At 42.5% G+C, this 72,089-nt stretch overlaps 1 protein-coding gene and 1 long non-coding RNA gene across 2 annotated transcripts; one reads left to right on the forward strand and one right to left on the reverse strand.

Annotated features, from left to right (window-relative positions):
- Positions 1-13,132: 13,132 nt before the first annotated feature.
- On the reverse strand, positions 13,133-16,798 carry LOC128474872 (protein N-lysine methyltransferase METTL21D-like). Its single transcript, XM_053457280.1, has 4 exons — positions 16,575-16,798; positions 14,037-14,147; positions 13,856-13,928; positions 13,133-13,296 (listed from the first exon to the last, which is right to left on the reverse strand). The coding sequence occupies exons 1-4, from the start codon at positions 16,796-16,798 to the stop codon at positions 13,165-13,167; spliced, it is 540 nt and encodes a 179-aa protein (XP_053313255.1). The 3' UTR covers positions 13,133-13,164.
- A 7,372-nt stretch (positions 16,799-24,170) lies between these two features.
- On the forward strand, positions 24,171-25,809 carry LOC128475161 (uncharacterized). Its single transcript, XR_008346457.1, has 3 exons — positions 24,171-24,280; positions 25,086-25,164; positions 25,671-25,809. It is a non-coding gene; the product is annotated as an uncharacterized LOC128475161 (long non-coding RNA).
- Positions 25,810-72,089: the final 46,280 nt, after the last annotated feature.

The following is a 72,089-nucleotide window of genomic DNA, read 5'->3' on the forward strand; positions in this document are numbered from 1 at the left end:
TCCCAACCTGCCCCCCCAGTTATGCACATTTGAGCCCACCCTTGCCACACTGCCTGCCAGATATGCCACATACCCCCAGATATGCCACCCTATATGCCTTATACCCTCTGATATGCCACTGTGAACCGTGATATGCCGTTCCGTCCTCCCCAGATATGCCTTATACCCCAGTATGCCTTATACCCCCAGATATGCCATTCCGTCCTCCCCAGATATGCCCTCATAGATTCAGACTCGTTCACAGCACACTGACACAATACTTTTATAAATAAGTACTGGGTTAATCTTCACTGTCCCCAGGATTTAGATTCCCTTTAGTCTGTCCCCCTTTACCTCTAACTGCGCCTTAAGTTAACTTTATTAAATAAAATTAACCCCCAGTCCTCAGCATTAAATTAACCCTAAAGACCCCATTAACCATAACTGCCCCTAAATTAACTTGTAATACCCCATCAGCCACAACTGCCCCTAAATTAGCAATAAACAAAAGGGGGGGGCAAACTGAGGGGAATCAAAATCCTTGGGGCAGTGAAGATTAACCCTGTATTTATTTATAAAAGTATTGTGTTTTTTTATTCTGCTGTTTGTTTTTAACATCCCACGTTAATTAAATTATTTTAAATACATGAATTTTTTTTTTATCCGATTAATCGAAAAAATAATCGTCCAACTAATCGATTATGGAAATAATAGTTAGTTGCAGCCCTATAATCGGTTAGTTGGCAGATTATTTTTTTGATTAATCGAATAAAAAAAGTAAATGTAAATTTTTCATTTATTTAAAATAATTCAATAAACAAGATGTTAAAAACAAATAGCAGAATAAAAAAACTTTGATAAAAATGCATTTCTTGTTTTAATTTCCCAACCTGCCCCCCCCATATTTGAGCCCAGGCTTGCCACACTGCCTCCAAGATATGCCACTCTGCCCTCCCCACATATGCTTAATATACCCTATACGCCTTATACCCCCTGATATGCTTTATACCCCCAGATATCCCATAGTGCCCTCATAGATTCAGACTCGTTCGCAGACTCGTTACAGCACACTGACAATACTTTTATAAATAAATACAGGATTAATCTTCACTGCCCCCAGGATTTAGATGCCCCTTCGTTTACCCCCCTTTACCTCTAACAGCACTGTAAGCAGGGCTGCAACTATCGATTAGTTGGCCGATTATTTTTCGATTTATCGGATAAAAAAATGTAAATTTTTCATTTATTTCAAATAATTTCATAGGATGTTAAAAACAAATGGCAGAATAAAAAAAAAAAAAACCTTGATAAAAATGCATTTCTTGTTTTTATTTCCCAACCTGGCCCCCCAGTTATGCACATTTGAGCCCAGGCTTGCCATACTGCCTCCTAGATATGCCACAATGCCTCCCAGACATGCCTTATATACCCTATATGCCTTATACCCCGATATGTCACTCCGTCCTCCCCAAGTATGCCGTATACCCCTCTGATATCCCATAGTGCACTCATAGATTTGCAGACTCGTTCACAGTCAATACTTTTATAAATAAATAAAGGGTTAATCTTCACTGCCCCCAGGATTTAGATTCCCCTCAGTTTGCCCCCCCTTACCTCTAACTGCACCTTAAGTTAACCTCATTAACTTAATTAAATTAACCCTCAGTGCTCAGCATTAAATTAATCCTGAAGAGAAGACCCCATTAACCATAACTGCCCCTAAATTAGCCCTAAACACCACATTAACTATAACTGCCCCTAAATTAACCCTAAACACCCCATCAACCACAAATGCCCCTAAATTAACCCTAAACACACCATTAAATATAACTGCCCCTAAATTAACCCTGAAGACCCCATCAACCACAACTGACCCTAAATTAACCCATTAACTATAACTGTCCCTAAATTAACCCCAAACACCCCATTAACTATAACTGCCCCTAAATTAACCCTGAAGACCCCATCAACCACAACTGCCCCTAAATTAACCCCTTTCAACAGCCCAAATATTAACGTTACACTCACAGGACGCTATAGGAAATGGGAGGGACTGGTAAGTAGGAACTGCTGTGGGTCACAAACAGATTATAAAACGAGGGGTATTTTTCAGAGCATTTGCTCTGAAAAAACACTTGTTTTATAATCGTTAAAAGCCAATTCAACGAAACGATAATTAGTTGGCAACGATTTTCATTATCGATTAGTTGTTGCAGCCCTAACCGTAAGTTACCCTTATTAAATTGATTAAGTTAACTCTTCAGTCCTCAGCATTAAATTAACCCTAAAGACCCCAATAACCATAACTGCCCCTAAATTAACCCTAAAGACCCCATCAACCATAAACAAATGGCAGAATAAAAAAACCTTGATAAAATGCATTTCTTGTTTTTATTTCCCAACCTGGCCCCCCAGTTATGAACCATTGGTTGATGGCAGACGAGCCCCCTGCTGGCGACCAATAGAGTCGCTCGTACAGACTTTTAAACTCCTGGTGCCGTGACTTGGCCAGGAGAGACCGCTGGTCTCCCTGCTCTATCAGTTAAATGTCCGTACGAACGACCAATAAAGCCGCTTGTGCGGACATTTAACTGATAGAGCAGGAGACCAGCGGTCTCTCCCGGCCAACTTACGGCACCAGGAGTTTAAAAGTCTGTACGAGCGACCAATAGAGTCGCTCGTACAGACTTTTAAAATCCTGGTGCCGTAAGTTGGCTGGGAGAGACCCCTTGGCGCATCAAATGAGGGGCTGCATGTATTAGTAGCACAAGACTGGAGTGCACATGACAAATTAACTTGCTGCTTTTAATTTCTTTTTTGTAAGTGTGATATTCACTTATTTGTTTTGCACGTCAGATTTGTGATACAAATACAAATAAGACCTCATTTGCTGCAGTTAGGGGTGTAGTTTCTAAAAATATATAGTTTTGTTGGCATATTTTACCATCCCAGGCAGCTAGAGCTGTTTAATTGATGGCAGCCATGCATTAAATTTAAAGATGTCTTTTGTGATAGTCTAGTAAATTGACCTTTTAGCAATAAAATATTAGAAAAACAGTCTACGGTTCTAAATTCCTGTTTATTTTAGACTGGTTACCTACTACAAATATTAAGCAACACAGGTTTTGATATTAGAGTTTAGAAAAATAAAATTACAAACTAGTTTTTATTGAGTCAGAAGTGAAAAAAATACACTTTTTTCCCCCATTTTTGGCTTTATTTTTCAAACCTAATGAGACATACACGTATAAAAATGGTATATTTGGAATCTGCTGGGTGCGCTGAAAAACAATATATGGTTTGTATAGTTTATTCCCAATAAATGTACTTCTAAACGTGTTTAACCCCTTCAGGACCGGGATTTTGATACTAACATGTCTCTAAAGGACTGGAGACGTTTTTGTGTTTTTGCTGTTTTTCTTCAACTCTAATTTCTCTCTTATCAATTAGTGCACCCACACAAATCATACAAGTACGGCTTTCTTTAGGGTTAAATTAAACCTAAAGACCCCATCAGCCATAACTGCAACTAAATTATCGCTCAACACCCCATTAGCCATAACTGCCCCTCACATTCAGAGAGCATAACAACATTGAGAATCTGCCAGTTTAAGAGTAACTTGTAACTGCCCATCTGAGTAACTACATTTAACACCAAGATGAAATCCTTTAAAACGTTTGTAAATCAGAGGGTATTTCAATCCATCACTTTGAAAGGGTGGTGGGTAAGTGGAATAGTGTCCCAAGAGAAGAGGCAGAGGTTAATGCAATGAGAGGACAGAGTCTTGAAAAACAGACAGATTAGGTGGGCTGCATGGATCATATCTGCTGTCAAATTCTATTTCTAATTTGAAGAAGACCTTCCAGGTCTCTGTCAATGCAGGTGCTCCATAAGATTACGACGACAACTATGATTTGGTTCTCACGAGCTTGTGGGGACTAAAGGCACAAAACATCAAGAGGTAGACAACACGTAGGTGGGGAGAACATCTGAGCAGAGTAAGAACAGTTAAATAGCCTCCAACCACCACTGCTAGCCTCCAAACACCACTGCTAGCCTCCAAACACAACTATCAATCCTACAACCTGTAGATCTACCAGCTTATTGAACCTCCACACAATGTGACAACGGAAACTCCTCAAAACCTAGCATTTTAATGCATAATGCCAACAACAACATGAAACCCACATGTTGTGCACTAAATGGAAAAGTCCCTAGACAATGACACAACAGTGGGAATACCAGACCCTAAAGCTATTACTGTGGGCAAGAAAAAAATTCCCCACTGGACCATAATATTAACAGTGCAGTAGTGTCATGTATACCCCCCTCTATAACGTCTTACAATAGGGAAAGATGTTACTGTGGAAATTTAAAGATATAGCGCCTCAAATATTAGCCCATTGGTTAAAAACTGACATTTTTCATTCTATATGGGGTAAAAAAGAATTACCCCATTATACTGATATATTTACACTCCATATTCCTCACTTATCCCCCTACAATATCTTACAATATGATATAAATTTACTGTGGAAATTTTAAGATATAGAGCCCCAAATATCAGCCTATTGCTTAGAAACTGGCATGTTTCAAAATTCTATAAGGGGTAAATCTCCATTCAACCAATATATTTACACTACCATATATCTCACACACATCCGCCTCTATAATATCTTACAATATGGTATTACTAAACTGGAAATATTAAGATATTGCGCCCAAATATGAGCCCAGTAGTTACTGATATTTTTCAATATTCTATATGGGTTAAAAAACAAACAAAAAAAGACAAACAATGCAGTGTCACACATACCCTCCCACTGTTAATATCTTACAATGTGGAAAGATTTTACTGTGTAAACTTACAGATACAGCATCCCAAATATCAACTCAGTAGTTAGAAACTGACATTTTTCAACATTCTACATGGGGTAAAAAAAAAAATTCTTCATTGGACCGATATAATTATACCACATATACCTCACACACAAATCCCTACAATATCTTACAAAATGGCATTTTACTGTGGACATGTAAAGATATAGCGCCACAAATATCTGCCCAGTAGTTAGAAACTGACATTTTTCAATTTTCTATATGGGTAAAAAGCATCGCATATACCCTCCTCTGTAATATCTTACAATATAAAAAGATCTAACTGTGGAAATGTAAAGGTATTTGGCTTCCATGCCTACAGGAGTCATCAAAGGGCTTGTGGGGGCTCGTTTTTGCTGTTGCTGGTCTGCCCGGGCATCCAGACAGACCACCAGCAGCAGAGCCCCGCACAAAACGGGAATTAACCCCTAAAATGCCGCCATTGCGGCATTGAAGGGGTTACCGCTGCACTGTCACTCTCATGGAGCTATCAGGCAGCAGGGGGGTGTTGTGTCAGGTCCCCACACTTGTGTGGGGACCCAATCAACACACCACCCCCTTCCCTGAAGCTGCCTGTGGCATCTGAAAACGCGATTGCTGGTTTTCCAGCAACCACGTTTTCAGCCTACAGCAGCAGCAGCGCCCCCTTGTGGTGACGCAGCCTCTTACATCCACAATTTTTTCACAAAATGTTTAAGGCTGACAAACATCTAGGCGCCAGGACAAAATTCTGTCGCCATGGCGAACTGGCGCCTGGGATTTGTGGAGCCCTGACATACACACATACCCACATACATATGCACATAAACGCATACACATACCCACCTGTATACATACATATGCACATAAACACATACCCACCTGTATACATACATATGCACATACACATACCCACCTGTATACATACATATGCACATATACACAAACCCACCTGTATACATACATATGCACATAAACACACACCACCTGTATACATACATATGCACATAAACATATGCACATACCCACCTGTATACATACATATGCACGTAAACATATACACATAACCACATGTATACATACATATGCACATAAACATATACACATAACCACATGTATACATACATATGCACATAAACATAGACATACCCACATGTATACATACATATGCACATACCCACCTGTATACATACATATGCACATATACACAAACCCACCTGTATACATACATATGCACATAAACACACACCACCTGTATACATACATATGCACATAAACATATGCACATACCCACCTGTATACATACATATGCACGTAAACATATACACATAACCACATGTATACATACATATGCACATAAACATATACACATAACCACATGTATACATACATATGCACATAAACATATAGACATACCCACATGTATACATACATATGCACATACCCACCTGTATACATACATATGCACATATACACAAACCCACCTGTATACATACATATGCACACAAACACACACCACCTGTATACATACATATGCACATAAACATATGCACATACCCACCTGTATACATACATATGCACGTAAACATATACACATAACCACATGTATACATACATATGCACATAAACATATAGACACACCCACATGTATACATGCATATGCACGTAAACATACACATACCCACATGTATACATGCATATGCACGTAAACATATACACATACCCACATGTATACATACATATGCACATATACACAAACCCACCTGTATACATACATATGCACGTAAACATACACATACCCACATGTATACATGCATATGCACGTAAACATATACACATACCCACATGTATACATACATATGCACATATACACAAACCCACCTGTATACATACATATGCACATAAACATATGCACATACCCACATGTATACATACATATGCACCTACCCACCTGTATACATACATATGCACATATACACAAACCCACCTGTATACATACATATGCACGTAAACATACACATACCCACATGTATACATGCATATGCACGTAAACATATACACATACCCACATGTATACATACATATGCACATATACACAAACCCACCTGTATACATACATATGCACATAAACATATGCACATACCCACATGTATACATACATATGCACCTACCCACCTGTATACATACATATGCACATATACACAAACCCACCTGAATACATACATATGCACATAAACACACACACACACACACACACATGTATACATACATATGCACATAAACACACACCACCTGTATACATACATATGCACGTAAACATACACATACCCACATGTATACATGCATATGCACGTAAACATATACACATACCCACCTGTATACATACATACATGCACGTAAACATACACACATGTATACATACATATGCACATAAACACACACACACACCACCTGTATACATACATATGCACGTAAGCATACACACCCACATGTATACATGCATATGCACGTAAACATACACATACCCACATGTATACATACATATATGCACGTAAACATACACATACCCACATGTATACATACATATGCAGATACCCACCTGTATACATACATATGCACATATACACAAACCCACCTGTATACATACATATGCACATAAACACACACACATGTATACATACATATGCGCATAAACACACACCACCTGTATACATATGCACGTAAACATACACACCCACATGTATACATGCATATGCACGTAAACATACACATACCCACCTGTATACATACATATGCACATACCCACCTGTATACATACATATGCACATATACACAAACCCACCTGTATAAATACATATGCACATAAACACACACCACCTGTATACATACATATGCACGTAAACATACACATACCCACATGTATGCATACATATGCACATAAACATAGACATACCCACCTGTATACATACATATGCACATAAACATACACACATGTATACATAAACATACCCACCTGTATACATACATATGCACGTAAACATACACATACCCACATGTATACATGCATATGCACGTAAACATATACACATACCCACCTGTATGCATACATATGCACATAAACATAGACATACCCACCTGTATACATACATATGCACATATACACAAACCCACCTGTATACATACATATGCACATAAACATACACACATGTATACATAAACATACCCACATGTATACATACATATGCACAAACATACCCACCAATAAACATACATATGCACATTCACATAGATACATACATATGCACGTAAACATATACACATAACCACATGTATACATACATATGCACATAAACATATAGACATACCCACATGTATACATACATATGCACATACCCACCTGTATACATACATATGCATATACACACACCACCTGTATACATACATATGCACGTAAACATACACATACCCACCTGTGTACATACATATATGCACGTAAACATACACATACCCACATGTATACATACATATGCACATATACACAAACCCACCTGTATACATACATATGCACGTAAACATATAGACATACCCACCTGTATACATACATATGCACCTACCCACCTGTATACATACATATGCACATAAACATACACACATGTATACATACATATGCACAGAAACACACACACATGTATACATACATATGCACATAAACACACACCACCTGTATACATACATATGCACGTAAACATACACATACCCACATGTATACATGCATATGCACGTAAACATATACACATACCCACCTGTATGCATACATATGCACATAAACATAGACATACCCACCTGTATACATACATATGCACATATACACAAACCCACCTGTATACATACATATGCACATAAACATACACACATGTATACATAAACATACCCACATGTATACATACATATGCACAAACATACCCACCAATAAACATACATATGCACATTCACATAGATACATACATATGCACGTAAACATATACACATAACCACATGTATACATACATATGCACATAAACATATAGACATACCCACATGTATACATACATATGCACATACCCACCTGTATACATACATATGCATATACACACACCACCTGTATACATACATATGCACGTAAACATACACATACCCACCTGTGTACATACATATATGCACGTAAACATACACATACCCACATGTATACATACATATGCACATACCCACCTGTATACATACATATGCACATATACACAAACCCACCTGTATACATACATATGCACATACACATACACACATGTATACATACATATGCACATACACACATGTATACAAAGATATGCACATAAACACACACCACCTGTATACATACATATGCACGTAAACATACACACCCAAATGTATACATGCATATGCACGTAAACATATACACATACCCACCTGTATACATACATATATGCACGTAAACATACACATACCCACATGTATACATACATATGCTCATACCCACCTGTATACATACATATGCACATATACACAAACCCACCTGTATACATACATATGCACATACACATACACACATGTATACATACATATGCACATACACACATGTATACAAAGATATGCACATAAACACACACCACCTGTATACATACATATGCACGTAAACATACACACCCAAATGTATACATGCATATGCACGTAAACATATACACATACCCACCTGTATACATACATATATGCACGTAAACATACACATACCCACATGTATACATACATATGCTCATACCCACCTGTATACATACATATGCACATATACACAAACCCACCTGTATACATACATATGCACATAAACACACACCACACTTATGCACGTAAACATACACATACCCACATGTATACATGCATATGCACGCATACATGCATATGCACGTAAACATATACACATACCCACCTGTATGCATACATATGCACATAAACATAGACATACCCACCTGTATACATACATATGCACATATACACAAACCCACCTGTATACATACATATGCACATAAACATACACACATGTATACATAAACATACCCACATGAATACATACATATGCACAAACATACCCACCAATAAACATACATATGCAAAATCACATATATACATACATACACATTACCTAAAACTGGGAAAGACTCCTTACTGCATTAGGCTTTAAACTTTACCCCTTTTTTAGCATCTCTGGACATCTTACAAATACTTACTGCGCCCTCGCTGCCAGGAAGCTCCCATGGAAGCCGGCCTCCCCGGTGTGTTTCTGTTGGTTATAAGAGGATAAGATGGGCTCCTCCTGGACCCGTTTCCACTTGAAAAAGGCTCCACGTGGCATCCTGCGCTTACTGGTTTTTCCTGGCATCACCACTCAGCCCTGGTAGCATCTGCTGTACCGGATTATGAAGCCCATGTAAGTGCGACATGCGTTCTCTTCACTTCTGACAGGAATCTAGAACAGCGTCCATGTCCTGCTGCGCAGCAACTAAATCAGGGGCTGTGTAAGTCCTCAGTAGCCATTCAAATCTTCAGACCTCCTCCCTGCCGGATCCTGGTTGAAGAGGAAGCTACTAGAAACTTCCACCTCTGCTTATATACCTTCTACATGGCTGTAAACATGACCAATGAATGAGAAGGAATCAAAGCATCCCTGCATAGGCCAACCATCCTATCCCCCTTTTCTCATTGGTCCAAGAAGGCCCAATCCTGGGAAGTAGAAATACACAGAAATACATCAGTCACTCAGGCTTTATAACTGAAATAAACTTTAAAACATCATTAAATTCAAAGTGCTATAAAGTTAACCATGCTTAAAAAAATGACATATTACCATATTTGCTCGATTATAAGATGACCCCCCCAAAATCTGAATATTAGTTTAGGAAAAAAGAAAAAGGCTGAATGTAAGATGACCCTGTAGGAAAAAAGTGTTCCTAGTAAATGTTAATTCATGTAAACTATTTTTTTTAATAAAATCTATGATTGAGAAAAAAATTTTGTTTTTATTTCCTTTTATTTTTCAACCCGCCCCGTTATGCACATCTGCACCCAGGCTTCCCACTCCTATATGTCACTGTGCCCCATGATATGCCTTTTAGCCCTCTATATGCAACATAACATACACACATACCCACCTGTATACATACGCACATAAACAGACATACCCACCTGTATACATACATATGCAGATAAACATATGCACATACCCACCTGTATACATACATATGCACATACCCACCTGTATACATACATATGCACATAAACATATACACATAGCCACCTGTATACACATGTACATAAAACATATACCCACTTGTATACATACGTAAGCATATAAACATACCCACCTGTATACATCCATCTGCACATACACATATATACATACATACACATGACCTAAAACTGGGAAAGACCCCTTACTGCATTATTCTTTAAACTTTACCCCTTTTTTAGCATCTCTGGACATCTTACAAATACTTACTGCGCCCTCGCTGCCAGGAAGCTCCCATGGAAGCCGGCCTCCCCGGTGTGTTTCTGTTGGTTATAAGAGGATAAGATGGGCTCCTCCTGGACCCGTTTCCACTTGAAGAAGGCTCCGCGTGGCATCCTGCGCTTACTGGTTTTTCCTGGCATCACCACTCAGCCCTGGTAGCATCTGCTGTACCGGATCATGAAGCCCATGTAAGTGCGACATGCGTTCTCTTCACTTCTGACAGGAATCCAGAACAGCGTCCATGTCCTGCTGCGCAGCAACTAAATCAGGGGCTGTGTAAGTCCTCAGTAGCCATTCAAATCTTCAGACCCGAGAACTACTCTCTGCCGGATCCTGGTTGTAGAGGAAGCTACTAGAAACTTCCACCTCTGCTTATATACCTTCTACATGGCTGTAAACATGACCAATGAATGAGAAGGAATCAAAGCATCCCTGCATAGGCCAACCATCCTATCCCCCTTTTCTCATTGGTCCAAGAAGGCCCAATCCTGGGAAGCAGTCTATTATCTGATGTGTAGAAATACATCAGTCACTCAGGCTTTATAACTGAAATAAACTTTAAAACATCATTAAATTCAAAGTGCTATAAAGTTAACCATGCTTAAAAAAATGACATATTGCCGTATTTGCTCGATTATAAGATGACCCCCCAAAATCTGAATATTAGTTTAGGAAAAAAAGAAAAAGCCTGAATGTAAGACGACCCTGTAGGAAAAAAGTTTTCCTAGTAAATGTTAATTCATGTAAACTATGTAAACCTTTTTTTTTTTCAATAAAATCTATGTTTGAGAACAATATTTTTTTTGTGTTTATTTCCTTTTATTTTCCAACCTGCCCTCCAGTTATGAACATCTGCCCCCAGGCTTGCCACTCCTATATGGCACTGTGGCCCATGATATGCCTTTTAAGCCTCCAAATGCCACTGTGCCCCATGATATGCCTTTTAACCCTCTATATGCTACTGTGCCCCATGATATGCCTTTTGACCCCTTATGTGCCACTCTTCCTCCAGAAATGCCTTATACCCCTATATGCCACTCTGGCATTTAGGGGTTTGAAAGGCATATTATGGGGCAGAGTGGCATATAGGGAGGTATAAGGTATTTCAGGAGGCAGAGTGGTGTATAGAGGGTTAAAAGGCATCTCTGGAGGCAGAGAGGCATTAAGGGGGTTAAAGGCATCATAGAGCACTCTGCCTACAGAAATGCTTTATGCCCCCCATTTAACCCCCACACACACACACACTTAACGGTGCTTCCGATTCCCTGCTGTGTAGTCGCTGCAGCGGGTAGACGTCTACGCAATTCGCAACTTCCGCTGCAGCCGGAAGGAGATGCGGTTAGCAGCGGGGGTTGTCTGCGTCCATAGCGCAGGTTGTCTGCCTGTAGTACCATAACACAAAGACCTGTATACAAAAATATTGGTTTTATCTAATATTGTCCCATTATACCCCCTTTTATCTGCAGACCGACATTGCCAGTCATGTGATATTTAGGGTGCCTTCCCTGCTCAAGCAACACACTGAGCTGACTCCTAGAGCCACGATAATGGAATCCTTTTTTCCCACAGGCTATATTAGTCAGAGCTCCAGAGCTGAGTGATTGAGACAGAGCCATTCTAACGTTTACCACGGGCAGTATTATAGAGGAACAGGCTGTTTGTTTAGTAGACCAGACAAAAACGACAGACCAAGGACGGATAAACTGATACTAGCAACAAAAATGTGTTTAACAATCTGCAGAAGCAGAAATATTTAAACCTATCAAGGGGGGCTCTATGATCTCACCTCAAAAAATCTTCTTTCAATTTCAGGGTTTTTCCCAGTGGTTCTTTGTTCGTAACAGCACAGGATACAAGTCTCCAGGCTACAGAGATCTTTAAGGGTCTTCAGCAGCAGACACAAGGACTGTATTAATAACAAAAATAAACAGGTTTACATGTGTTGATAATGACAGAATTTCAATATACCTGGTGAGATCATGAAATAAAATTGATGTAAGTCTTTGATTGGTCCATTGGTGAGACAGAGTTAAGTCCAAGACTTATGTCTTTATCCCTACTCCCCTAGCATACCGCCCAGTGGCCCTTACAATACATATACAGATTTTATACATTACCCTAATGAGGGAACTACTCACAGGACGGACATAATAAACATATAGCAAATAACATTCAGGGGTGTCACAGCACCAAGGTGGGCACATATGATACACACTATTCTAATACCTGAACCAGCCTGATTGCAGCAGGTTAATGCAGTAAGAACATTTAAACATGAGTCCCATAGGTATAGGCCTACCCAAAACCAAGATCAAGAATTGAGTCTTTAACACCAGGAGGGGACCCCCCCCCCAAAAAAAACCCCCAGCAGATTAGATGGGCTAAATGGAACATATCTGCCATCACATTTCCATTTTAGACAAGATCTCTTTTGAGCCATGTAATAAATACGGAAGCACCCGCACCTCTTCATAGTATATGCAGTCCGCCATCAAAATGTAGTTAGGTGAAGGCAGGAACTCTGTGACATCCTCACCCCTGAAAAAGAAAACATATCCCCAAGTATTAACAACATGATTAATTATTTAAAGGCGAATCATATCCTAGTAAAGAGAACCTATTGCCACCAAGCCGAGATATACAAACCATTTTAGTACCTTCGCTCGGCAGCTACCGGTGATTAGATCCTTGTTGCTTTCAATGTTCACGTTCATCAAGTCCTTCAAGTCTTCAAGGTCCGTCAACGTGACGTCTGCCCTGTACAGAAAATAAATTGTACTTAGAATGAAAGAATAGTCGTGCCAAGTAAAAGATCAAAAGCATAGAATCATCAATGGATATTTTGGAGCTAAAAGGAAAAAAAAAATCTGCTTTTAGAATATTATCATGGCGGGTGGGAAATGGGCAGCAGCGTCCGATATTCTGAGTACATACAAAACAGGGGCATCCGTGAGGAAAGAGGGAAGCAGGAATTTCGGGACACTTGGTAGGTATGCGTTGGAAGTCATGCTGTAGTGTTTTATAAGGGAGCAGGCCATATTTTTTATGTACTGAATGAATCTATAAATGTATATCCACGTACACACAGGCACCTATATAACCTATATGTATTGATTATGCCAAGTTAATGAAAAAACATAACTTGGTTTCTTTTTTTTTTTCAAAATCCAAAGTTTATTGGGTTTTTCAAAATTTTATACAGGATGGGGGAAGGAAGGGTACAGAAGGCAAAAAAGGGGGGAAGGGGGAAAGGGGAAAGGGACAAAGGCAAAGGAAGTAATACAGCCATTGCAATATAACATGCCAACAAGACACAGTGTATAAAATGAGCAAACCTGATCGAATAAAACACAAAGGATACAGGTGAAACAAACATGGCCAGGCGCCCATCCAAGCATCAACGATACAAAGAGGCGAAAAGAAACATACACCCCACACGAAGGAGGCAATCATGGAGTGCGCCTACCCAAGAAGGAGAGCCAGTGGAACCAGGTAGCGGTGTAAGCCTCCCTCTGTTTGAGAGAAGTGGCAGAAAGGTCCTCAATCACCCTGATGTCCTCTACCTTGGACATCCAGGCATGGAGCGTCGGAGGATGGACCGACTTCCAATTTAGAGGGATAAGGCATCTCGCCGCATCAAGCAAATGACGAACGACCGATTTCTTATAACGCGAGACAGGGAGCGACGTGTGATGCAAAAGCATGGACAGCGCCTGGTAAGGCGGGGGTGAGTCAGTAAGCTCTGTAATAACCCGGTATACCTCCTTCCAAAACACCTGTAACACGGGGCAGGCCCACCAGATGTGAAGCATGGTACCAACATCACGGCCGCACCGCCAACAGCAGACGGAGGCAGTCGGGAACATGGCGTGTAACCTCTCAGGTGTGCGGTACCAGAGGGACAGGATTTTATAATTAGTCTCTTGTACCTTGGTGGCTCTAGAACTCTGATGGGTGAGGGAGAATATCTTGGTCCAGTCAGCGTCGGAGAGTCGTACGTCACACACAGATTCCCACGTCAGGCAAAATGAAGGGGGCGAGTCCGACAACCCAGACAGCAGCAATGAATAGAGCAAGGAGATAGCCCCCGCTGGCGGGCGCTTCTGAGAGCATAAGGCCTCGAATACCGTGAGGTCCCTGTACAGATTCTGCTGATTAGGAAGGGAGGAGACATAATGCGTTATTTGAAGGTAAGTGAAGCGATCCAGCATGGACGGTAGTCCGCGCGCGTGGAAATCCGTAAAGGGCAGCACTCCCCGATCACCCAAAAGCGAGTGCAAGCGTACAGGCGGAGGAACCCCCAAGAAAGCTAAGCTCCCTCGGGCACGACCCGGCGCGAAGTCCGGATTTCCCCCGAGGGGCAACATGGGAGAAGGCGACGAAGAGAGCCGGGCCCGAAGACTCACGCTCTTCCAGACCGCCAGGGTGGCGGAAATCAAAGGATGCTGCTCCACACCACAGCCGACTCTAGGACCCCAGAGAGCATGATGGACACGACCCCTGAGCGCACCCAGCTCCAGTTCAACCCAGGGCTTAGCAACCGGACCATCGAGGTTCCAATCTAGGATGCGCAGCAAGTGGACAGCCCGATAATATGAGTGAAAGTCGGGAAGAGCCAAGCCCCCCCGGGACTTAGGGCGGGTGAGAAGCGAAAATTTCTGTCGGGGGCTCTTATTTCCCCAGACAAACCTAGTGACAGACGAACGGAGTGACGAAAAGAAAACGCGGGGCAGCCGGATCGGAAGGGTTTGAAATAAATACAGCACTCTCGGGAGCAGGTTCATTTTGACCACATTGACCCTACCAATCCAGGAGAGGAAAAGAGGCGTCCACCTGCGCAGGTCGTCGGCTAGCGCAGAGAGCAACGGTGCAAAATTAGCCCGGTAAAGGTGCGCAAGGTCGGCAGTCAACCAAATCCCCAAATATCTCATACGGTCCGAACACCACCGAAAGGGGAAGCTAGACACAAGCGACGGGACTAAAACAGGGGAAACAGAGATGTTGAGAATCTCAGACTTGGTGTAGTTAATCTTGAGATTCGATAGGGACCCATAAAGGTGAAACTAACTTGGTTTCATTCATATTTCTAAAAGGGGTTATAAAATTATAGTTGAGATTTATTACTCTCATAAAGAATATATCAGTCATTTATTTACATTGTGTGGCACCAGATCTGCCACTTACCCGAGGGTTGCCGCCATGATCCCCACAATGCCGGTGCCAGACCCCAGCTCCAGAACCGATCTCCCCCTCAGCTTATGGAATCCAGGGCCCACAAACTCCTCGCCCTCCAGGAACTTGGATAGTACGATAACGGCGTCCCACACCACGCAGCCTACGTCTCCGGAGCTCAGCTGCTGAATCGCCAGAACCGTCCCATCACTGCGCTCCAGCTTCCGCAAAAACATTGCCCTCGGGTCCGTCACGACAGGCCAAACCCCTCAGGTGCCCGCGTCCTCACTGTGCCAGCATTGACGCCCACAAAGCCCAAACAGCTGCTAGTTCCTACCCAGTAGGACTCTAAAGAGGTTGTCAGATCATGTGACTGATCACATGGTACAAAGTACTGCCGGAAACCGGAGACTGAAATGAGTGGAAATGCATTGAACTGATAGCGCGCCGGTGTCCGTTCGGGAGGGGGGATGTGTCTCTGGCGTCCGCTCGGTGTGTCTCTGGCTGTCACTGGCGTCTGCCCGGTGTGTGTGTCCGTCTGTCTGTGGCGTCCGCTCGGTGTGTCTGCCTGTCTGTCTGCCTGTCTGTCTGTCTCTGCTCGGTGTGTCTGTCTGTCTCTGGCGCCCGCTCGGTGACTGACACTTGCACAATGTGTACTGTATACGAGAATATAATATATAATAATAAAGCAACAGCCACGTTTCATATTAGAATTGCTCACGGATATGTAAATGCACATAACATGGAATGCACTTGGAACTGAAATTAAAATCCGTTTTTCTCTTAATATGTTTAAAGCGTTTTCTTCTTTATAAAAGCGTCTCTATCGCACTCTGCCGCCACTGTGTGTTTAACAGCCATGCACAGGGTACAATATCCAAGAAAGGCTGCATTGGCCACGCAGGGTTAAGATCCTATAAATCCAGGATGGGTGGAAGAAAACTTATAAAAAGGCAAATTGGTACCCAAGAACAACACAATATTATTGTCATAAATATATATATAAACGGGTAAATTATACTGCGTGAGAGAAAAAAATTCTAATCGACAATGTTGAATCGATTTTATGGAATATAAAATTAGGGTTTTTTCAGAGCAAATGCTCTGAAAAATACACTTCGTCTTATAATCAGACCTTGATTAGTGGTTGGATAATAATACAGCGCTGCAGGGGACCCGGATCCTCCTCTCTGACAGCCGGCAGGTGTCTGTGCGATGCGCGCAGACATCCTCCACTACTGTCGTCGACTTCCGCCCGGGCTTCTATGATGGAGCACCAGTGTGACATGACCATATAAGGGGTAAAAGGCATATTTGGGGGGCAGAGGGGCATATCTGGGGTCAGAGTGGCATATAGGAGGTTATAAGGCATGTCAGGGGGGCACAGTGGAATATCAGGGGATATAAGGCATATATCTATATCTGGGGGAATAATGCATAATGCATCTTCCTGATTTCTCTAAATTAAAGCTGCTGTTCTACTTAGACATTTTCCCCAACTATATAAATATAACTATATACATTCTCTAAATACTTATATTATTATGTACTACTATAATTTACATGTTAAATAAACATTTTCTTGTTTTAGTATAATATACCGTTTGTAGTTTATTGTTGAAACTGTAGTTATTTCACCAAAATAAATTGTGTTCTGTGCTCATAAACAAGGTGGAAAACAAATAGGACAGAAGCACACAGGGACTGATATGAAACAAGTAAACTAAAACTTTTATCATTAATACATTTTTATTGCATTAAAAAGAAAGCTTAGCAGTCCAGCATAACTGCTACTTTGCAAGGCTATTGAATTCCACATGACTGTTTACAGCATTGATAGGTTTATGATGTCACTGTGACACACCCATTTCCCACTACAGTTTTGGCATGGTGGTGCATCATCTCCATGGTAACAGGTCAATTGTTGTGTCATAGCTCTGTGATGTCACACATTCTAAGTGTATGCATTAGGGGATCACGAGCCCAGACAATCACTCTATTACTGAGAGCAGCGATTGTAGGTCACGTTTGGACCAACTGACTTATTCTGAGTTATTAACCCAGAAATTCTAGCTTACAAGCCAATCTTTTGTAGCAACTCCCTGTAGTTGTTATACTGCAGGACTATTGCTATTACTCATCTGTTGCGCATCCACTCCTCATCTCATTGTAACGGGTATGTTAGGGATTTTTGTTTCATTTTACTAATGGATAAAAACACCTAAATCACTCATAACATCAAACAAGGAGCATACACCCCGTGCACCATTAAGGGACAGGGTTATTGTACGAGTTTTTCCTATTTCTTTCTTTAACAGTTATTTCTGTTTTTCTCAGTTAGTCTACCCACTCAAATTATATATACATTTTGGGGGGCAAGTAGGGATTACCGTTTGTCTGTAGCTTCTTGTCGAAGCTGTAGTCATTAAACCAAAATACATTGTGTTCTGGGTTCATAAACAAGATGGACAACAAATAGGACAGAAGCACACAGGGACTGATATGAAACAAGTAAACTTAAACTTTCATCATTAATACCTTTTCATTGCATTAAAAAGAAAGCTTAGCAAGCCAGCATAACTGCTACTTTGCAAGGCTATTGAATTCCACATGACTGTTTACATCATCACCATGGTAACTGGTCAATTGTTGTGTCATAGCTTTGTGATGTCACACATTCTAAGTGTATACATTAAGGGATCACGAGCCCAGACAATCACTCTATTACTGAGAGTAGCGATAGTAGGTCACGTTTGGACAAACTGACTTATTCTGAGTTATAAACACAGAAATTCTAGCTTACAAGCCAATCTTTTGTAGCAAATCCCTGTAGTTGTTATACTGCAGGACTATTGCTATTACTCATCTGTTGCGCATCCACTCCTCATCTCATTGTAACGGGTATGTTAGGGATTTTTGTTTCATTTTACTAATGGATTAAAACACCAAAATCACTACACGACTTAAACAGCTATGTTCCCATTTCTCAGTTCGTGTACGCACATGAATTATATACATTTTTTTTGGACAAGTAGGGATTTTCTCAAAATTCATATTCATATATGTGAAGCAATTTCTTTATGAAATAAAGTTTTATATATAAAAGATATATAAAATGAACAATTACCAAACATTTTATTGCTTAACATATCCCTAATTTACAAATCACCCTAGATTCCTGTTTCATTTTTTTTAACACCTTCCTTTCCATATCTAAAACATTCCCTACTAAGTACCATACTAACCATCTAAAATAAAAAAAAAATTAAATATAGTAAAAAAAACCCGTTCACAATCACTGAGAGCCGAGACAAAGGCAATGCTTGCAAGCATCACCTTTGTCTTTTGACTTTTTCCATGCATGTGATTGGCTGTAGCATGGAAGATCTGCCATTGATTGACGGCTCTGATCGGGGAGCCATCAGCAGCAGTGCCCCCCCCCATGCTCTTGTTGATCTCGTTGATGTGGGAGCGATTTAACCGGTTATGTACCAGGTACATCATGAGTTCTGTGCTACCATCTTTTCATGACGTACATCATTGGTCACAAGGGAGTAAACCTAAAGCAATTTTATGTATATTATGTTGAAAGTTTCTTTTGTGTTAGTTTTCAGTAGAAACGATGTCTTCGTATTCTGTGAAATATGTCCGTCTCCGGAACGGACAAAATTTGTCCAATATTTTTGTTTTTGGAAATCCCATTCGTCTGTCTGGTTGCAAAGAAATAAACGCCCAGAAGAAACATCTGAGCTGCTGTAAAACTCATCGGCTCCGCTATTCACATGTAACAAAGTAACTTTAACATGAAGCAGCAGCTGGAAATCTCTCTGTATAATGTGTTTGGTAGAGAAATATTCCTGCACATATTTATTATTATCATTATTATTATTATCTTTTATTTATATAGCGCCAGCAGTTTATGCAGCGCTTGATACAAGGGACATACTAAAACGAATGACAAAATGGAATGCCCATAGACTTTAATGGGGAGGAATGCCCATAGACTTTAATGGGGAGGAATGCCCATAGACTTTAATGGGGAGGAATGCCCATATACTTTAATGGGGAGGAATGCCCATAGACTTTAATGGGGAGGAATGCCCATAGACTTTAATGGGGAGGAATGCCCATAGACTTTAATGGGGAGGAATGCCCATAGACTTTAATGGGGAGGAATGCCCATAGACTATAATGGGGAGGAATGCCCATAGACTATAATGGGGAGGAATGCCCATAGACTATAATGGGGAGGAATGCCCATAGACTATAATGGGGAGGAATGCCCATAGACTATAATGGGGAGGAATGCCCATAGACTATAATGGGGAGGAATGCCCATAGACTTTAATGGGGAGGAATGCCCATAGACTTTAATGGGGAGAAATGCCCATTGACTATAATGGAAGGTAAAAGAATAATTGATTTTGAATTTAAAACATATCATTTAGATCTTTGGCACACATTCTCCCCTAGCACAGACACAGGATCTAAAACTCAGATTATGTGGGATTATAGTGATTGAGTGAATGTGAATTGAGTGAATGCCCATAGGATATAATGGGAGAAAAATTAAACTTGTTTTTTAGAGAAAACCATCTTAAATATCATATAGAACTGTGTCATGTATACTCCCCTAGTACAGTTATAGGTTCTAAACCTCATATTAAGTGGAATTATAGCTGTGTTCTATGGAATGACAGGTGAATGACAGTATTGATGGAATGCCCATAGGATAATGTTATCTCTATGTTTAATGCTGTGACGGAACCCTCCATCACTGGGACTACTGGAGAAGCCTGACTGCCAGCCTCCTCCCTATTGACTATGGGCCCTGGGTTTGTAAAGACTTCTGTGGCTACCCCCAGCAGTATCATCTCATCACTTGCTGAGGGGATTATCTCCAGCAGACAGCCAGGATCTGCAACCAGGGAGTGACTGCCATTGTTTCAGTTTAATGTTGTATAAATCAGTCCCCCCCCCCATTGTATTGTTAATCTCGTGACTGCCCCTGTTGTCTCTGGGAGGCAGATTAAGGGGGGCGGTTTGTGTCCCAATATCTTATTTTATGTAAATGTGTGTTTTGATGGATATATCCAGCCCTGTGTGTCCAAAATAAATCAGTCTTCGTTTGGTTTTACCCTACACTGAGTCTCGGCGAGTGACTGGGGAACTGGGGAAAGTGTTGTCCCAGGCTAAGGGAGCACAAGACAGCGGAGGTAGTCGGTCGGACTAGCCAGCCCGTGACATTGGTGGCAAGCGGCGGGATTGCTTCTTAGTCTGAGGGACACTTACTTTCTACCGGGATTAACCGACAGGACGACAGACTTCGGTCGCCTTGACGAACACATGGATGTGGTATCAGAATTCCAGGGGCTGCTGCGGGTCATCCTCTCCTGCTACACCACTACTCTGCCTACAGAACAATACCAGAATCTGAGGCAACTGGTTCGACGGTCACTATGGCAGAGGGCTGTTATATGCCGGGGTCAGTGTCTTCCAAGCTCCGAACAAAAGATTAGAGACCAGCGGGAACTACGGATGTCATTCCCTTAGTGCAGAGAATTACATCACATGCCGTTTCCAGTATCTTAAGTTCTATTAAGGTTTGGGGACCAGGGCATTTTTATTTTTGTAACGGTTATAAGTTGCACCTGCAACCTGTAGCTTTCAACTGCTCGCAAAAATATATTTCTTTCCCCAGGTAACTAGAGTTAATAAATAATAGTTCCTTTTTTACACTTGAAGTATTACATTGCATAGCCTATATTGGTGTTAATACAGGTATTTTATTTTTGTATCTCTCATGTGGTACATAGTTGGAATTAAAATTAATACTACTAAAATAGACTGTCCCAAACATGACATGTCGGAATGGAAATGTAGGTGTATTTTGGCTTTTATGAAATGTTTTGTGCATCTTGCTATAAACTTGTGCACCGAAAAATGCACCTGCCCCTTAAACCCGCCGCAACTGCGACCGGGTCCGCCACTCAAAGGGGCTCGGAAGCCCCCGCCAGGGCCGGCCTTACAGGTGTGCGTCCGCACAGGGTTTAAATTAAAACATCGGGGGGGGGTTGTTTTTTTGCAACCCCCAATACTTACTCCTCAGATCAGTGATTGATATTCGCTGAATATGCGCGGAATTCTTCTATTGTTTTATGTTAGTGTGTGTGCAGGCATGTTATGACTGTGTGTGCAGGCATGTTATGACTGTGTGTGTATGGGTATGATATTGTCTATGTGTGTTTCTCTGGGTATGATAGCATGCATTTGTGCTAGTTTAAGTGTCTGTGCATGTGTGTTAATGTATGGGCCTTGTTGTGTTAGTGTGAGTGTCTGTGTGTGTATTAGTGCTGATTGTCTGGTTGTGTTAGTGTCAGGGTGTGTGTTAATGTATGGGTCTGGTTGTGTTAGTGTGAATGTCTGGGTGTGTGTATTAGTGCTGATTGTCTGGTTGTGTTAGTGTCAGGGTGTGTGTTAATGTATGGGTCTGGTTGTGTTAGTGTGAATGTCTGGGTGTGTGTATTAGTGCTGATTGTCTGGTTGTGTTAGTGTCTGGGTGTGTGTTAATGTATGGGTCTGGTTGTGTTAGTGTGAATGTCTGGGTGTGTGTGTATTAGTGGTGATTGCCTGGTTGTGTTAGTGTGAGTGCCTGGGTGTGTGTGCTTTAGTAAAAAGATTGTGAGGAGAACCGGTGTGCCCTAAAAATAGTGTGTGCTAAATAAGTAAATCTCTTAAAAATACTTCCCTTTTGTTTTCTCACAGCTGCCTCCTTAAAAACAACTCTCTCCAGGTGTTGTAAAGTATAGGTTCAATTTCAATAGGGGGCGCTCATGTAAGAAAAACAAACGAAACAACAATAGTGTAGACTGTTCAGTCGATACGGTGTTAATTATATTGCGTTAGTTGCACTCACAATAGTGCTGAAGATTTGTGTCTGTTTCTCATTCCCCTCTCATAGCAGCTTGTGAAAAAGGTAGTAAATGGTTGCAATCACGGGATCCAATGCACGTAAAATTATGTGCAAGGTGCGCTCAGGGAGGGGGGTAGGGGAAGCCCACGGTGTCCAGGATCTCTTCTCCAAATGTCATGGAATTTCAGGTCCAATCCCCCGAACGCTGTGATACAGTGCGGCAACTTCTTCCAGCCAGGGAGCGGGAAAACCACCCCCAAAGAATAATCAACTGCTGCTTATATTTAAAGATATAGGTTTATTACGGGAATATGCCTTTAAAATAATTTTATTTAAATTTTAAAAAAAAAGTACTTTAAGATATATAAAATATAAATATGTAAACGTCAAACGATTCAGTGAAATAAAAAGTCTTTCCTCAACGCGTTTCGGCTTTAATGGCTTCCTCAGGAAAAAAGTATTTGATCGCTTCTTCCACTCTTTTTATGTGTGTTAATTCGTTGTATTTTCTTCTATATACGCTAGATGGCGGTGTAACGTTGTTTCCCAGAACATGAGGACGTGTTGTACGCACATGTACACTAGGTGGCGCTGTTACGTCATTCCACAATACGTGAGGACGTATTGGAGGCTGGATGTGCGTACTGCCGTCATTCTGTTTATACGCGTCCCCATAGAAACGGCTTCTCCTTCTCCGTAGGGCTGTCTCTTTTCTTGGTGTTGCATCATGTCCTAGTGTCCTGCTGTGCTGTGCAGTGCAGATGTTAAGAAATGACATTTGAAGACGGATTAACATGAACGCTAAGTATAAACGCTATAGGATGTAAACGTTTAAGGATGTGATTGCATTAAACGTGGATATATGAACTATAACTAAACATACTATGGGTTTTGTTTATACATAAATGTCTATATGAATCCACAGAAAAGAGAGCAATATGCCAAACAATAATACAAAATATGAAATATTGGAATTGTGTATAGTAAAAAGTAATATTGAAGAACCCATGAATGAATAAGTAGTCTGTGTCTATTTATTTCAAATGGGGGTTAGGATCCCTTAGGTGAAAGCGTGAATATCCAAGTTTATGTTCAAGCCTCCTTTTTTTATATGTTCCTAATTTAAAGATCCACTTAGTTTCCTTTCTTGAAATGTTTTCTGCACTATTCCCTCCTCTCCAATTTGGGGGTACAGTGTCTATTCCCATGATTCAAAATTGATTAATTGAGAAAACAGGACATGAATTACAGTATCGCGGAACACCGTGTTTAATGCTTGAATTCATAATGTTCCCAAGATGTTCCTAAATTCTTCCTTTAAGTGGTCTGGTTGTTCTTCCCCCATACTGTGCACCACATGGACATTGTAATAAATAAATTACAGATTTGGTGGTGCAGGTGATGAATTTCTTAATTTCGTATGTAGTCCCTGTCCTATTACTGATAAAACTGTTTGTTTTCCTTGGTAGGTAGGTGCACATCTTGCACCTACCGCATGGGCAAAAAACAATGGGTTTCTTGCCCAGAAAGGTATTAAAATTAATTTCTGTTTTCTTTGTTGGGAGGAAAATGTTTTTCAAATTATTTGTTTTTTTTGTATACGATTTGAGGTTTTTCCGGTAAGAGGGGACCTAAAATGTCATCGCTCTTCAGGACATGCTAGTGTTTCCGCAATATCTTTTTAATGTGGTAAGCCTTAGTATTATATTCCTTAATGAATGAAAAACTAAAATCTTTCTTGTTCATATTATGTTCGGGCTTTCCTTTTAGTAGATGAGATCTGTCCATTTGTTCCACTTTCTGTTGACTTCTCGCTAATAACTCTATTGGATAGTGTTTCTCCCTAAATTTACTTTTAATATCTGTGGTGTGTTTTATAAAGTCCTGGTCCCGTGTACAGTTCCTCCTTATTCTCATCATCTGCCCCGTGGGGATGTTATCTAACCATGCTGGGTGATGACAGCTTGTGTAATCAATGAAACCATTGGCATCGGTAGCATTTTTATAATTTCTGGAGCATTGCCTTCTGTGAATAGTTCCACATCCAAGAATTCAACACTTTGCTTTAGTATGTTGAAAGTAAATTTTAGGTTGTATTGGTTCTGGTTGATGTATTCTATAAATTGATGTAATTTATCCAGTGTTCCCCTCCATATAATTAACACGTCATCGATATATCTCTTCCACTGCACCAGGTCTGCTTCAAATGGATTGTTGTGCCATATCTGTTCTGCTTCCCATTCGGCTACGAAAAGGTTGGCGTAACTCGGCACGAACCTGGCACCCATGGCTGTCCCACATAGATGACGGTAAAACTGGTGTTCAAACAAGAAATAGTTATATTTCAAAAAAAAAATCGATACATTCCAAAATGAAATCCTTCCGATGTGTTGCATGTTAACTCCATGTTTAATGCTATCTCAATGAGTAGTGTTATGTCCATGTTTAATGCTATGTCCATATTTAATGTTATCTCTATGTGTAATGTGTGACAGTGTAAACCCCAGGGAGATGCTTAGTGTGGCATTTGGGTACAGGTGCTATCCAGATCGTAAATATGGGTCCCTAGGGTGGAGCAATTGGAGAGCAGGGTGGGAAATGCTCCGTTTCCCCATGCTGTGGAAATTCCATGCCGAGTTTTCCAGGACGCAAGAAGTCCACAGGATCCGGTCCGGGATTCCTATGGGGCCGGCATCAGGCACAGGTGCTGGACATTAAAAACCCCTGGAGCTTGATACTCAGAGAGACTGTTGGGGGAAGTGGAAGTTCCCTGTGCTCCCAGGGCAAGGAGAGGCCCCGAAGAAGACAATCCCTGAGCCAAGTGAGGCAATACCTGCCTGGACATTTCTTTTGCAGGTTTCACAGATATGCAATACTTTTATCCAGCAAAAAGAAACTTCACGTCCTGATCATCAATAAGTCGTCACAAACACATCAAGGCCATCCTCCATAAGATATGTATTTCAGCCAGCAATACACAAGGGCACATACCATGCAACAGTCAAACAGTGGTTTTTGGGGTTTAAGCGGTTAAAATAAGGAGGAAAAAAAACAAAAAAAAATGAGCTGCTGTTCCTGGCTCTAATTGCCCTAGAGGACTTAGGTGCTTAGGACCCCTAAAAGTGACATGTATGGCCCTCATGCTATAGGGTTTGTCACATATGGTGGAGGATGCGGGCAAAGCACTGCTATGGTCTGTGGGCAGAAAGCAGGAACCAAAAAAAAAAAAACAAAAAAAAATGAGCTGCTGTTCCTGGCTCTAATTGCCCTAGAGGACTTAGGTGCTTAGGACCCCTAAAAGTGACATGTATGGCCCTCATGCTATAGGGTTTGTCACATATGGTGGAGGATGCGGGCAAAGCACTGCTATGGTCTGTGGGCAGAAAGCAGGAACCAAAAAAAAAAAACGAAAAACAAAAAAAAAAAAAGAGAAAAAAAAAATTTCACTTTATTTTAACCGCTTAAACCCCAAAAACCACTGTTTGACTGTTGCATGGTATGTCTCTAACTGAACTATGCTGGTGCAGACTGACCAGCCTAATCACCCACTACCTTAACCTCCCAGCCAGACCCAGCTACGCCAGGCTCTGGAAAACCTCCCCCAGACAACACACAAAACGTCCAGGCAGGTATTGCCTCACTTGGCTCAGGGATTCTCTTCTTCGGGGCCTCTCCTTGCCCTAGGAGCACAGGGAAACTTCCTCTTCCCCCAACAGTCTCTCTGAGTATCAAGCTCCAGGGGCTTTTAATGTCCAGCACCTGTGCCTGATGCCGGCCCCATAGGAATCCCGGACCGGATCCTGCAGATTTCTTGCCTCCTGGAAAACTCGGCATGGAATTTCCACAGCATGGGGAAACGGAGCATTGGCCCACCCTGCTCTCCAATTGCTCCACCCCAGGGACCCATATTTACGATCTGGATAGCACCTGTACCCAAATGCCACACTAAGCATCTCCCTGGGGTTTACACTGTCACAAATGCTATGTCCATGTTTAATGCTTTATCCATGTGTAAGGCAGTGTCAGTGTTTAATGCTATCTCCATGTTTAATGTTATCTCTATGTGCAATGCTATGTCCATGTTTAATGCTATTGTCAGGAACCACTTTTTCGCTGCCTGAACCATGGCTTTTTTTATACCTGTGGTGTTTAAATCTGCTACCACTAGTGGCCGCCCTCTGGAGCACTCAGAACTCAGGTGTGCCTTGTTACCTGGGTTGAGCCCTAGCCAATACATCCAGCTGGCCCTTGTTACCTGTGATTACCCTGCCTTTATGAACCTGCCCTGCCCTTCAGTCAGGGCCTTTGTATTGAAGTCTATGGATCTTCCTGCTGTGGCTCGGCACCTGTACTGTTCCTGGTTCCCTGCTTTGTGTCCTGAAACTGGTGTTCAAACAAGAAATAGTTATATTTCAAAATAAAATCGATACATTCCAAAATGAAATCCTTCCGATGTGTTGCATGTTAACTCCATGTTTAATGCTATCTCAATGAGTAGTGTTATGTCCATGTTTAATGCTATGTCCATATTTAATGTTATCTCTATGTGTAATGTGTGACAGTGTAAACCCCAGGGAGATGCTTAGTGTGGCATTTGGGTACAGGTGCTATCCAGATCGTAAATATGGGTCCCTAGGGTGGAGCAATTGGAGAGCAGGGTGGGAAATGCTCCGTTTCCCCATGCTGTGGAAATTCCATGCCGAGTTTTCCAGGACGCAAGAAGTCCACAGGATCCGGTCCGGGATTCCTATGGGGCCGGCATCAGGCACAGGTGCTGGACATTAAAAACCCCTGGAGCTTGATACTCAGAGAGACTGTTGGGGGAAGTGGAAGTTCCCTGTGCTCCCAGGGCAAGGAGAGGCCCCGAAGAAGACAATCCCTGAGCCAAGTGAGGCAATACCTGCCTGGACATTTCTTTTGCAGGTTTCACAGATATGCAATACTTTTATCCAGCAAAAAGAAACTTCACGTCCTGATCATCAATAAGTCGTCACAAACACATCAAGGCCATCCTCCATAAGATATGTATTTCAGCCAGCAATACACAAGGGCACATACCATGCAACAGTCAAACAGTGGTTTTTGGGGTTTAAGCGGTTAAAATAAGGAGGAAAAAAAAACAAAAAAAAATGAGCTGCTGTTCCTGGCTCTAATTGCCCTAGAGGACTTAGGTGCTTAGGACCCCTAAAAGTGACATGTATGGCCCTCATGCTATAGGGTTTGTCACATATGGTGGAGGATGCGGGCAAAGCACTGCTATGGTCTGTGGGCAGAAAGCAGGAACCAAAAAAAAAAAAACGAAAAAAAAACAAAAAAAAATGAGCTGCTGTTCCTGGCTCTAATTGCCCTAGAGGACTTAGGTGCTTAGGACCCCTAAAAGTGACATGTATGGCCCTCATGCTATAGGGTTTGTCACATATGGTGGAGGATGCGGGCAAAGCACTGCTATGGTCTGTGGGCAGAAAGCAGGAACCAAAAAAAAAAAAACGAAAAACAAAAAAAAAAAGAAAAAAAAAATTCACTTTATTTTAACCGCTTAAACCCCAAAAACCACTGTTTGACTGTTGCATGGTATGTCTCTAACTGAACTATGCTGGTGCAGACTGACCAGCCTAATCACCCACTACCTCAACCTCCCAGCCAGACCCAGCTACGCCAGGCTCTGGAAAACCTCCCCCAGACAACACACAAAACGTCCAGGCAGGTATTGCCTCACTTGGCTCAGGGATTCTCTTCTTCGGGGCCTCTCCTTGCCCTAGGAGCACAGGGAAACTTCCTCTTCCCCCAACAGTCTCTCTGAGTATCAAGCTCCAGGGGCTTTTAATGTCCAGCACCTGTGCCTGATGCCGGCCCCATAGGAATCCCGGACCAGATCCTGCAGATTTCTTGCCTCCTGGAAAACTCGGCATGGAATTTCCACAGCATGGGGAAACGGAGCATTGGCCCACCCTGCTCTCCAATTGCTCCACCCCAGGGACCCATATTTACGATCTGGATAGCACCTGTACCCAAATGCCACACTAAGCATCTCCCTGGGGTTTACACTGTCACAAATGCTATGTCCATGTTTAATGCTTTATCCATGTGTAAGGCAGTGTCAGTGTTTAATGCTATCTCCATGTTTAATGTTATCTCTATGTGCAATGCTATGTCCATGTTTAATGCTATTGTCAGGAACCACTTTTTCGCTGCCTGACCATGGCTTTTTTTATACCTGTGGTGTTTAAATCTGCTACCACTAGTGGCCGCCCTCTGGAGCACTCAGAACTCAGGTGTGCCTTGTTACCTGGGTTGAGCCCTAGCCAATACATCCAGCTGGCCCTTGTTACCTGTGATTACCCTGCCTTTATGAACCTGCCCTGCCCTTCAGTCAGGGCCTTTGTATTGAAGTCTATGGATCTTCCTGCTGTGGCTCGGCACCTGTACTGTTCCTGGTTCCCTGCTTTGTGTCCTGATCAAGCGGACTCGCTGCTTTGTGTCCTGATCAAGCGGACTCGCTGCTTTGTGTCCTGATCAAGCGGACTCGCTGCTTTGTGTCCTGATCAAGCGGACTCGCTGCTTTGTGTCCTGATCAAGCGGACTCGCTGCTTTGCGTCCTGATCAAGCGGACTCGCTGCTTTGCGTCCTGATCAAGCGGACTCGCTGCTTTGCGTCCTGATCAAGCGGACTCGCTGCTTTGCGTCCTGATCAAGCGGACTCGCTGCTTTGCGTCCTGATCAAGCGGACTCGCTGCTTTGCGTCCTGATCAAGCGGACTCGCTGCTTTGCGTCCTGATCAAGCGGACTCGCTGCTTTGCGTCCTGATCAAGCGGACTCGCTGCTTTGCGTCCTGATCAAGCGGACTCGCTGCTTTGCGTCCTGATCAAGCGGACTCGCTGCTTTGCGTCCTGATCAAGCGGACTCGCTGCTTTGCCTCCTGATCAAGCGGACTCGCTGCTTTGTGTTCTGATCAAGCGGACTCGCTGCTTTGTGTCCTGATCAAGCGGACTCGCTGCTTTGTGTCCTGATCAAGCGGACTCGCTGCTTTGTGTCCTGATCAAGCGGACTCGCTGCTTTGTGTCCTGATCAAGCGGACTCGCTGCTTTGTGTCCTGATCAAGCAGACTCGCTGCTTTGTGTCCTGATCAAGCGGACTCGCTGCTTTGTGTCCTGATCAAGCGGACTCGCTGCTTTGTGTCCTGATCAAGCGGACTCGCTGCTTTGTGTCCTGATCAAGCGGACTCGCTGCTTTGTGTCCTGATCAAGCGGACTCGCTGCTTTGTGTCCTGATCAAGCGGACTCGCTGCTTTGCCTCCTGATCAAGCGGACTCGCTGCTTTGCGTCCTGATCAAGCGGACTCGCTGCTTTGTGTCCTGATCAAGCGGACTCGCTGCTTTGTGTCCTGATCAAGCGGACTCGCTGCTTTGTGTCCTGATCAAGCGGACTCGCTGCTTTGTGTCCTGATCAAGCGGACTCGCTGCTTTGTGTCCTGATCAAGCGGACTCGCTGCTTTGTGTCCTGATCAAGCGGACTCGCTGCTTTGTGTCCTGATCAAGCGGACTCGCTGCTTTGTGTCCTGATCAAGCGGACTCGCTGCTTTGTGTCCTGATCAAGCGGACCCGCTGCTTTGCGTCCTGATCAAGCGGACTCGCTGCTTTGCGTCCTGATCAAGCGGACCCGCTGCTTTGCGTCCTGATCAAGCGGACTCGCTGCTTTGCGTCCTGATCAAGCGGACTCGCTGCTTTGCGTCCTGATCAAGCGGACTCGCTGCTTTGCGTCCTGATCAAGCGGACTCGCTGCTTTGCGTCCTGATCAAGCGGACTCGCTGCTTTGCGTCCTGATCAAGCGGACTCGCTGCTTTGCGTCCTGATCAAGCGGACTCGCTGCTTTGCGTCCTGATCAAGCGGACTCGCTGCTTTGCGTCCTGATCAAGCGGACTCGCTGCTTTGCGTCCTGATCAAGCGGACTCGCTGCTTTGCGTCCTGATCAAGCGGACTCGCTGCTTTGTGTCCTGATCAAGCGGACTCGCTGCTTTGTGTCCTGATCAAGCGGACTCGCTGCTTTGCGTCCTGATCAAGCGGACTCGCTGCTTTGTGTCCTGATCAAGCGGACTCGCTGCTTTGCGTCCTGATCAAGCGGACTCGCTGCTTTGCGTCCTGATCAAGCGCACCCGCTGCTTTGCGTCCTGATCAAGCGGACTCGCTGCTTTGCGTCCTGATCAAGCGGACTCGCTGCTTTGCGTCCTGATCAAGCGGACTCGCTGCTTTGCGTCCTGATCAAGCGGACTCGCTGCTTTGCGTCCTGATCAAGCGGACTCGCTGCTTTGCGTCCTGATCAAGCGGACTCGCTGCTTTGCGTCCTGATCAAGCGGACTCGCTGCTTTGCGTCCTGATCAAGCGGACTCGCTGCTTTGCGTCCTGATCAAGCGGACTCGCTGCTTTGCGTCCTGATCAAGCGGACTCGCTGCTTTGCGTCCTGATCAAGCGGACTCGCTGCTTTGCGTCCTGATCAAGCGGACTCGCTGCTTTGCGTCCTGATCAAGCGGACTCGCTGCTTTGCGTCCTTCCAAGCGGACTCGCTGCTTTCCGTCCTTCCAAGCGGACTCGCTGCTTTGCGTCCTTCCAAGCGGACTCGCTGCTTTGCGTCCTTCCAAGCGGACTCGCTGCTTTGCGTCCTTCCAAGCGGACTCGCTGCTTTGCGTCCTTCCAAGCGGACTCGCTGCTTTGCGTCCTTCCAAGTGGACTCGCTGCTTTGCGTCCTTCCAAGCGGACTCGCTGCTTTGCGTCCTTCCAACCGGACTCGCTGCTTTGCGTCCTTCCAAGCGGACTCCCTGCTTTGCGTCCTTCCAAGCGGACTCCCTGCTATGCGTCCTTCCAAGCGGACTCCCTGCTTTGCGTCCTTCCAAGCGGACTCCCTGCTTTGCGTCCTTCCAAGCGGACTCCCTGCTTTGCGTCCTTCCAAGCGGACTCCCTGCTATGCGTCCTTCCAAGCGGACTCCCTGCTATGCGTCCTTCCAAGCGGACTCCTTGCGATGCGTCCTTCCAAGCGGACTCCCCGCTTTGCGTCCTTCCAAGCGGACTCCCTGCTATGCGTCCTTCCAAACGGACTCCCTGCTTTGCATCCTTCCAAGCGGACTCCCTGCTTTGCGTCCTTCCAAGCGGACTCCCTGCTTTGTGTCCTCATGAAGACCATTCACCTACACCTGAGAAATCCAACAAGCCTGTTACCAGTATGAAAAAGGAATCTTCTAGGAAACGTGAACCCCTTACCACAACCGAATTGCAACAAAGGCGTGATGATGAGGCTTGCTTTTACTGTGGCAAAAAGGGACACTGGATCACCCAATGTCCTCTGAAACCTCCCAAACCCTCTGTACTGATTGAACAGTCTACGTCACAAGCACAGAGCTCTCCTAAAAGGGGAAGTAGCTTTATTCCCCAGGACAGTGAACCCATGGAGTATATACCACCCCTGGTGATTCCTAATGCTTCTCAAACTCCAGTGGATGTCCAGCTGAAGCCTGATGACTGTTCTGTGATGGAATGCAGCTTCTGTGATTCTACAGTCTGTGGCAGTGTGGGTTGCTCCCATATGGATGAACTTCCTATTGCTTTCTGTTCAGCCATGATTGCAACTCCTATCACTCTTACCTCAGCAAAGTGTGATACACCAGAGACTACCATAGCCCCTAATATCTCCTCTGGACTGATAGCAAAGATACATGACCCTATTCCATCTCTGAGGAGGAAGGGACCTTCCATCAGTGCTTCCCATACCAAGTCTGCTTCTCCTGTTTTGAACCAGTGCAGTTCTGGTACTACCCCCCTGCCCCCAGTAGTGCCCTGGGTACAGGGCAGCTATGTGACCCCTGGAACATGGAAAGAGAAAGCACTGAATCATACCTTCTCATCAACTTCTTCAGCATCCAGTCCCAATTTGACCTATGATTGCACCACAGATAACCTTTCCTTTGATTGTGTTATTACCTCTAATGGCAATATAATCAGAAATGAAGACCTGGAGATCTGTGAACAAGCTTTACCGAAAAAGAAAAAGAAGAAATCACGTTAAGTACACCCTTCTGCTCAGTTTATTAAAGGTGTACAGATTTTGTTCAGACTGTTCGCATTCAGTGACCGCTCCTTGGGGAGGGGGTACTGTCAGGAACCACTTTTTCGCTGCCTGAACCATGGCTTTTTTTTATACCTGTGGTGTTTAAATCTGCTACCACTAGTGGCTGCCCTCCGCCCTCTGGAGCACTCAGAACTCAGGTGTGCCTTGTTACCTGGGTTGAGCCCTAGCCAATACATCCAGCTGGGCCTTGTTACCTGTGATTACCCTGCCTTTATGAACCTGCCCTGCCCTTCAGTCAAATGGGTGTTTTGATGGATATATCCAGCCCTGTGTGTCCAAAATAAATCAGTCTTCGTTTGGTTTTACCCTACACCGAGTCTCGGCTAGTGCCTGGGGAACCGGGGGAAGTGTGTTGTCCCAGGCTAAGGGAGCACAAGACAGCGGAGGTAGTCGGTCGGACTAGCCAGCTCCGTGACATTGGTGGCAAGCAGTGGGATTGCTTCTTAGTCTGAGGGACACTCACTTTCTACCGGGATTAACCAACAGGACGGCAGAGTTCGGTCGCCTTGACGAGGACATGGATGTGGTATCAGAATTCCAGGGGCTGCTGTGGGTCATCCTCTCTTGCTACACCACTACTCTGCCTACAGAACAATACCAGAATCTGCCTCCTCCCTATTGACTATGGGCCCTGGGTTTGTAAAGACTTTTGTGGCTACCCCCAGCAGTACCATCTCATCACTAGCTGAGGGGATTATCTCCAGCATACAGCCAGGATCTGCAACCAGGGAGTGACTGCCATTGTTTCAGTTTAATGTTGTATAAATCAGCCCCCCCCATTGTATTGTTAATCTAGTTAGTGCCCCTGTTGTCTCTGGGAGGCAGATTAAGGGGGGCAGTTTGTGTCTCAATATCTTATTTTATGTAAATGTGTGTTTTGCTGGATATATCCAGCCCTGTGTGTCCAAAATAAATCAGTCTTCGTTTGGTTTTACCCTACACTGAGTCTCGGCTAGTGACTGGGGAACCGGGGAAAGTGTGTTGTCCCAGGCTGAGGGAGCACAAGACAGCGGAGGTAGTCGGTCGGACTAGCCAGCTCCGTGACAAATGCTATGTCCATGTTTAATGCTATGTCATTGTGTAATGCAATGTCCATGTTTAATGTTAACTCTATGTGTAATGCTATGTCCATGTGTATCATTATCTCCATGTGTAATGCTCTGTCCATGTTTAATGCTATGTCCATGTTTAATGCTATGTCTGTGAGTAGGTCTACATCCATGTTTAATGCTATCTCCATGTGTAATGCAATGTCTACTTTTAATGCGATGTCTATTTTTAATGCGATGTCCGTTTATATTGGACTGATGTTACGCAGTCTATTAAAGGGAAAGAGCTTGCGGTGGAGGCATAATCATCCACAGAAGCTTTGTGCTTCCGTGTTGTCAATTACGTTTTGCCTTTTCTTTTCTACAGGTATAAATACACAGTTAACCTCTTAGTGTCCAGAGGGAAGGACAATCTTTCAAGCCATGGTTCCCCAGAGGTTTCCACCCTTAGGGTGGTTTTTCCTCTCCTGCGCGCTGAAAGGTGACTCTTCGTGAGTCTCGAGGTAGCTGTCACCATGATCATTGCTTTCAGGCCTAATTAATTGGACTATTAATTTTGTAATTAATAATAAACAAATTAAATGACCATCAGTTTCTGTTGTGTTTTTTATACTATTGACTAAAAGTAGCTGTAACCATATGTAATAACAAAAATGAATGGAGTTTATCCAGACCAATGGTTCGGGCCCAACCAGTGTGTATGCTAAAGAGCTGAAGGGCTGGCTTCCTCAGGGCCCTTTGCCAGGTATTTCATGCTTTATTAAAAAACACCAATGCACAGGTGTACAAAAAGGACAATGTATACATTTAAAAGGTTACAAATTTGCATCCGTGCGTCTCATGTTTAGACGTCACTTACATCTTCACACACATCATAGTTAAACATTTAGAATGAGTAATGTTATACAAAATACTAAAACCCCATATTTTTCATATATATCTAAACCCTCACTTAATCAGTTAAATTGACAGAACATACCCCCAACAACAATTCAGGTGTCCAGATTGTATATGCATTTCGAGCATTTTAATTGGGCTTATAAGGTGTATATTGCTGTTTTGGAACTGTTTTTTTTTACATTTAGTATGTTGGGTTTGTAACTGGAAATTTTAAACGAAGCCATGAACACCACCCAATCTAGGATATGTCACTAGTGGTTTCAGGACACAGTCCAAGCAGACATTTGGCCACCAATCACTGCCGAAATTAGCTATAGAAATACTTTGTTGAATTTTTTTTCACCAACCCTTCTGTGTTTTTTAGAATTTTTTTGGCACAGGTTATGAGTTATGGCAGAGAAATCCAGTATGTGTTTTTTAGATTATGGAAATACCCTACATGCATAGGTTTTTTTACATTATTTTTTTTTAAACTTGCCTGGAACAAACTTTTTGATAGCTGCGTAGAGTTTTTATGTAGGTCATGTGCCATCAAAATACCCTACATTTTCATCTTGTTTTATTAAGTTGCAGCAATCCTACGGTTTTTTGTTTTTTTTTATCTCAATTCAAATCTCCATTTATTCAAGGTATGCGTAAAAGACAAGTTATAGTGTGTACATTAGAGGAATGAGAGACACCTCCCGCGTTTGCACAGTAAAACAACGGTCCGCTAAAACAAATCGGTAAGCATACCAGGGTCCGAAAGACTCTAGAATGAACAGTGAACAAGACCAGATACGGAGAGGAGATCAACATACTGTGATCGTGTCAGAAAATATAGTATTACAAAAATACAGCAGTATTAATAAAAAATAAACATAACTAAAACAGAATCAAAACACTCCAGGATGTCATTGCAATCCTACTGTTAAAGCAAAAGCAGAACGATATATATATATATTATTGAAAACATTTCCAATTCCCTATTTTTGTATGATACAGAGACCTGGTAGAGAGGGACAGGGAGGGCAGTGGTACCTAAGGAGTCTGTCCTAATACCTTTTTTATAGCAGACTTTTTGTGCGTTTGGTGGGGGGATTGTACAAAGAAATGCCATTTTTGTCTTTGGATCAGAGGATGTTTCTCAAAATCTTTAGCTGGAACTGTAGAAAAGTGTAATTCTTTCCAGTTCCAAATTTATCTTAAAGTACCTATGTATTAAACACGAAAACTTGGGTCAGGTAGATCACAACTTTTGTATACCATGTTGTGGTTTTGCCTAACACTAGGTAGGGCTGTTGACTTTGATCAGAAAGGTATACCCCACCACGTTTTATTGTTATTGATAATGCACTGTGGTTTTGGGAACTGTGCATCACCCTTACCTCTGACATGTACCAGCACCAAACTTTCATTGTGTATGGAGGAGAGAACATACTCTACATGTCTTCACAGAGCACTTTTGTTTTGGGTACACCAATTGGTGGATGGAAGCTTTTTAGGCTGGGGTGTCATATATATAAAAAAAAATAAAAATTAACTCCAGGCTGGTATCGGAATTATCTACCTGGATACCAAAGGTACATACATTTCTAGTTTCCTATTTTTCCTTCTTGCTACATAACCCTGCACCCACTGATCTTTATACTTTTTTAAGCTGGTCCATGCTATAAGCACATAAGCTTTCTAGACCTCAGAGGTCTTTTCGTCACCATTTCTTCTGTAGGAGAGACCTCTGATGTCCAAACATACACCTTTCAATAGAAATCATACAACGTATGATACAATCCCCCCCCCATACAACGTATGCAGTTAAGTGTCCATTTTGCTTGTGGAGCTCAGTGAGAATGAACCAAGACTTTGCTACACTTTTAATTTTATTTTAAATATTTTAAATACACGATGGATACTTAACATAGACACAACTGTACAATGGAACTGACAACATGTTGATATTGTTTTAAAGATACAACACCTGGCTTCTTCGAAATATACATAAATAAAAATTAATTAATTCAATCTGAATCCCGTTGTGAGCGATGTATTCCTGGTTTTCATCACATTGGTTACAGATCTTCAATTTTATCTGGCAAGTGGGTCCAATACAAAAGCCCGACAAATGGAGATATTATTATATTGTGGAGCCTTGAACAAGTTTTCTAGTGTGAACTCTTAATTCAACTCTTTCTTATTCATTTATTGAATATCAATGCACTTATTTCACTTTTTTCAATTGTTTTTTCTCTCTCTAATTAATGATATAATTCATTATGTTTAAACAGTTTGGTGGTTTCATGGGAACGTGAAAGTGGCCATATCAAGTCAGGACTCTAGGAATGATTCTTAGAATCATGTTGATGCATTGTCATCTTTAAAGAGTTTCTTCTGAATCACTGTCATCGGGAAGGTTCATACAGGTTATCAGAGAAATATAGAGAAGAACATCTCTGGATAGCTTCACCTTACTGATGGGAATCTCCGAGCGTGGTTTCTCCTTCTCTGTAACATAAGTTACATGCACCGGGCCTTTGAAGTCAGTTGTGGAGATGTTGCCATGTGTGTTCCGATTCACGTTGACACTTGAGACTTCTGTTTCTTCTGCGTACTCTTTGTAAGAGGAGTCACAGCCACCCCAACGCCTGTGCGAAGGACAAAGAACCATTTAGACAAGTGATATTCACAGAAAATGTTCCATCTGAAGGAGAGACCCGTGACTTTCTGAAAACCTTTGTAACTTTACATCGTTTTGTATCTTGGTCCAATAAAGTATCAACTTTGACGTAATACCCTACTATCACCCTTTCAACTGTTGAGCTGAGTAAAAACACATTAAGAACAATCTCGATGCTCGCTTGACAGCCTTATCACACCAACATCAGCACTCACTGAATAAGACTGCAAAGTAAAATCTAGATCTAGGCTTTCCTGTGTATTTGACATCACAGCAGGCACAGACCTCCCTAATACCCCTTTGGCCAACCTGTGTGACCTCTGGAGACGTTATTATGTGAAGTCATGTCCTGGTACTCCAAGATTACGCTCAGTAAAAGGATGAGGAGGTAGGTTATGTGTCCCTCCCAACAGGGCTGGCCTAAGGGGTGTGCGACCTGTGCGGCCACACAGGGTGCCATGGCAACAGGGGCGCCTGCCCGGGACTTAAATTAAAACATCAGGGTTTTTTTTGTTTTGTTTTGTTTTAACTTTATTTAACATCCTCCATGTTAAATAAAGTTTTTTTTTACTTTATTTTACATGGAGGATGTTAAATAAAGTTAAAACAACAAAAAAAAAACAATGGTTTAATTTAAGTCCCAGGCAGGGGCGCAGAGCAGTCGCTCGTGAAGTTTTCAGCAACCGCTCGGCACCCCTCACTCTCCGTGGCGGTGCCGGCGTTTCATGCTGAGCACCGAAATATGGTGTCATATTCCGGAGCCTCAACAAGGTAAGTAAGGATAATGAGAAGTAGGGAGAGGGGCGGGGGCGAAGGCAGTAAGATGGAGCAGAGGGGGGGAAGGCAGTGAGAAGGGGCAGAGGTGGTAGATAGTGAGAAGGGGCAGAGGGGGGAAGGCAGTGAGAAGGGGCAGATGTGATAGATAGTGATAAAGGGGGAGAGGGGATAGATAGTGAGAAAGGGGAGTTTTGTGACAAGATTTTTTATCCTTTCTTTTTTTGGGATGGGGGGGCGCCAGAGGAGTAGTCCGCACAGGGCACCAGAACACCTAAGGCTTGCTTTGCCTCCCAAATATGTATAAGACCAGGGCAAAACTAAAGACATAGCTACATTTAAGCATAAATACCGCTTGAGGGCATACATATAATTACAAGTAAATTACAAGTATATAATCCCCCATCCTTAAAATCACCCTTATCTGTCTGGGTCTTCTGCAGAATCTTTATCAATGCCACATGACGTACCTTTTTTATGATTGCCAGCAATAAGATAACGGCAAATACCAGCATTATACTTCCTGCAATAGACACCATGATGATCTCATAGGTCCTGTTTGTATAGTCTGCTATAGAAAGGGCATAAAAATGTAGTCATTTTCCTCTTCCCGTACTGCCACTCAAGAGTAATAACATGACCTTTTACAAAGAAAGAGAATATCGAAGTCCCTGCACGCCTGAGTTAAAAATCACACAGCAGGCCAAGCATAGTCAGAAACCATTAAAGTCCATTATTTTACACATTTATAGAAAGTGTTATTGTATGTGAATTAGCGCTCCTTTTAACTTTTCTCAGAACAGCTGAGCTCACGAACATTATTGAAACATACCCCTGCTTGAGTACGGGTGACTTAATTCAGAAGTGTTGTATTTGAGTGCCAAGCTAGTTCCCAAGTATATGTATAACTTAATATTAAAATTAATCAATCCTTGGTTAAGCCTCTACTACTTCATCTGGAAGGCTGTGCCATGCATCAACCACCCTCTCAGTAAAACTTTTGTTGTGTCATGTTTTGTAACAGCTTTCTAGAATGTTGCCCAAATTGTGGTTCTCTCTCTCTCTCTTAAGCATTTCATATTTCAACCCACAAAGAAAAAACTCCTTTTTCAGAGTTTGTGTCTGCAACCATCTCGCTTCCAGAGTTATCCAGAGCCATTCTGTAAAACAGCAACTAAAACATAATATAAAACATAGTAGAAAAGGTATATATATATATATATATATATATATATATATATATATATATATATCCCATAGAACATCACTGTGGAATATGATGGTGCCATATAAGATAATTATAATAATAAATATTATTATTAAAAATGAAATTCAATAATTGTGTATTATCGATATATAATTACTTTCTTAAGATATTTATAAGACAAAATATTGCGCTACAATAGCATCAAAAAGCAAGGATAGTTTAGGGAGGATAGTTTAGCAAGGATGTAAGAAGGATAGTTTAGTCACCTTTACACTATTTTTTTGCCGTAACCAAACAAAATAAGTGACATTATTTTATTAAACAATATTTCCTTAAAATATATAAAAAATAGCATTTTTATTTGTATTGCTAATTGAATTAGAGGAAAATGTGTGTTTGTTAAAAAAAATTTAAATAAGATAAGACGAGCGTTCTAGAATATCAACCTCAAAGCAATACCCATACCATGGGAATGGGTGGTGGATTAGAGAATATCCTAAAATAAAAACGTTACTCTAATAAGAAAGCGATGACCCCTATACTTTTTTTCCCATGTATACGACTAAAATGGCAGGTCCTGAACAACATATGTGTATTAGTAAATCTTGTATGTAATGAACGTAAATCACAGAGTGTATTTACCTGGGAAAGAGATGATTCTGCCTCTATAGCCCACAGGACTCTGATTTTGTTTCTGGCCTCTTTTATCTTGGGTGGTTTATGGTATAGAGTTAGCTCCTTGAATCATTCTTAACGCTCCTTTTTTTCCCCCCTCTTACATTTTTTCTAGTATAAATTCCATTGTAAAAATGCCAGCGGCTAATTAACAGAGATTAGATCTCCACCTAGAGGGGACTGAAGCTGGATTGGAGTCAACGTTCTCCTGCCCTGGACCAGAAGGTTTATGTTGGCAGAGAGCTAAGAAAAAAATATACAATATATATATATATATATATATATATATATATATATATATATATACACACACACCCAGTATATATACTATACTGTTCAAAGGTTTTATTTATTAAGTTAACAATTTTGTAACTAAATGTAGTATTAGAAATATCATTACAACATTTGTGTCATTTGTAATTTTTGCCACAAACTCTTAATTGCCATGGGACACAAACGCAGACATTGATAGGCTGTTGCCATAGATAGGTGGCCGCTTTTCTTTTTATTTCCCTGGTGTTTAAATCTGTTATTGTAGACATAAGTGATTACAATCATTTGGTATTGAAAACTTACAGCAATCAAAACGTATGTATACTGTGGGAATAAAATAAGCCTGTATCCGTGATCTGCACGCAAACTTTGCACATATACAATAATTCAATAATACAATCTCAATTCCTTGCAACCGCCCCCAGGACATGTTGTAATTTCGTTCTTTTATTATTGTTCAGGATTCCCAGCCTGGAGTATTTGGGGTTTAAAGCAGTGCACAGTGCACTTGGATCACTTGTCTAAGGGTGAGAGGCCCATTTTATCAATACATGTGGTTGGGATGTATCCACTGTGTTACACTATGGGAAATGGCTTATGTATTTTATGTTATGCGAACCGTGGTCTAAGATATACAGGAATTAATTATGGGGATATCGATTGAATAAGAATGTGTGAGAATGTATGAGAGGGCCAAAAATGTTTGGGTGACAAGCTTAGAAATTTCCAGGTGTGTCAATATCACATATACCGTATTTACCAGATTATAAAACAAGGTTTTTTTCCAGAGCAAATGCTTATACCTCCCTATATGCCACTGTGCACCCTGATATGCCACTCCGCTCCCCATAAATGTCCTGCACCACCCTGAAATTCATTATACTCCCTGATTCACCACTCTGCCTCCCCCAGATATGCCACTCTGAAATTCATTATACCCCCCATACACCACTCTACCTCCCCCTATACACCACTCTAACTCCCCCAGATATGCCATTCTGCCTCCCTGAAATTCATTACACCCCCATACACCACTCTGCTACCCTGAAATTCATTATACCCCCATACACCACTATAACTCACCCATACACCACTCTGCCTCCTCCCCCTCCCATACTCCACTCTGCCTCCTCCCCCTCCCATACTCCACTCTGCCTCCTCCCCCTTCCCGTACTCAACTCTGCCTCCTCCCCCTCCCATACACCACGCTGGCCCCTCCCCCTCCCATACACCACTCTGGCCCCTCCCCATCCCATACACCACTCTGGCTCCTCCCCCTCCCATACAGCACTCTGGCTCCTCCCCTCCTATACACCACTCTGAGTCCTCCCCTCCCATACTCCACTGTGACGATTTTCATTATCGATTATTATCGATTTTATCGATTAGTTGTTTCAGCCCTACTGTTAACATAGCACAACACAAAGAGTGCAAATGGAAAACGCAGAACAGGAAAAAATGGAGCAGTGGTTCATATAGTAAGAAGCACAAAGCACTTCTGAAAATGAACATGAATGTCGCTGTCTTTGAAAGACCATTGGTTACATATCTGTCATCTCTTCTCCAAAACGAGAGTAGCAGATGGTCCACATGTGCAGAGGATGCATGCCCAGGAACATTTTCTCCCTCTTATTGCATGGTTTTATGCTGCCTCTTTTGCCAATGGTATCATGCAGCATGCCTTTTACAAAGCACCTTAAAACTGCCAACATAATACAAGTGTCACCAGTGTTCAAAATGACAAAGATCTATATGATATGTCAGATGGTTTTATTGCAGAAAAAACTGTTTGATTTTTCTCCCATTATATCCTATGGGCATTCAGTCAATTCTGTCATTCACCTGTCATTCCATAGAAAACCGCTATAATCCCACATAACCTGAGTTTTAGAACCTATAACTGTACTAGGGGAGGATACATGACAAAAATCTATCTATTTCTCTGAAAAACAGGTTTGTTTTTTCTCCCATTATATCCTATGGGCATTCCCTCAACACTGTCATTCAACTGTCATAATTCACAGCCATAATTCCACCTAATCTGACACTTAGATCATGTGTCTGTAACAGGGGAGTATGTGTTCCAAAGATCTACATCATATGTCTGATGGTTTTCTCTGCAAAACAAGTTACATTTTTCTCCCATTCTATCCTACGGGCATTCACTCAATACTGTCATTCACCTGTCATTCCATAGAAAACAGCTATAATCCCTCAAAATCTGAGTTTGGGATCCTGTGTGTGTACTAGGGGAGCATGTGTGCCAAAGATCTATAGGATATGTCAGATGGTTTGCTCTAAAAAAACAAGTTTAATTTGTCTCCCATTATATCCTATGGGCATTCACTCAAAACTGTCATTCACCTGTCATTCCATAGAAAACAGCTATAATCCCACATAGTATGAGTTCTAGATCCCGTGTGTGTACTAGGGGAGTATATGTGCCAACGTTCTATATGATATTTCAGAGGGTTTTCTCTAAAAAACAAGTTTAATTTTTCTCCCATTCTATCCTATGGGCATTCACTCAAAACTGTCATTCACCTGTCATTCCATAGAAAACAGCTATAATTCCACTTAATATGAGGTTTAGATCCTGTAACTCTACTAGGGGAGTATACATGACAAAGATCTATAAGATATGTCAGAGGGTCTTCTCTAAAAACAAGTTTAATTTTTCTCCCATTATATCCTATGGGCATTCACTCAAAACTGTCATTCACCTGTCATTCCATAGAAAACAGCTATAATCCCACAAAGTATGAGTATTAGATCCTGTGTGTGTACTAGGGGAGTATATGTGCCAAAGTTCTATATGATATTTCAGAGGGTTTTGTCTGAAAAACAGGTTTGATTTTCTCCCATTCTATCCTATGGGCATTCACTCAAAACTGTCATTCACCTGTCATTCCATAGAAAACAGCTATAATCCCACATAATCTGAGTTTTAGATCCTGTGTCTGTGCTAGGGGAGAATGTGTGCCAAAGATCTAGATATGTCTTTTATTTAAAAATCAATTATTCTTTTCCCCTCTATTATAGTCTATGGGCATTCCTCCCCATTATAGTCTATGGGCATTCCTCCCCATTATAGTCTATGGGCATTCCTCCCCATTATAGTCTATGGGCATTCCTCCCCATTATAGTCTATGGGCATTCCTCCCCATTAAAGTCTATGGGCATTCCTCCCCATTATAGTCTATGGGCATTCCTCCCCATTATAGTCTATGGGCATTCCTCCCCATTATAGTCTATGGGCATTCCTCCCCATTATAGTCTATGGGCATTCCTCCCCATTAAAGTCTATGGGCATTCCTCCCCATTATAGTCTATGGGCATTCCATTTTGTCATTCGTTTTAGTATGTCCCTTGATACAATACATTCAAGGGGTCTGACGAGACAAGAATTGACAGAATAAGACAAACCGATACATTAGGTAGAGAGAGCCCTGCTCGCAAGCTTACAATCTTGAGGGATATTTATAATATTCAATTATTAAATCAAGACCTATAGGTGCAACGTGGGTCCAGGTGCAATTCATGGGATGAGATTTACAGCAGCTCGGATGTTTTTGGATTTTAAAGGATTTAGAGAAACTCTTTTTTTTTAGTTAAAATTACGGCCAATTTTCATTTGCCCAATGTTGCATTCGCATGAAAACGCATTTGTATGGAAACGAATGCACAAGTCAAATATTATGCAATATTATAGTTATTGTAGTTTTAATGATTCTAATGTTCTTGGTGTCATCTTCGTTTCCCAGCTTCAGTGATGGCAGGTAAAATGAAGATTTATTCGGATCTACCTGGCCGGTCTGATAACTGTGAAGATGAAAAGGGTGAGAAGAAAGCGCCGGATGATTCACTTCCGGAAATCACTGGAATTGCAGAGGGCTCTCTGACTTTTGACAGTGAATATAAATACCGGGAAGTGCTGGACCACATTTACAATGAACTTGCGGATGATCAACCTGAAAAGGACAGATTAAGGTTTTGTGATTTCTTTGTAATATTCTGTATGATTTGCTGTAATCATTAATCAGCAATGCCTTTTCTTCAAACATATATATAGCAACCTGAAACTTCTGAGTGTATAAATAATGTATTTTCCCTACTTCTGATAATGTGCGCTTGACTTTGATCGCAATGCGGAGAAATCTAGTGTCATCATCATCTTCATCCTGTGCATTCTATACTCAGAGCTGTACATTTTTTAAAGTACCGTATTTGTTCGATTATAAGACAAGGTTTTTTCAGAGCAAATGCTCTGAAAAATACCCCCCGTCTTATATGCAAAGTCGTCTTCTAATCAGACCTCAAATAGAGGTCTGACTACAAGACTAAGATCCAGATCCCCGCAGCGCTGCAGGGGACCCGTATCATCCTATCTGGCAGCCTATCTGGTATATATATATATATATATATATATATATATATATATATATACTGTAAACATACTGTACATACTGTACATACAGATATATAAAGAAACATACATACTATGCCCCTCTCCCTATTAACTCAAGGAGTTATGTCTCCCCTGCAGCTCACACTTTTTGTGCCATGCATTGGTACTATAGCGGGGTCATGTGTAACGCACCTTGCATGACCCTGCTACACTAGTGATGCAGAGCACAAACAGTGTCTCTGCATAGAGTGGGTACCATGTACCCATGGCGCCAGCTTCAACATGCTTTTGCTTTCAGCCTTGTTGTCACTAAGTACAATCTATATATATATATATATATATATATATATATATATTTGCCTAGTATTTTTCTTTGATTGACATGATGAGAAACTCCTACATAATTAGCTGTATCATCTTCAATGTCAGGCTCCGTATTTAGTGGTGGGAGTTATGGTGAACAACAATCATTCCTGGCTTACTTTAATGTGATGGGAGTTAAAATGTATCACCATTAGTAGCTTGCTCAGTATATAGTGATGGGAGTTATAGTGTACAACCGTCAATGCCTGCCTCTGTATATAGTGGTGAGAGTTGTGCTGTACCACCATCAGTGTTTGGCTCAGCATGTAGTGATGTAAGCTTACTGTACCATGGTCAGTGCTTGGCTCAATCTATAGTAATTGGAGTCAAGGTTTACTACTGTCTGGGTTAGTACATTGTTATTCTCTAGAAATAGCTGAGCCTCAATTATCAGTTCTTGTTTATTTATTGGGTTTATCAGTATAGATTCATTTAACCTCCAGTTATTTCTAATATTATAATCTAAGTTATTAGATATCTACAAAAACACCGGGGCATGATCCGATCTTGGAATCTCTCACTACATTTAAATGTTTTGCTTTTATCAAGAAACAATCTATGCGTCAATATGTTTGATACATATTTGAATAAAAGGTATAATCTCTCTCTGTTGAATGGAAAACTCTTGAACAGTCATACAGAGAGTTCTGTAACAGAAATTCTTAAATTCCAGGAGAGGAACTACCAGATCCTTTTAAATCTGATCTAGAAAAGCTACGGTCAGCATTAAAATCGCCTCCCATCAAGAGAATACCACTCTGAAGTGTGTCGATTTTAGTAATCAAAGATTCAAAAAAACGTAGCGAGAACCAGTTAGGAGCATATACATTAACAAAAGTGTTAATTTGGTTAATGAGCCAGCCCTGTAGTATGTAGATTTTAATTCGAGAGCCAGCCCTGTATGATGCATAGTTTAATCCGTAGGCAAGCACAGCATTTCCCCGTCTACCTTTAAGTAAGAGAATACATATAAAATTACTTCCAAAGTGCCTTGGAAAAAGTGGGGCCCTAAAGTGTTCCTTTAAATATAAGCCAGAGAGGTAAGTGTTAATTAGTTTAACCATTGCATTGTGTATTATTTCTGTGTTATTAGAATTTGTCATGGTGTGACCTCCCTGAGTCGGACTCGGTGGAGACAGAACTCTTATCGTTGCTGCGTGAGTAGATAATCCCTGGATAAACTGAGGAAGTGCCATTTGCCCATCTGTGATGCCCTCTGCGAGTCTCCTCACACTCTTCTGCCATCTGCCAGTCTCCTGAGACTCCGCTACTGTTTCCCGGGACTCCGCTACTTTCTCCCCGGACGCGGCTGCCACCTGAGAGTCTCTCCAGACTCGGCTACTGTGTCTCCGGACTCGGCTACTGTCTCCCTGGACTCGGCTGCCACCTGAGAGTCTCCCCGGACTCGGCTGCCACCTGCCAGTCTCCCCAGACTCGGCTGCCACCTGCCAGTCTCCCCAGACTCAGCTGCCACCTGCCAGTTTCCCCAGACTCGGTTGCCAGTCCCCACAGACTCGGCTGCCAGTCTCCCCAGAATCCGCTGTCATCTGCCAGTCTGCTCTGCTGTCTGCCATAGTCTGCTGCCATCTGCCAATATCCCCAGACTCTACTGCTTTCTGTGAATATCCTCAGACGCCACTGCTACTTACCCGTCTCTGCTACTGTCTAACAGTGTCCCCACACTCCGCTACCTTCTGCCAGTCTCTTCAGACTCCGCTGCTTTCTGCCAGTCTCCCCAGACACCAGTGTCATTTACCCATCTCTGTAGCTGTCTGCCAATCTCTTCAGAGTACACTGCCGTTAGCCAGTCACACCTAACTCCACTCCCATTTGCCGGTCTCTGTTGCCGTCTCCCCGCACTCTGAAGCCATCTTCCTTTCTCCCCAGACTCTGCGGCCATTTGTCTATGTCCACTGCCTTCTGCCAGTCTCCCCACACTCTGCTGCCTTCTGTCTGTGTCCCCAGACTTCGCTACTGTCTACCAGTCTCTCCTGCCCTCTGTCAAAGTCTGGTGCTTTATGCCAGTCTCGCCATACTCTGCTGCCCTTTGCCCGTCTCTGCTGCCTTCTGCCACTCTCCCAAGACTCCACTGCCATTTGCCCGTCTTCACTGCTATCTGCCAGTCCCCCACCTAGTCTCTGCCATCTGACAGTCTGACCAGACTCAATTGCTATTTGCCATTCTCCGCTGCCACACTCTCCTGCCATTTGCCTGTCTCCATCGTCTTCTGACAGTTTTCCACACTCTGCTGTCTTCTCCCAGTCTCTTCAGAATTCGCTGCCATCTGCCAGTTTCCCCAGACTGCTCTGCCATTTGTCTCTTTCCGCTGCTGTTTCCCAGTCTCCCCAGCTTCTTTTCTGTTGATTGTAATGGACGAAAGTAAAGATTCATTACAAATAGACGCATCGCCCACCATGTGCCCTTTCAATGTGCCCGCTTTGTATGGCAGGATTCCCCATTATTCCTAGCTGAGCGTTACTGGGATTTGCTGCTTCAGTGTCACTTTGCGCTGGTCTCAGATTTGATTTGGTCTCCCATGTATTATTGTCACGTTCTACCCAGGCTGCGGAGCTGCATATCTCAATCTTGCTTCAGTTTCTATGTTTTACTTCAATCCGTTCCTGGATTTCCATATGCTCTGTTCTGATCTTCCATTCCTTGCTTCTAGTTCTGCTCTTTGCTTCAGCTGTTTCCTTTATAAGGTGAGCCCCACCCGTTATGTTTGTCTCAGTCTGCAGCCTGCAGTCTACAGGTATGTCTCATTGCTATGTGTTGGGATTTCACGTTTGGTTTGTTTAGTACCTCCGTAGGAAGGCTTTAGCGTTAGGACCCACCGTCATTGGAGTACTTTGGCGTAGTGGTGGGCTAAGCATACTATGGCCATAAGATGTGACGCAATCTCCAATAGTTATCATATAGTCCTAGGCTAGTTCCTGTATTTATGTGTGTCAGTCTGTGAGGTAACCTGTGGGGTGTCCTGTCCCCCCGGCAGCGGGGTGTCCTGTCTTTTTCATTTCTGATCTTGAGTATTCCTTCTCCTGTTCCATGTTGTGCCCTGTATCATGCATATCTTGTCTGTCTGGTTATGTTTATTCCTTGTCTTGTTCCATGTAGTGCCCTGTATCATGTATATCTTGTCTGTTATGTTTCGTGCCTGGTCTCCCTGTCCCTTACGCGTATGTTTCAGCTATTATTCTGCTTAGCTTCAACACTCCCAGCCAGCAGCAGTCCTCACATGAGTCTTGTCATTTGTCATGCCTGTTCCAGGGTGCCTGCAGGATTTATCTTTGTTCTGGACTACATCCGCTATTATATCAGGGCGCTGGTATGTGGCTGCACAACCCTAGATGCTCACCACCCAGGTGAGTGCGGTCGCCCTGCACCAGGCCCTGTCCTGTGACTCTGCTACTGCATCCTGAACTCCATCTTTGGACGCCCTGGATCATTACAGTCGGCTGTATGGACCCAGTTCCTGACAATTATATATCAGATATTTTATTCGATTGCAGCTCCCAAAATGACCCGAACAGGGACAGCAAACATAGCGTTAGCGTGCCGGGGAAACGCTGCCGATCGGTGACCCCCAAAAGAAAATGACAATTAATGTAAATCCGCAACTCCATATGTTAAGATCAACTAGAGGAGACGGAAGCTGTGTTTCTAAAAGAAAATACGGATGTAACTGGGGGCTTTTCCTCTAACCCGGTATTGGGATGGTTTTTTTCCTTACCTTGTAATGATTTTCCTTTAAAAGTCAATATTAAGCGACTTTCTGTTAAAAATATTAACACTTCACAGTCCTTGGTCCTGTTGCAGAGCAGAAACCAGGTGGGGAGCTTCTTAATGCTGGTATAACTAAAGAGGATGGTGTTTCTGGCTTCAATAAACTATCATCGCAGTAAACCCCTGTCTGCGTGTGCTTATTTGTAATAATTACTGAATGTGTCGGCATCAGACGGTTCGTTCTAGTAATGACGCCTTTATTGTATGGACTGTAAATAACTGCAGATATTATTAGCACCGATATTTATAATCTGGGTATAGTGCCCTCTTGTGGTGGATTTGGGTACCGATTCCTAAAATGTTACTTTGTTTATGTTATGGGGTTAAATATCCCCTACGGTTATATTGGGGGATGGACTGTATGGGAACCCGGGGGGGGGGGGAAAGCATTTCAGAAATGGGTCACAATGTGGTATGTTATATACATAATCACCCCTCCAATTGCTTTATCTCCTCCTTCCCTGCCAATCAACGCACCCTCAACAGTGACTCTCCCTGTCCAAACTCGTAAGTGCAACTCTGCCAAAGATTTTTACTGTCCCTGGAAGATTCCTGAGAAAATCAACATGTGTTTCTATAATAAAACATGTCCGTAAAAACTGCTGTGAATGTGTTTATTTTATGTGATCCAGACCGGAAGACTAGCCGAGCATCACCAAACCACCCAATGTTTCACTGAAAAGCTGCGGTTTACACAAGAAACTCAAAATAAACACAAAGTATTTTTTTTTTATTTACATAGAATTATAAACACATCAGCTTTGAGATATTTCACACATCTAAACTCTCAGAAAAACACATAAGGTTACAGAAGGATTCCCACTAGAAATGGGGCATTTCGTGAGACGTTCATCACTTGGGCACATGAATTGCATCCACATTGGGGAGATTTACTTGGTTCCTTTCGCTCCGGTGGGCATCTTAGCAGAAGACCTCAGGGACGGTTGTCCGCTCTCAGCCGGTGAGCCACCTGGGGGTCAGAGCCAGAAGTAAATTATACATAATTCTTCATTAGCGAGTCGTTCAAATAAGTGTCTGTTGGGTTACAAAAAAACACAAATAATTGAGACGACAAGTCCACTCCTGCAGCTGCCGGCCGCAACAAACTAACCTCGTGGCGCAGTCCATAGGGAACGGCACCGCTAATGAGAGGTTTGTGTGTTCAATCCTGACCTCAGGCCTTTAGGCTGCTCAACAAACTGGAGAATCTAATAATGAATAAATGAACCGATCGCTCTTCTTAATGCAATAAAAACAGCCACCCATCATTATATCCCCCCTGTCCACGTTATTAACGCGGTGAGAGACCGCTTAGACATTCCAAGGCTGGAGGGTTACCATAACAACTGCAGCCAGAAATGGAATGGCGCCTTAATCCGTTTAGCATACCTGTCCCTGTGGAATCTTCTTGGATCATTCAGAAGCAACAGCAGCGAGATGAGGTCCAGCATTCCGTCGTAGCATGAAGGGCAGCTTGACTGTAAATAAAGTGTTACATATGAGTATAAAACATACAAAATACCCAATTTCTAACTAGAAAGCAACATATTAATTTGCCAATTCATTTGATCTAATCCTACACAGAACCATTAAACAGATTACTTTTTATATCTGAAACGGTCGCTATTAAAGGCCATGAAGTTGTGTGAATGGCAGGGATCATCGCGTGCCATCAGTCTCGGGATTGGATTAAAATCAGATTAAAAGACAAAATTTTTTTTTTTTAATGCCGCAAACTCAAACTCAAAAGTGGCGCACCGTGTACAGCGCAGGACCAGCAACGACGAGGGCCGGAGTTCGAATCTGACCAGAGGCAGATGACGGCCGACTAAATCAAGGTAAGAATCAAGTAATAAAACTTCTCTCCGGTAACTCCTTCCCCCAGGGAATGAGTACACCAACTGAAAAACCTGCCTAATAAAAAATAATTATTCATATTTATGCAAGCTGACAATCAAGATTTGCATAATCACTATGTACCGCCCAAATCAGACACCTGCGTAAAAAGGGCAAAGACATGGTAATTAGTGGGTGGACCCACGCATGACATCATACCATTTGACAAATACCATTGGTCAGATCAGCATAATACATCATATCACCGCCCCTTTGTAGGCAGTCCAGCACAATGACACCCCCCATTTAGGGGCATTCCTTAGTTTGAATGACAGGAGCTTTAAAATATGTCAATCACCCACTTTGACAGGCAGCGCGACCAATAAGAGAGCAGGAAAGCCAGTACAGTTTTCTCTGTTCCACCCACATCTACATGAACATGTTATTTTACTCCGTATCTGCCGACTTTTGAGCATTTTTCTATTTATTCCCCCCCGTTTTAACAGCTAGAATCAGACCGTGCAGGAAACGCGCGGACTGCGCTCAAAAAAACGAAACAATGACCCAAAATAGAGCAAATGTTTACCTGATAACTTGAGCCCGGTGGGCGGAGCAGCGAAAATTTGATCGGCTGAGGAAAGGCCGGGTTACCTGCAGAAAGAACTTGGCTGTGGTAGAGAGCGGGTGTGTGGCTGCAGAGCTCTGACTCCGCTCCTGCAGTGTCTCAGGGCACGAAGTCGGTACCTACTCCGCCTGGGACTCGCTGCATGCTCCTCAGCCGGCCAGCACGAGCTTGTGGGTAAGCGCGCCAGTTGCTGGTTGTAACCTGCACTCGGGGGGCTCCCCAGGTTTGAGGGGGCGGCAGAAGACATGGATGGCTTTGAGGGAGAGGCTTCTATGGCCTCCATGGTATCCAGGGCCAGCAGACCTTACCAGCCCACCACACAGCCTGTAATGCAGAGCACCAGCCCAAGAGGCTTCAGCTGCGACCTGGAATACATCCGAAAATGGTAAGGGGTCGGGTCCCATCTGCTTGTAATGGTAGGGGTCCATGGTAATGGTAGGGGTCGGCACCCGTCTGCTTGGGTTATCGGTAACACTAATCCTAAAGAGGGTATAACAGGTGCAGATGGGTCAGTCCTGGAAATAAACTTGGAACCAACTTATTTTAAGGCTAAAAAGTGTTTTAAAAAGAAAATTCTGTTTACTGGGGAGTTTCAACTTACAGAACCGGCTTACAACATTGCCTGGGACCCGAATTACGGTGCAAGTGTCTGGTGGACCCACCCTTGGGTAATTGATTAATTGGATGTGGGGACCCACCCTGCCGGGCAGTGGACTAATTGACCTGCGTGCTCAATCCGTTACTTTACTCGGTATTTAAGCACAGACGCCGTATTGGGTTTTTAAACTGATTTCACAGAACTTACCCGAGTTTGAGGCGGTTCTGGTTCCGATTCGCCCTTCAGAAGGCCGGTGCCGGGAGCTTTATGTATCAAACGCGGCTAAGGAGTAAGCAGCCAAACCTTTCACTGCCGGGGCATTGCTGTAATAAGTCTGTTTTACCGGTTACAGAGTTGCGCTGTGACCTCGATGCTCGGGACCCGAGGGTTTGGTAAGGATGCTGAGTTGTGGTGCCGGCCGGGAACCTGTATAATGAAATGCAATTGTGTTGCTGAAATTTAGTGTCTGCTTTGGTGTCTATGCATCTGGGTGAAGGTGTGCTGTATATATACTATGTGCGGGTATGTATTATATATGTGTATATATTCTATACATACAGATAAAATCGTTATCTCACCTGGCTGAGCGTCTCTGCCTCCCGGGATCTCCCGCGCCGTTGGAGGGCCCTGTAAGGGAAATGCGGTAACCCGTAAGCACGGATGCCGCCGGCGAGTGTTGAATATCGTATATAACGGGGCGGACAGTCGGTTCCGCTCGGGTTATCCGCCGGCCGGGATCTCTCCCCGGGAGGCCGGCGTGTGATCCGTGGCCACGCGCTCTACTGACCGCCTAAAGGCCGGGTTTGGCTTCTGTAGCCCCTTAAATACGGCCCTGGAAGCCCAACCGCTCAGCTGCCGCTCGGGAGAGAATAATCAGGAAATTAACCCAAAAAGTGCCGAATTACCCCTTCACACAGCAGCCCCCGGAGCTGGATAACAAAGGGTTAAATCGCACTGTTAGAATTAGAAACGATCAGTTCTGTTTTTTTCCTCCAGTTTTTTTTATAGAGATTTTTTTTTTCTATCAAACAGCGGCCGTTGTGTGTAAAGAAGGATTTCGGTGCAAACGGTAAAAGTGGATCAATCGGCAGGAACGTTCCATTGGTTGCTATGGGGATTGCTCCACTTCTGCCGCTGCACGGGAATTATTCTTTATACACATTGCCCGCTGTGGATAGAGAAATCAAACCCTGCTTAAACTGGGAGAAAACCAGTATCCTGAAGTATAGAAAATACTAAAACCAGATGCGGGGGCTTTCCCTTTAACAATGAGCAGTGTTTGTCATACAGGTGCAAGGGCCTCATCTTTTTGCCCCTGCCACTTAGTGAATATTGCCCCCGGCATAATATAGCAGAATAGGGAGGGGGGGGTGTATTTAATTAAGCTGCCCGTGGGAATTAAATGCCCCTGTAGGAGGGCATTAGAAGCGACAGAGAGTTTTGCATTTGGGAAGGTCCGGCCGGCTCGGGGTTAACCCCCGGAATGTGCATTCAGAGGCTCCTTCTCTTCTAAACGATGGGTCGCCCCGTCTCGTGCTTCAATCCCAGGATTTTTTTCCCCCGTTATTATAAACAGCTATAAAATATGCATTATCAGGGGTTCGGTTCTGAAAAGCTGGGAGAAGATGAAGCTCTTGGGCTGACGTTTCTTCCCTGTCTGAGAGCCATCCGGCCGTCTACTCGATATTCCTTCTGCAAACACTCAGTCGTTGGGCTTGTCTTATTTTCAGGAGCCGTATACACATCCCCTCACTGTATAACCTCTACCACTTCTGCTGGGAGGCTGTTCCACTTGTAAATAAGTGGTAGAGGTTATACAGTGAGGGGATGTGTATATACGGCTCCTGAATATAAGACAAGCCCAACGACTGAGTGTTTGCAGAAGGAATATTGAGCAGATGGCCGGACGGCTCTCAGAGACAGGGAAGAAAATTTCATATACACTCCCCTGTCATATGTATAAAATAAAACTAGAGGCTCAGAAATAATGCAATAAGTTTTTTTTCTTTTCGTTACAGAGAAGGTGGTAGAAAAATGGAACTGCCTCCCAGCAGGAGTGGTAGTGGCAAATACAGTGAGAGAATGTAATACGCTTCTGCTGGCAGGCTGTTCCACTTATCTACCACCTGATTTCTCATTAGAGGTTATACCTGCGAGGGGATGTAAACATGCAGGGGACGGGGATACGGGGCCCCGAATCTGACTGATTAATGTCACATGTTACAGCAGGAATAATGGGCGACTAGCCGCGGGCCGAATGGCTCCGATGTGCCATTAAATTCTGTTTGTACGACGAGTCGCTCCGTGAGTCCTGCTGGATTCCAGCTTCTTATTGAAACCGAGAATTTCCCGGCAGATCAGCCCCGTTCCCATGTCTACTCACCCGTTATTGCTGCTGTAACCACTCCAACATTAACCAATCAGATTCGGGGCCACGTATCCCCGTCCCCTGCATGTTTACATCCCCTCACTGTATAACCTCTACAACTTCTGCTGGGAGGCTGTTCCACTTATCACCCTCTCAATAAAGTAAAACTTCTTGCATAACTTCGGAGTCTCTTCTTTTAGAAGGCTATTATTTATACATATGACAGGGCAGTGTGTATGCATTATGCTGGGGGTGGAAGATTTTCAACTTGCTGATATTACTCTGGATTATGAACGGCCGTCTCAAGCGAGCTTCTCCTGCAAAGAGAACCCCGCAGGCCCTGCATAATGCGTAGTTTAATCTGTGTGACTGAGTAAGAAATCTTCCCGTTCTCTGTGGATTGTTCGGCGACACCGGAGGTTCCGGGAAAGGAGAGCCTTTCACTTCCCTGACTCTGCTATGCATCGTACGGGCCGGCGCTGGCAGGAAGAGCTCACCGGGGCCGCCCTTCATAATGCTTGGAGTGATGGGATTGGGGGCTCAACTCTCCTGTAAACCTCTGCGGACAGATTGCTTGAGTGTTGCTCCTGATTTTACTATACATTGTGCAGGGCCCGCTCAGTTCCCTTTTCAGGGGAAGCTCCCAGGGGCGAGCGCTTCATAATACATCGTAATGTAAAGAAATGTCCAAAACCTTCCTTGTGGGGTGTATTCACTAAACCTGTTTGTTAATCCCTGATGTCACTCTGTATTCTGAAGGGCAGGCATCAGGGGATTGAAGTGTAAGCTTCTGTGCTCGCAAATACACCCCCTATGTACAGAATGAGATGAGGACGTTATCCCGCAGGAAGCTCCTAAACCTGTATAAATCATATCTGTGCATTAAGCCTGGGCTATTAGCGCGAGAGGCTGAGAGGCTCCGATGTGTTTCTGCGTCACGATATTTCTTTGTATTCTGTGCCGGTGATCGGGAAATATGGAATAACCATAAACCGTACCGGGCCCTCCCTGTGCCGGGGGGCTGTGATCCGCCGGGCGTCTGGCCCTCCCTGTGCCGGGGGCTGTGACCCGCCGGGCGTTTGGGTGATGCAGGATTGCAGGTCCCGGCGATGTCACAAATCTGCTTATCCAGTGAAGTCTGTCCCTCTATGGACTTTCACTTGTCTGTGTGTCCAGCGGGGTTATTAAGACCGAGCTGTTCTATTGTTTAGCGCAGGCTGTGTAAGGAGTCGGATAGAACGGCTCAGGATCCGAGTCGTGGCGCTGTTGGGAATCTCGTTTCATGCGATTTAATGAAATGTGAGAATTTACTCCGTTCTGCAGAAAACGGAAAGAATGGTTTCTCGTCTCTGCGTTTTTTCTGGGGATTTCCTCGTTAATACAGAATATTTTCGGGAGAAGCAGCGTATTTTTAGAATCGCTCGGCACGTTAGTGTCTCGGCGGATGGACACACAGAAGGCTGCGTCTTCACCGCGTTTAGAAGGTAAATGCCGTTTAAAACCCTTTCATGCAAGCCGTTTCCCCTCGGCGTCCGTACAGGGCGATACGCAGTAAGTATTCGAGACTTTACGGACATTTGGAGGAAAGTCGGCAGGTACACACACTCCTTGGTGTCGCCTTATTCTAGTCCTGGCCCTTCCCGTCGGTGCGCCGGCGGCCACACGGGAAGCTTGAGCGCGGTTTAGGCAGAGGCTTCCTTTGGTTTAATGATCTTCAGAAAGCTGTGGTTGACAAACATTGCTTTTGTTCTGTCTGCAGAAGAACCTTATCTGCTGCCCCAGTTTATTAAACCCCCGGGGGGGCCGCCGTCTTATTTAACCCCTCGAAGAACGGCAGAACCTGAACTCCTAAACCCAACTTCCTCGGCTTGGATCGTCGGGTCCGTTGGAAAGAAATGTTTCCAAAAACTCGACTAGAATAGAATATTCGACTCGAGCCGGAAGATAACTGCAGCCTGCGTCCATCCCGTAATCTGCTCAGCAAACAACCGCTTACAGGGCGGACGCCGGCTGCAGTTATCTTCCGGCTTGAGTCGAATATTCTATTCTATTCGAGTTTTTGGAAACATTTCTTTCCAACGGACCCGACGATCCAAGCCGAGGAAGTTGGGTTTAGGTGTACAGGTATCTTCCACACGTTATATCTGATGCATATCGTTTATATCCAGGTTTGTCTAATTCCAGGCCCCGAGGGCCATTACTAGACCAGGATACTGAACGCACACATGATGTCATATGTTAAGAGCTGCCAGTCCTGGATATCCAGAAAGCCTGGCCTGTTTGTGGCCCCCGGGGCCTGGAGTTTGAGCCCCCCCATCTCTAGTAAATGCCAGTCTGATCTCCGCTGTCTCCTGTCTGTAGATCCCAGCTCTTCTCTTCTTCATCTCTTCTCCCCTGCGAGGGACTCTATTTCTTGGAGCTCGTGATGTTCGGCCTCCGCCTGCGTGCCAAGGTGCCGCGCGTCAACTGGGACCCAGCGGTGAGTTTCATAAATCTCTCTGCACTCTGCTTTTACTGTAACGTGCTGTTTGGTGCGTTTCGGGTAAATGTAATCACTGATGTCTCCTATTCTGTGCAGCTCTGTAAACCAACAATTATGACGAGCCGTAATGTATGAACTCCGGCAGAAAATGCACCAAGAAGGGAGTCGTTGCCTGATTAACCATAACCATAAAGACCTCATTAACCATAACTGCCCCTATATTAACCCTAAAGACCCCATCAACCACAACTGCCCCTAAATTAACCCTAAATACCCTACTAACCATAACTGCCCCTAAATTAGCGCTAAAGACCCCATCAACCACAACTGCCTCCAGATTAACCCTAAACACCCCATTAACCATAAATGTTCCTAAATGAACCCTAAAGACTCAATCAACCACAACTGCCCCTACATTAACCCTAAATACCCCATAAACCATAACTGCCCCTAAATTAACCCGTAATACCCCATCAGTCATAACTGCCCCTAAATTAGCCCTAAAGACCCCATCAACCATAACTGCCCCTTAATTAACCCTAATGATGTAATTAACCATAAATGCCCCTAAATTAACCCTAAACACCCCATTAACCATAACTGCTGCTAAATTAACCCAAAAGACCCGATCAACCAATCCGGCCCCTAAATTAACCCGTAATACCCCATCAGTCATAACTGCCCCTAAATTAACCCGAAAGACCCCATTAACCATAACTGCTCCTAAATGAGCCCTAAAGACGCCATCAACCACTACTGCCCCTAAATTAACCCTAAATACCCCATTAACCATAACTGCTGTTAAATTAACCCAAAAGACCCCATCAGCCAATACTGCCCCTAAATTAACCCATAATACCCCATCAGCCAATCCTGCCCCTAAATACCCTATCAACCATAACTGCCCCTAAATTTGCCCTAAAGATCCCATCAACCATAACTGCCCCTAAATTTGCCCTAAAGATCCCATCAACCATAACTGCCCCTAAATTCACCCTAAACACCCCATTAACCATAACTGCCTTTAAATTAACCCAAGTGAGGTCTCAACAGTGCTCTGTACAACGGCATGAGCACCTCTCTCTGTCTACTGCTGATACCTCTGGCTATACAACCAAGCTTCACGAAAAAAAAGCGTTCTTTAAAAAAAAAAAAAAGAAAAATAGACAGGTTGGGGCTTTAAATTTAAATTTTTGCAATTTATCTAAATTAAGAGTTGTGTCAAAGAACCAATATACTTCATTTTTACAGTCACCTTGGATAAACATTATGTTTCTTGTTTTCTGCAAAATTATTATATAGTGAGAACTGTTTTTCACAATTTTTAAATTTATCCACTTAAATTATCTAGGTGTTAAAATATATTTCTTTTCTGTAATGTTATAATTTATTACAATAAGCCCATGTTCGCTTGGTATACAAATTGCTTTAATTCCACTTCTTCTGTATTGATATTAACTTAATGTTCATTCTATGTTTGCATTCCATATCAACAACTTTGTCAATGATGAAGCGTTCATCAAACATCTTTCTATACGTTACCCATGAAGCAAAGTTATTAATATCAGTTTTAACATATAAGTACCATATGCATGGCTTTCAGTACACTTCACAAAACAAAAGACTGGTATTTATTTGCTCAAACCTCAGTAATTTAGTCAGTTTCAATCATTTTGATTAATATGACTGTAAAACAGAGATCCAAAAATGCTGGCCCGTTTGGGATCTTTGGTGCCGGTAGATCCGGGGCCCTGTTCTATCAGCATATTGCTCATGAAAACACTATAATTTACTATCAAAAACAGTAAGGGAACTTCGATATTTCAAAAACACATTTGAAATGTAAAAAAACAAAACAAAGATGGCCTCCCTAATCCCGCATGCCAAGTCGCACGGCCGTGGGCATGAGGTCATCGTATTCTGACAGCCTATATATATGGGGCAAATGGCAGTTATTAGCTATCAGTTCTTGATTCCCAGTGGTGTATACTATTGGTACGAGAACAGCGTTTTATTTGGAGATTCCTAGCGGCTTGGAAACGTAGGCGACAGGATGAAGACCCGAAGAACCCTGAACCACCGGGAAAAGAGGAGGGAGAGAGGACCGAAGATCTACCCCGGGACGACCAGCAAAAACGGAAGAAACTCAGCTCCCAAGGAAGCGAGACGGACCGCGGAAGAAAGAAGAGGAAGAAGAGCCCTGCAGGAGAGCCCAGCGGATCAGATGATGGACCCAGGAAGCCCCTCAGCCTCACAGACTTCACCTTCTATTCTGAGTTGGGAAGAGGTGGATTTGGCAAAGTAAGTAACGTGTTTATTTTATCTAGGGGTACAGAAAGAGTTTTTAGGGGAAATATGTAACAAGAAACCACATAAAACATGCCTTTGTCTTACTTACTGGGATCATTCTAGGTAGGGAAAACAGTGACACTTTAATCCAATAAATCAGTTTGAACACAGCCCATATTATAGACGGTACGGCCTCCAAAAGCTGTTTATTTTCACTCATTCCAAACACACAAGCTTTACACTTAAGGCTGGGAGACGATATCCTCGGGTTTGGATTGGAGAGCAGCAAAGGTAGAGCTTGATACATTGTATCCGGTGTCTATCATACAGGAGAGTCACCAGAATGCTAAATGATAATGCTAAAAATAAACTGGAGAGGAATATACAAATGTTGAGAAGGGAGACTGAAAATAAGAAACGTGACAAATTCCAGAGAGACCTTGAGGATTACAAAAATGGGCATGTCTATAGATGGCAAAGACAGACTGGAATACAGGATAATCTCCGCAATAAACGTCATTTCAGAAGAGATCCTCTTAAAGAGAAACCCAGTATGAAAAGAATGGATGGATCACGGATGAACAGGACTTCAGAACAGCCCAGCACCTCCTCTTCTTCTTTAGCCACTACCCCCCAGTTTAGGGGGGAATCAAGCGAAGAATTAGAAGGGGCAGAAGACATAAGAAAAAACATGAAATTACCCCCATTATGGACACAGAAGAAAGGAGTATCGAAAAGGAAGAAATTCCAATAATATATTTATTTGACATTGAACTCTCTTCTGATGAACTATCACTTTTGGGTAAAGGTCTGTCCTTTTCTCCTTCACATACTTCCAATCGTCTAGATTTGGACATTGATTTATTAAGGTTCTTGCGTAATTTAAAACTAAAAGTATTTTTTGTAAAAATTCCATGCACTGAAAAGTCATCTGTTACAGGGTCTATGCTTATTTTATAGGGAGGCGTTTTGGATTAAAGAATTGGATACCATCTTTCCTAGGGGTCTTCATTATGAATTTGACTTGATGCCTCTTATTTGATTTTATTTAAAATTTATGTTTTTTCTTTATTTTTCATTTTTTACGATCAGTTTTTATTCTCTTTTTCTTTTTTAGATTCAACTTCTTTACTCTCTGTTCTATATGTGCTGATGTCGTCTTATATTAGTTTCAGACCCTCATAATTCACATGATTTCATTGATAATTTAATAGCACTGTGTCACTTTAAGGGATTCTGTGCAAAATAAAACTTTCTCCTCTCTAAAATACATCACTGAATGTGTTACACTTTTTCGCTGATCTCTACTATCAATGCACTTTATTAACTTTCTTAGAATTGGTTACATTTTATATCTACTTTGTACTTTACTTGATTGTGTCACATTATAACATACCATTGTATATTAATATAATTTATGATGACTTTGTCATTTTTGGTTTTTGTAAATATTCAAGTTTTTTTATCTATATTATAAGAACCAGTGACTTTTATTTGTTTTATTCACAATATGTGTCATATAACTATTTATTCCTTCACAATAGATCGTTTTTACTATTTGTTTGGTCTTGATGATAACAGATGGTGATCTGATATATGCACTTGGTAATGCTATTGCACTTTAGAAATACACCTGCACTATTTTATCAGAGATAATGCTCTTGCGCATGCATGGAATGAGCTTGCGCATGCGCAGAACGTCACCACGCTTTAGTGCTGACAAATGTTTGCCTTCTTTTTCCTACTTTAATCAGCATATTTGCTTTTGCCGATTTGGTTGTTTGGTTTGATTTAATTCACACTTTTTTTGGAGTATTAACACTGATTGTGTTTACATGGAACTGCACTAGTTAAATCTCTGTAAGTGTCTATCACAGACACTGATTGCACATATTTTATGGGTATCTTCTTAATGTATTCCCTTTGGTTATTTAATACATATGGATCTTAATATACTTCTTTATTTGTCACTGGTTTCTATTAATATCTGCAAGTATCATTTATTTATTATGCGATGTATACTTTTGAATATTTACTTATGTTAATACATGATTATCAATTATATTACACATGGTGTTAGATTAGATCGGTCTTTTGATTGGCTATCCATTTATTGATATGTGCTATTTAAACTTTTACTTTTTACTTGTGTGGTCAACTTGATAAAGACCTCATCGTGAGGTCGAAACGTTGTTGTTCATCTCTTCCAATAAATCTGCCTGATGGAACCCATGAGTGCCTGGAGCCTTTTTCTATTTATCATACAGGAGAAGCACACTGAGCAGTTACTGGACACTCCACGCGGTGGCGGCGGCAGTTAGGCAGGTTGGAGATACTGATTGGCTCATGCAGCTGTCACTCACGTCATACATCATTCATTCATTAATATGAAACGATCTTAACTTTATCTTTGTAACTAAATGGAACGGTAATGAGTGAAATGTTCAGTATATACCAGAGACTGCCAGGCCTACTGAGTGTCCATATTGCCAGATTAAGGAAAAGTGGATGTGCAAGCGCATTGGTGTCATTTATACATCAGGATGTGCCGGGTATTAAGATAAAATGATGTTTATTTCCGCTATAATAAAAGACGCAGAAAATGTGCATGTGTTGTTTTTTTTAAAAGCTAAAGGGGTATCCTGAAGTTATAATGTGAAGGGTGAGGGGATTCCATGTAAAGTCAGGAAATTTTACTTTACCAAGAGGGTGGTAGATAAATGGCCTCTCAGCAGAAGTGGTAATACATGGTATAGGCAGATGGTTCCTGAATCTAAGGCAAGACCAAGGACTGATTAAGCTGTGAGTCTGTACACTAGATGGGCCGGATGGGTCAGCTGGTAGATTCTATGTTTCTATGAATCAGGTAATTTTATCATAGTAACAGATTTAAATGAAAATGCTTAAAGGACTAAAATCAATGCTCTGGGGTCGGCTTTCTACACAAAACTGCAAATGGAATAATTAGGTAAACTACGTCTGAGATAAAATGAGATGTCGATGTTAAAAAGGCATCTGGCGCCTATATTATTCTGTTCATTAAAAGCTGGTCTCAGGTTGTCTTTGCAGATTAAGACATTGAACCTTTTGGGCTGGGTTAAGTATTCTACGACTAGTTTTAAAATTAGATTTACGCATCTATATTGTAGTGGATGGAGTGAGTGGTAGATAGGTGGAATAGCCTCCCAGAACAAGTGGTAGAGGACAAAACAGTGACATAATTTAAACATACATGGAATAGGCATATGGCTCCTGAATATAAAGTAAGACCAAGGACTGATTACGGTTTGAGTCTTTACATTAGGACGTTGGATGGGCTGAATGGATCTGATCTGCCATCAAACTGCACCTTTCTATGTTGATAATGAGCTTCACATTTCACACATCAATTATAACTGTGTCACCCCTTCCTGGTTATCTCAGGTCATGCTCGCGTCATGGAGGAGCAGTAAACATCCGGTGGCTGTTAAGATCATCAAACGCAGCTCATCGTGGAAAGAAGGCATCATGCGGGAAAGACGAGTCTTGGAGCTGGCAGCAGAAAGCCCATTCCTCTGCCACGGCTTTGGTGCTTTTCACACCCAGGTACGGAATTCTCTGTTGCTCTGCAGCCTATTCCCGTCCTTTCACCTTCTACCATGCGCCATTTCTACAGAAGATCTGCATGTGTCACTGTACTATTAGTCTCTGCATGACTGTAACTGTTTTTGCTCTATGTTCAAAATAAGCACCGCGTCTTTCTCGTCATGGAGAACGTGAGCGGAGGCAGCCTGTCAAACCACCTGAGGAGGAACGGCCGGATGGGAACCAGTGCTGCAGTGTGAGCAACAGAGTAGACATAAAGCCAATGATCATTTCCATGCTGTCTAAATGGCTCCTCTAGCTTTAATCCCAATGCAGTGAAATCAGAGGCTCTCCATCGCTGTAAATAACCCTTTGCTAATATTTAGAAACTACTCGCTAAACTGTTTGTGTCCTTCTGGCAGGTTCTACGCTGCAGAGATCACCTGCGGTCTTCAGTTTCTACACAGCCATGGAATAGTTCATCGGTTAAAAAAAAAATATTTCTGCTCTCAACTGTCCATTCTCTTGCTCTTTTGTTGAGTCTTATGTCTTCCATCACCCCAAGTTCCCTTCATCTCACCATTTATTCCATTTCAAAATCTTTCAGAATTCTTAAGAGGAAAATGAACATCTTCTTTCTCTGAATCATTTAGGGACCTGAAGCCAGCGAACGTGTTGATGACCAGCGAGGGACACCTGAAGATCTGCGATTTCGGCCTCGTTGTGGAGAAGATCATCGGCGCAGCCAAAACCAAAGGCGTAGTAGGGACCAGAAAATATATGGCCCCCGAGGTGAGAATTTATTAATTAGATTAATGCTATAGTTGATCTAAACCTTAATTACTTTACAATGCATTACCTATCTACATTTTACACATATTGAACTTGTTTTGCAGGTTTTTCAGAAGAAGAAATATGGTGCCTCCGCAGACTGGTGGTCGTTTGGAGTCACTCTGTACCAGATGCTGGTGGGAAGGGTCCCAGTTCCATCATCACAGCCCAAGAGGGAGTACCGGGACTGCACAGTTCACAATGACTTCCCGTACCCAAGCTGGCTGCTAGCAGATCAGAAAGACATCCTCATGAAGGTGAGTGGATCACAAATGTCCTGATAAGGTGTGTGGCTATACAGGAACTTTTATAGACAATAAGGGACTGTAGTGCAGCAGATTCTGGAATGGGCAAAATATGGTTACTAAACTCAACAAAAACTTGGCTAAATACGTCGGGAAATTGGAATACAAAAACCATTTTTTATTTTTCTTTTGCCTTCTCAGCTTCTGCTTAAAGATCCAGAATGCCGGCTTGGGACGAATGGTGATATAAGAGTGCATCCTTTCTTCGGCATCTTGAACTGGGACCATTTGGAACAACGCAAACTCTGGCCCCCATACCTGCCTCTGGTGGTACGTGTAGCCATTACAAAATGCTTTAGATCCACTAAGTTCTAATATCACAACTTATTGCTCTTCAAACTTAAAAAGTACTTAATAATGGTATAAGACTAATCCCGTCCACAAACAGAACCCCCACACACATGTAAATTTACTGTATATGATTTCTTCTTCCGAGCCTTTGATACATTTCCTTCCACCAATTAATCATTGCTAAGGAGCCCATCTAATGACAACTGACGAGCGCTTTGTTATTACGTACCTGCCACCATAGTATACATTATGATGTGTTTTTGAAATCAAGGAACTTTTCGCTTTTTTCTTGCAGGACCCAACTGGAGATCTTCACCTCAGTTCCCAGGATATATCCTTTTCATTTGTAGAGGGGGCTAATTGTAACAAAAACAAAAAAAGTTGGGATTTGCCAGACCTGTCTTTTGTTAGCCCCAAATGGAGGGAATAAACATCCCTCCTTGTATCCAACATCTCAGATGGGAACAAATTCTCTTTTATTCAGGATTCAGCTTGAAGATCTTGCCTGAAAAGTCTCCTGTTGGACGACGACCAATAGTCCAGGATGTCACCTCCCTGCTTCATCTACCACCGCAGCAGAGCTGTCCACCACCACAGCAGAGCGCCTACCTCAACATCACAGCAACTCCACCTGCTGTCCACATCAGAGAAAACCACCTTCTACAGCTGTCCAACATCACTGCGCGGCAATGCCACCTGCTCTGTCCAACATCACTGCGCGGCAATGCCACCTGCTCTGTCCAACATCACTGCGCGGCAATTCCACCTGCTCTGTCCAACATCCCTGCGCGGCAATTCCACCTGCTCTGTCCAACATCCCTGCGCGGCAATTCCACCTGCTCTGTCCAACATCACTGCGTGGCAATTCCGCCTGCTGTCCAACATCATTGCCAAGCCTCTACTACAGCTGTCCAACACCACAGCACAGCCATTCCACACGCTGTCCAATATCACAGAAAAGCATTTAATGCAACACAACACCACAGAGAACTTCATTGCTGACAAACATCATTGTGCTGCACCTTGTCCTGCTGTTCAACAACTTAGCAGCGAGACTCCATCTGGCCTCTAACACATACCTCCCAACTTTTACCCCCAGTGAATCGGGATGCTGGGGGGGTGGTGGGTGGGCGCATGCATAGTAGAGCTTACCTTTAAGCTCCGTCCCCCGGGGTCCCGATTCACAGAGGATAGAATGTTACTGCACATGCATTCTCCAGTGTTCCAAACACCAGAGAATATAATTAGAAGAAATGTGGTTCTGAATCCTGCTGTCCCATAGAGATCTTCCTCTGTCTTCTTTTTTGGGGAGAGAGCTAGAGTTCGGCAGGGAGATCGAGTGGCCGCACCCAAAGCAGGACAGCTGGGAGCCATGCAGTCTGCTGCCACCTGTCATACTGTGTCACAGACAGGCTTCCATGCTACGTAACATCAAAGTAGAGCATCCCTTGCTGTCCAACATCACACAAAAGTACCTACAACACAGCAGATCATCTCCCAGTCTACCAAATTACAAATAGTATTCCTACCCTACACAATGAAGTAGAGGGAAAAGGTCTATCCGCTTCTTAAAATGTGTTTCTTCTTTGTTCTAGATCCAGCGTGGACCAATTGGACTGAAACGAGTGGAACATGATGATAATGAGATGTACCACGGACAGAACTAAAGGGCACTGATTCATTTAAGAAGGTCTTTTGAGTTACTCTGTAAGTTATTAAACCTTCAAGAGGTTCGCTTTGTCTGGCAGCTGAAACTGTCCCTCTTCCTTCTATGTAGGTCTATGTGACATTTTGTCAGAGTCGCCTGGTGCTTGAGGAATGAGCCCTTCAAACCGGAAAATTTTTTAATGAATTCTGTCTTTTATCTGTAAGTCTCTTGTCCCTCACTAAAGGTTATGGGTAGTTTAAAATAGTCTACATGTACTAACTTATTACTCGTTTCTTGTTTCTCTTCTTTTCATATTTAGAATTCTGCATGGATTTACTCATTCTCCTATTCCATTATTGGTTCTTCAGAAACTTCTTCTGGGACCTACTAGTACAGTTGGTACAAGTAAGTAAATCTTCAGACTGTATTTGCTGTAAATACTTACTATTGAGATTAGAGATAGGAAATATTTAAATGTATACCTTATTTTAATTAATGTTTGGGCTAGGGTTACTTGTCTATCTGGTATTTGGCATCTATTTCTTCTTTCTCTTAGATCAAGCACTGACCAAGTTAACCACATATACTCCTGGACTTAGTGCTACATGCAGGATGATCCGATGTACCATGGAACAAAACGAGCCAGTTGAATCATTTCAGAAGGTTTTCACTTTCATTGTAAGTTATGAAACCTTTAAGAAGGTTATTACAAATTCTGCGGTTGCTCAGTCTGGCTGCTGAAACCATTCCTCTTCCTTTTGCACAGATCTTCAAACCTGCTTGGAAGATCTTGCGTCTGTGTCATATTCTCCTGGTGCCTGAGGAATGAACCCTTCACACTGGAAGTCTTTTGTCTGTGAGTCTCTTCTTTTTATTTGTCATAAACACGAAATTACCCAATAACTAGTTTTATTTAAAACCAACAAGCTAATTTTCCTTTACTAATTCCTCCCTCCTATTCTCCCATTGGTTCTTGTCTAGCGATGACTGTATCTTCAGGCCGTATATATGCTGTAAATTCAACTTATTTTGATTTGTGCATAGGATGAGATTTCATTTTAATGATCTTTTTTGTTACCTATGCCAGGTGTGATGCTCAGATGTGAATTTGTGTCAACTATCCTTCAAAGCCTGTTCCAAGTAGATCTGTAACAGGTCGGTATCTCCTGTCCCTAACATTTCTTACATGTAACAATTGTGTCTTGTTCCCCATTTCATCTTCTATGCATTCTGTGATCACTTGCCCTACATTGTTTGATCTTGTATTTGTCACTTTGTCCACACTGTTCCTTAAACATCTCCTCTATTCATTCTTCCCATAAGAACGTGTAATTTTCTTACCATGATTTTCCTGGCTTTCATAATCACAGGTTTCTTATTCTTGTTTTCTCCAGCTACCAGAATGGCTTGAGATGTCTGGAAGATCTTTCATCCTTCAAGCTTCCTCTCCTGAAGATCTCTAGAACTTCAACTTCACTGCCAAAGCAAATTTATCTCCACTCATCAGACGCTGATCCTCTTCTTCTTGTCATTGACGATTAAACCTACAGCATGACACAAATGTTACCATGTTGCAGTTCTTTAAACCTATACAGCCCTATATAAGTAAACTCATTTAAACCCCTTAAGTTACCTGTACAGCATCCAATGTGTCATTTGCATACTTTATATATTATCTTGGTTTCACCCAGTTTAATAAAATCCTTTAACTTTATTTATATTTCAGTGATTACTAATGGATTCATTTAAACATTTCATTAATTGACTTTTATTTCTCCACATACTGTACACAATACATTCAAGCCTCTGTAAACAGTTACAGCAATGTTCTGTCAACTCACAAAGTGTTCCAAAATAACACACACAATGTAACGTTACTATTGTGTGTTATTTGCTTGTACAACATCTGCTTTCAAACTACCGTATTTGCTCGATTATAGGACGAGGTTTTTTTCAGAGCAAATGCTCTGAAAAATACCCCTCGTGTTATAATCGAGGTCGTCTTCTAATTAGACCTCAAAAAAATGTCTGCTGGGGCCAGGCTGCTTACCGGTGCTTTGGTCCCGAGCAGCGTCTCTTCTATTAGCAGCAGGAAGCTAGCAGAGTGTCACATAATTCTGCCTCCCCCTCCTTCCTCTGGGGGCGGGGCCAGAGAAGTTGCTCGCACAGCCGGGCCCCTGCAGAAGTCTTCAAGTGAGAGAGCTGCAGTTCAGGTAAGGGGGTGGGGGAGGGTTTTTGTGATGTATGTGTGATTAATGGAATGAATGAGTATTTAAATGTTTGTGAATGAGTGTGTGTGTGATAGCATGGATGTGTAAGGGGGAGGGTGGTAGCATGGCATAGGGAGGCTGTACTCAAACTCCTATCATCCCCAGGTTCCAGCATGTACTGGCTGCCTTGGCTTGATAGGAGTTTGATTGGTGTTAGCAGTTATATATATATATATATATATATATACCTCCAGAAATGCCTTTTAATCCCCTATATGCCACTCTGGCATATAGGGGGTTAAAAGGCATATCATGGGGCAGAGTGGCATATAGGAGGGCATAAGACATTTCTGGAGGCAGAGTGGCATATAGAGGGTTAAAAGGCACATCATGGGGCAGAGTGGCAAATAAAGGGGGATTAAGGCACTTCTGAGGGCAGAGTGGCAACCTTGGGGGCAGATGTGCATAACTGGGGAGGGGCAGGTTGGCAAATAAAAAGAAATAAAAAATATATATATTTTTCTCAATCATAGCTTTTATTAAAAAATTGTTTACATGAATTAATATTTACTAGTAAAACTTTTTTTCCTATAGGGTAGTCTTATATTCAGGCTTTTTGTTTTTTTCCTAAATTAATATTTAGATTTTGGGGGGTCGTCTTATAATCAGGGTCGTCTTATAATCGGGCAAATACAGTAGTTATTTTTTAACTTTGACTTATTTGTTTTCCTTCAAATATAAGATATTGAGTGTGGGGCATGTGTTTCTACTCAAAGAAATCAAACCATGTATAACACAACTTAATACGACTTATATAAACGATAAATAGTACAAAAGTGAATGTACACAGCGCCTGATTAGCTGCATTTCCCTCTGTCTCAACCAGAAAAAAATTCAAAATCAAATTTACACCGACTGGCATAAAAGATTAAAATTTGGCACCTTCATTCTCATAACGTAGGATCTATATCCATATAGGAAAAAACAGAAACAAATATATAGTGCAATATGTTTAAATCATATCAACATATAGCACTTTATCTGATTAAAACTTATTGCACTATATATTTGTTTCGGTTTTTTTCCATCATGGTTCCATCAATAGTATAGATTTTTTTTTTTTGGCAAATGGGAGACGAGCCTTTGTTTTGTTTTTGGTCAGGAGTGCATTAAAACATTAAAACGTGTCTCTGGACTGTGAGCCTCGGCCAGAATACGCCACGGGCTGTATATACAATAAGGATGTTTAGCCTTGAAGAAAAGTGGGTTATTTATGGCAGTGGCACTAAAGTCTTAATAACTAAAAATCCAATTCCTCATTTACCTAAATGTCCCTCTAAGACATTGGTTCCCCACGGGCGGTATGAAAAGGAGCCAGGGTGCTTCTCAAGTACATTGGCCGCTTGGCTTCTACGGCTTGTCATTAACTTAAAATGTGGGAAAGAAAATTAAACTAATAAAGTTAATAAAAAAGTTTAATTTCATCTAATTCCTCCAAATGAAAAGATAGCTCTGCAGGCAGGAATAGTTGCCGCAGTTCCACTGATAGCCAGCAGGTGGTGCTCCTAAACCTATAAGTATTCAGCATAGAGACACACTTTTTAATATTGTGCCTGAAGAAGAGACCGAGAGTCTCTATAACATGCATTTTATTTCTACGGCTACAACTCCACACCTTATACTTCATAATGAGCATAAGCTGTTTGTTTATATGCCTTTGGCACGAGAGTTAATGTAAGGAAGTTCTACTTCACTGAGAGGAACAGCCTTCCAGCAGAAGTGGTAGAGGCTGATACACCGAGGGAAGTTAAATATGCATGGGGTAGGCATATAACTCCTGAATGTAAGACCAACGACTGATTAAGGTTTGATTCTTTACAGCAGGAGAAACGGGCAGACTAGACGGGGGCCAAATGGGGCCAATCTGCCGGCAAATTCTAATTTTCTCAGTTAATAGAGCACCCATGTATTTGAATATACAATCCACCTGTCTGTGTAGGGATAGGGTAAGCATATACGGATTTATGCCAAGACGTATGCCAAGTATTTTTACATGCATTATACGATATGTAAGATTATATCATAGTATCTAGAAGAAATTTGTAAAATACCCAATAGCACTAATAGCACTTCTATTAAGTATTTCTGTATCAATACGTAGAACCCAAGCCCTGTGGATTCCCTGTGTCCAGAAATATGTTTCATTTCTGCAGTTAAGTGTCTTTTCCAGCAGGTGGCGCCTCTTTGCTAACAGAACTATTTTCCGAATAATAAGATTTTTTCCAATGTTTTCCCTAAAGTTCAATAATGACAAACAATTTCAATAGGGAAAGATGAGAGATATATATATTATATATATATAAGAGATATAATATGTGACCCAGGCAGCATCTCGACTCTCCCCCCACAACCTACTCCTTGTCCTAATCCAGCACCTCGTCTCAGAAGGATGTATTCTGCCCGGTAGAGGAGATAGTGGGGGCTTTGCTGACTTGGCACAGACCACCAAAACGTAACTGGACTGGTTACCCAGGAGAGATCTCTGAGCTCACCAACTGGATCTAATGTTTTTATGTTCACACAGTGAGCACCTGATCTGTTGCTCCAACTGAGTACGGAGCTATACCGGCCAACAGCCTACCGGGCATTTGCCTGGCGTGCCAGAGGGCCACTCCAGGCTTAAAAAGATACACATCACTGATGAGCCAAGCATCTATTTTACCTGCGTGTTACTTACAGGAGATAATCCATTCCATCTCTATGGTTTCATTTTGACGGTTTTTACATTAGGAGGGTTCCTATATCATAACCCCATTGAAAGACAGCTTCGGCCGAGGCTTCCTAGTGTTTCTTAATAGCTCGGGTGGTAGCAGGTGAAGAACTAATTGAATTTGACAGTAAAATGAAACAAAGCATCTGCCAAAAGCGGGCTTGCTGGAAAGAAAATGAAGTCTCCAGTAGAGTGTTCCGTTACAGAAAGTCTCCGGAGAGTGTATTTAGTGACATATTTTGCCCACAATGATTATGTTTTCTTCTCGGCTTCAATTAAGACCTTATTATTGATGGAGCTACAAGCAGCTGAAGCCACGGTTTGTGCATTTGATGCAAAATACCGCAACGTTGTAGCAGCCAGACAGTCTAGGCGCACGCAGGGCTGAGGTTGAGCTTTAACGACGTTCAAGAAGAGAAATTTCTTTCTACTAAATCGAGAGAGAGACCAAAATGAGTGACGGAGAAGTCTGACGCGGCCTCATCCTTCTACGTGGTTCCACCAGACAATTCTTAGCACGTTGCCCAAAGATATAAAGTATCAATGACTTGGTTACATGTGACTTAGAACAATCCACAAATAGTGTTCGGAACCTCTAGAA

Source organism: Spea bombifrons, chromosome 2 (genome assembly GCF_027358695.1).
Source record: "Spea bombifrons isolate aSpeBom1 chromosome 2, aSpeBom1.2.pri, whole genome shotgun sequence".
Lineage (NCBI taxonomy): Eukaryota > Metazoa > Chordata > Amphibia > Anura > Pelobatidae > Spea > Spea bombifrons.

What these genes read in the sequence shown, in the direction of transcription:
- LOC128474872 (XM_053457280.1), bottom strand. Translation starts at nt 16,798, where the DNA reads ATGTTTTTGCGGAAGCTGGAGCGCAGTGATGGGACGGTTCTGGCGATT. An exon ending in ATCATGGCGGCAACCCTCGG is followed by an intron (nt 14,148 to 16,574) that starts GTAAGTGGCAGA and finishes TTTTCTGTACAG; the next exon opens with GGCAGACGTCACGTTGACGG. An exon ending in CGAGCGAAGGTACTAAAATG is followed by an intron (nt 13,929 to 14,036) that starts GTTTGTATATCT and finishes TTTCTTTTTCAG; the next exon opens with GGGTGAGGATGTCACAGAGT.